We start from the raw sequence: 72,089 nt of genomic DNA, 5'->3' as shown, positions 1-72,089 counted from the left end.
TCATGACAATTAGATATCAAGGAACTGAAAAATCTCACCAAGATAAGTCATTATCTTCTTGTTCATGCTTTTATTATACTTCTTACATAAATTGAAGAATCAAATGCAAAATCATGTTTAGTTTGTCCCATGAACCACTAATTCACCAAGAATAAGAAACTTACAATATCACAGTAGGAATTCAAAAAATGTGTGATGAATGAATAAATTTTTTTAAAAAAGTGTGAGTAAACTAAAAAAAATAAAAGGAGATAAGTATAACAAAGCTGGGAACAAATAAATGTATTTCTAATATTTTTTAACTTTGAAAAATCTGAGTTCTGAAGCTAAAACTTAAGAAACATCACATTACTGCCCAGTAAAACATAAATAAAAATTTAAAGTACCTTTCATGTAAACAGTTCAAAAGAGAATGCTATGATCCTCAACAGTCAACATCAACTGAATGTTCGATTCAGATGGGCTTTCAAGTGGGGAAATAACCCTAAAGAGATTAGTTAAAACACCAGAGACTGGCTCTAATTTTTTGTGCCTAGTCTTCCCTAGTCTTCCTCTGTGCATAATTCTTACTACAGCTTTAAAATGTATATATAAGAGACCTTCAAGATGGCGGAGCAGTAAGACGTGGAGATCACCTTGCTCCCCACAAATACATCAGAAATACATCTACATGTGGAACAACTCCTACAGAACACCTACTGAACGCTGGCAGAAGACCTCAGACTTCCCAAAAGACAAGAAACTCCCCATGTACCTGGATAGGGCAAAAGAAAAAAATAAAAACAGAGACAAAAGAATAGGGATGGGAGCTGCACCTCTGGGAGGGAGCTGTGAAGGAGGAAATATTTCCACACACTAGGAAGCCCCTTCACTGGTGGAGACAGGGGATGGTGAGGGGGAAGCTTCGGAGCCACAGAGTAGAGCACAGTAACAGGGGCGCAGAGAGCAAAGTGGAGAGATTCCTGCACAGAGGATTAGTGCTGACCAGCACTTACCAGCCTGAGAAGCTTGTCTGCTAACCTGCCGGGATGCGGGGGCTGGGAGCTGAGGCTCCGGCTTCGGTGGTCAGATCCCAGGGAGAGGACTGGGGTTAGCTGCATGAACACAGCCTGAAGGGGGTTAGTGCACCACAGCTAGCTGGGAGGGAGTCTGGGAAAAAGTATGAAACTGCCTAGGAGGCAAGAGACCATTGTTTCAGGGTGAACGAGGAGAGGGGATCAAGAGCATCGTCTAAATGAGCTTCAGAGATGGGCGCAAGATGCAGCTATCAGCACGGACAGCAGAGACGAACATGAGATTATAAGGCTGATGCTGAAGCCATCAAGAAACCTGTGTGCAAACACAGGTCACTATCCACACCTCCCTTCCCAGGAGCCTGTGCAACCTGCCACTGCCAGGGTCTCGTGATCCAAGGACAATTTCCCCAAGAGAACACAAGGCATGCCTCTGGCTGTCACAACATCACGCTGGCCTCTGCCACCACAGGCTCATGCCGCATTCTGTACCCCTCCCTCCTCCCGGTCTGAGTGAGCCTGAGCCGCCTAATCAGCTGCTACTTTAACCCTGTCCTGTATGAGTGAAGAACAGACACCCTCAGGTGACCAACATGTAGAGGCAAGGCCAAATCCAAACCTGAACCCCAGGAGCTGTTGTGAACAAAGAAGAGAAAGAAAAATTTTTCCCAGCAGCCTCAGGAAGAGCAGATTAAATCTCCATAATCAACAAGATGTACCCTGCATCTCTGGAAAACCTGAACAGGCAATGAATCATCCCCAAATTGAGATGGTGGACTTTGTGTGATTTTTGTCTGTATAGCTTTGCAATTACCATTTGTCCTAGGGTTCTGTCTGTCTGTTTTTTTATGTTTATTTGTTTTTTGTTTTAGTATAGTTTTTAGTGCTTGTTATCATTGGCGGATTTGTTTTTTGGTTTGGTTGCTCTCTTCTGTCTTTTTTAATTTTTTAAAAAATAACTTTTAAATTTTTTATTTTTAATAATTTATCTTATTTTATTTGTTCTTTCTTTCTTTCTTTCTTTTTTTCCATTTTCTTCTGAGCCATGTGGCTGACAGGGTCTTGGTGCTCCATTCGGGTGTCAGACCTTTGCCTCTGAGGTGGGAGAGCCACGTTCAGGACATTGGCCTAACAGAGGCCTCCCGGCTCCATGTATTATCAAAGAGTGAAGGCTCTCCCAGAGATCTCCATCTCAATGCTAAGACCCAGCTCCACTTAATGACCAGCAAGCTACAGTGCTGAACACCCTATGCCAAACAGCTAGCAAGACAGGAACACAAACCCACTCATTAGGAAAGAAGCTGCCTAAAATCATAATAAGGTCACAGACACCCCAAAACACATCACCAGACACAGCACTGCCCACCAGAAAGACAAGATCCAGGCTCATCCACCAGAACACAGGAACCAATCCCCTCCACCAGGAAGCTTACACAACCCACTGAACTAACTTTAGCCACTGGGGGCAGACACCAAAAACAACAGGAACTTCTTGAGAAAAGCAGTTCAATGAACCTGCAGCCTGTGAAAAAGAGAACCCAAACACAGTATATTAAGCAAAATGAGAAGACAGCAACACACAGCAGATGAAGGAGCAAGATAAAAACACACCAGACCAAACAAATGAAGAGGAAATAGGCAGTCTACCTAAAAAAAATTCAGAGTAATGATAGTAAAGATGATCCAATATCTTGGAAATAGAAAGGAGAAAATACAAGAAACTTTTAACAAAGAACTAGAAGAACTAAAGAGAAAACAAACAGTGATGAACAGCACAATAAATAGAATTTAAAATTCTCTAGAAGGAATCAGTAGCAGAATAACTGAGGCAGAAGAACGGATAAGTGACCTGGAAGATAAAATAGTGGAAAAAACTACCACAGAGTAGAATAAAGAAAAAAGAATGAAAAGAAGTGAGGACAGTCTCAGAGACCTCTGGTACAATATTAAACACACCAACATTCAAATTATAGGGGTCCCAGAAGAAGAAGAGGAAAAGTAAGGGACTGAGAAAATATTTGAAGAGATTATAGTTGAAAACTTCCATAATGAGGGAAAGGAAATAGTTAATCAAGTCCAGGAAGCACAGAGAGTTCCATACAGGAAAAATCCAAGGAGAAACACACCAAGACATATATTAATCAAACTATCAAAATTAAATACAAAGAACAAATATTAAAAACATCAAGAAAAAAACAACAAGTAACACATAAGGGAATCCGCATAAGGTTAAGAGCTGATCTTTCAGCAGAAACTCTCATATCAGACAAAATAGACTTTAAAACAAAGACTATTACAAGAGACAAAGAAGAACACTACATAATGATCAAGGGATCAATCCAAGAAGATCATATAACAATTGTAAATGTTTATGCACCCAACAGAGGAGCACCTCAATACATAAGGCAAATACTAACAGCCATAAAAGGGGAAATCGACAGTAACACGTTCATAGTAGGGGACTTTAACACCCCACTTTCACCAATGGACAGATCATCCAAAATAAAAATAAATAAGGAAACACAAGCTTTAAATGATACATTAAACAAGGTGGACTTAATTTATATTTATAGGACATTCCACCATAAAACAACAGAATACACTTTCTTCTCAAGTCCTCATGAAACATTCTCTAGGATAGATCATTTCTTGGGTCACAAATCAAGTCCTGGTAAATTTAAGAAAATTGAAATTGTACCAAGTATCTTTTCCGACCACAACACTAAGGGACTAGATATCAATTACAGGAAAAAAACTGTAAAAACTACAAACACATGGAGGCTAAACAATACACTAGTTAATAATCAAGAGATCACTGAAGAAAGCAAAGAGGAAATCAAAAAATACCTAGAAAAAAATGACAATGAAAATACAATGACCCAAAACGTATGGGATGCAGCAAAAGCAGTTCTAAGAGGGAAGTTTCAATACAATCCTATCTCAACAAAACAAGAAATATCTCAAATAAAAAACCTAACCTTATACCTAAGGAATTAGAGAAAGAAGAACAAAAAATCCCCAAAGTTAGCAGAAGGAAAGAAATCATAAAGTTCAGAGCAGAAATAAATGAAAAAGAAATGAAGGAAACTATAGCAGAGATCAATAAAACTAACTGATTCTTTGAGAAGATAAACAAAATTGATAAACCATTAGCCAGACTCATCAAGAAAAAAAGGGAGAAGACTCATATCAATAGAAGAAATGAAAAAGGAGAAGTAACAACTGACACTGCAGAAATACAAAGGATCATGAAAGATTACTACAAGAAACTATATGCCAATAAAATGGACAACCTGGAAGAAATGGACAAATACTTAGAAAAGCACAATCTTCTTAGACTGAACCAGGAAGAAATAGAAAAAAAAATAAACAGACCAATCACAAGCACTGAAACTGAGACTGTGATTAAAAATCTTCCAACAAACAAAAACCCAGGACCTGATGGTGTCACAGGCAAATTCTATCAAACATTTAGAGAAGAGTAACACCTATCCTTCTAAAATTCTTCCAAGATATAGCAGAGCAAGGAACACTCACAAACTCATTCTGAGGCCACCATCACCCTGATACCAAAATCAGAAAAGGGTGTCACAAAGAAAGAAAACTGCAGGCCAATATCACTGAGGAACATAGATGCAAAAATCCTCAACGAAATACTAGCAAACAGAATCCAACAGCACATTAAAAGGGTCATACACCATGATCCATTGGGGTTTATCCAAGGAATGCAAGGGTTCTTCAATACATGCAAACCAATCAATATGATAGACATATTAACAAATTGAAGCTGCAAAACCATATGATCATCTCAATAGATGCAGAAAAAGCTTTTGACAAAATCCAACACCCATTTATGAGAAAAACCCTCCAGAGATTGGAATAGAGGGAACTTACCTCAACATAATAAAGGCCATATATGACAAACCAATAGGTACATCGTTCTCAAGGTAAAACTGAAACCATTTCCACTAAGATCAGGAACAAGACAAGTTTGTCCACTCTCACCACTATTATTCAACATAGTTATGGAAGTTTTAGCCATAGAAATCAGAGAAGAAAAAGAAATAGAAGGAGTTCAAATCGGAAAAGAAGAAGTAAAGCTGTCACTGTTTGCAGATGACATGATACTATACATACAGAATCCTAAAGATGCTACCAGAAAACTAGTAGAACTAATCAATGAATTTGGTAAAGTATCAGGGTACAAAATTAATGCACAGAAATCTCTTGCATTCCTATACACTAATGATGAAAAATCTGAAAGAGAAATTAAGAAAACACTCCCATTTACCATTGCAACTAAAAGAATAAAATACCTAGGAATAAACCTACCTAAAGAGACAAAAGACCTGTATGCAGAAAACTATAAGACACTGATGAAAGAAATCAAAGATGATACCAGAAGATGGAGAGATATACCATGTTCTTGTATTGGAAGAATCAGCATTGTGAAAATGACTATACTACCCTAAGCAATCTACAGATTCACTGCAATCTCTATCAGACTACCAATGGCATTTTTCACAGAACTAGAACAAAAAAAATCACAATTTTTATGGAAACACAAAAGACCCCAAATAGCCAAAACAATCTTGAGAATGAAAAATGGAGCTGGAGGAATCAGGCTCCCAGACTTTAGACTCTACTACAAAGTTACAGTAATCAAGACAGTATGGTACTGGCACAAAACCAAAAATATAGATCAATGGAACAGGATAGAAAGCACAGAGATAAGCCCACACACATATGTTCACCTTATTTTTGATAACGGAGGCAAGAATATACAATGGAGAAAAGACAGCCTCTTCAATAAATGGTGCTGGGAAAACTGGACAGCTACATGTAAAAGAATGAAATTCGAACACCCCCTAACACCATACACAAAAATAAACTGAAAATGGATTAAAGACCTACATGTAAGGCCAGACCCTATAAAACTCTTAGAGGAAAACATAAGCAGAACACTCTATGACATAAATTACAGCAAGGCCTTTTTTGACCCACCTCCTAGAGAAATGGAAAGAAAACAACAAAAAATAAACAAATGGGACCAAATGAAACTTAAAATCTTTTGCACAGCAAAGGAAACCATAAACATGACAAGAAGACAACCCTCAGAATGGGAGAAAATATTTACAAATGAAGCAACTGACAAAGGATTAACCTCCAAAATTTACAAGCAGCTCATGCAGTTCAATATCAAAAAACAAACAACCCAATCCAAAAATGTGCAGAAGACCTAAATAGACATTTCTCTATACAAGATACACAGATTGCCAACAAACAGATGAAAGGATGCTCAACATCACTAATCATTAGAGAAACGCAAATCAAAACTACAATGAGGTATCACCTCACACCAGTAAGAATGACCATCATCAAAAAATCTACAAACAATAAATGCTGGAGAGGGTGTGAAGAAAAGGGAACCCTCTTGCACTGTTGGTGGGAATGTAAATTGATACAGCCACTATGGAGAACAGTATGGAGGTTCCTTAATAAACTAAAACTAGCACCACCATATGACCCAGCAATCACACTACTAGGCATATACACTGAGAAAACCATAATTCAAAAAGAGTCATGTACCACAATGTTCACTGTAGTTCTATTTACAATAGCCAGGACATGAAGCAACCTAAGTGTCCATCAATAGATGAATGGATAAAGAAGATGTGGCATATATATACAATGGAATATTACTCAGCCACAAAAAGAAATAAAATTGAGTTATTTTTAGTGAGGTGGATGGACCTAGAGACTGTCATACAGAGTGAAATAAGTCAGAAAGAGAAAAACAAATACCGTATGCTAACACATATATAGAATCTAAAAAAAAAAAAAAAATTGTTCTGAAGAACCTAGTGGCAGGACAGGAATAAAGACACAGACATAGAGAATGGACTTGAGGACACAGGGAGGGGGCAGGGTAAGCTGGGATGAATTGAGAGAGTGACATGTACTTATATATACTAACAAATATAAAATAGATAGCTAGTGGGAAGCAGCCGCATAACACAAGGAGATCAGCTCTGTGCTTTGTGACCACCTAGAGGGGTGGGATAGGGAGAGTGGGAGGGAGACGCAAGAGGTAGGAGATATGGGGATATATGTATATTTATAGCTGATTCACTTTGTTATAAAGCAGAAACTAACACACAGTTGTGAAACAATTGTACTCCAATAAAGATATTTAAAAAAAGTGTATATATAACAGCTACAAGTTTCCATACTTTATTACACTTGCTGTGACAGCTAGTATCTTTAATAATGACAATGATAATAGCTAAGATTTTTTTTCAAAATTTTCATGGTCAGACACTGAGGCAATCTTTTGAGAAACTTCATCTAATTTATAAGCAGTTACTATTATTATTCCTATTTTACAGAGGAGTAAATTTAGTGACACTGATTGCCTTGCTCACAAATACACAGCTAATAAGTGTCTGAACCAGGATTCGAATCCAGGTAGCAGACAGCAGTGGAGCATGTCTTCTGAACTGATACAAACAGGTGCATCAGATCTCAAATTATTGGAATAATCAGCCCCAGCAAAAGAAATGCAAAGTAATAGAAATAAATGAAAAGTTCCACAAATCAATTTGAAAGACTCAGCCCCCCACTATAGAATGAGGGCATCTAAATCTTTACTAATAACTTTTATTTGTTATGTGCACAAAAAGAGGAGACATGCTGGTATGGCTGTGAAAAGAGCTGAATTAATCTGAAAAAAAGAATTGTTTCCTGAAATAAAAAGATAACTTGGCATGATGGTCTGTACATGGTTAAAATACATCTGAAATATTGTGTTCAATTACAGATGATATATTTTAAGAATATTTAATACCTGCGTAGAAAGAATAGGATATAAACATGTCTGAAAAGCATACCAGAGGAGGTATAGCTCAAGTAACCCCCAACAACTTTACTGTGAAAAAGTTTTGATGAGACCCAGCAATATTCTCCAAATATGAGAGGTCCACATGGAAAAAGGAGGAATTAGATATTCCATGCTATTCTTTGTGCAGAGCCATACCCACCATTTCAAAATTAAAGTAAATTGAATTTACTCTCAATATGTTGGAGAAGAGTCCATTCAGACTTCTTCAAACAGCATAAGCCTGCTAAGGAGATACTTCTTTTAAGAGTTAAAGCCGAAGCTGGATGAATACCTATCAAGACTATTACAATGGTCGTTTCTGCAGAATAGGATGTTGAAATCAACTCTAAAGTGTCTTCAATTCTCAGATAAAATCGTATGAGAAAAGATAATCACTTTTCTTCTCGATTTTCTTCTGCACTAGCTAAATAAAAATATCATTCAATTTAAAATAATTATAACCCTTCTAATCCTAAAACCATCTCCCAGCAGTATGTACCACATGGAATATGAACAGAACAGCCTCTGTTTTGTTTTGAAAGGATAAATAATTTTGAAGGAATATTCCTGCATACTCTCTACGAACAAGATAATATTTATAGCCTGAATATTAGATTCCTAAAAATACAGTTTGCACACCTACATATAGCAGTTAGGATTCAGTGGTGAATTATTCATTTGTTTTTCAGTTTTACATAAAGCACTGCCCATGAGTGGGAAAAGAAACTGTAAACTGAATGTCTAGAGGGTATTGCACGGAGAAGGAGACAAGGGTCTGGATTTTCATAGACTTTCACCAACTGAGCCATGTACCTCTTTGTGGGAGTTGCTTATCTTCAGGAATTGTCTATGAAAATCCATCATCAATGCAAAGATGATATGCTTTTCTCTTTCAAAGCCCAGATTTCTCAATCCTCTCTTTTTGCTTAACCCTCTTCCTATAATATCAACAATGAGTAAATTGTGTGGGGGTGGGGAGAATCCAATGTGTTAGGAATCCAAAAGATGGAGCTGATGGTCAGTCTTCACCATAATCTAGCTGTGTGACCCTCAAGTATTATTAATAACATTTTTGGACTTTTGGGGTGTGACTGCAATAGGAATTACATAGCTGACATATTTACATCACAAGGATATAGAGCAACTCAAACTTATTTTGTTGAATACTTGCTATTCACTGTTCTTTGAGCTAGTTCCTGGGGGGAGGAGGGGTATAAAGCCAAGGCAGTGCCCTGGAAAACTTCACTGATTTGAAACTCAAACAGAAAAACATTTATCAGATGTGGAATATAAACCACTCAAAGGTAGGACCATCATGTGTCTTCATTATACAGCACAGTGCCTGGAATGTGGAAAGTACTTAAGCTCTTTGTATAAATTATCTCAAATAATTCCCACTTAACCCTGTCATTGGTGCTACTATTCCCATTTTACACAGGAAGAAAATAAATCTGAGAATCCTACAATTGACAAAAGTGGAACTAAAACTCAAGTTAGCAGAATACTGTTTGTAATAAAAAGTGCATTACTAAGATAATTCAGATACTATACATACATAGCAAAACTTTGACCCAGTTCTATAATCAGTAAAAACTTTAATGGGGGAATTAATGAATAACAAAATAGTTAATAAATATGGTAAAAAAAAAGGTGTCAATATAACTTTATTAAAATTTTAACCACAAATATTTAGGCATTATTTCATGCCTCAGTTCTGATTTCCTTTTACTTCCTTTTATAATTGTTGCACATTCAGTCAGTAAGAAGCTACAATTTACTTGTTTCCTCTTCCAAGTTCAAGACTAGTCCCAACTGAAAAGTAATTCTACACTAAGCATCACGAAGAATCTTGATGGAGAGAGAGAATTTCCTCGTTCGGGAAGTTTCAAGGTTTCCCGGGTCTGCTATAATACAGCTGTTTCCTACTCACCCATCACTCCCTCTTCAATTCGTGTTTCTCTGAGATTTCTCCTTATTTCTGATCTCTTAATTGCTGCAGTAGAAGTATCTTCCAGGAGAAACTACCCTTCCTGGTTTCTGATTTACAGCCATTCTATGTCAACAAAAGGCATGTGTGCACCATTTACTGTGGACCAGAAACCTTAATCCCACCACAAGCGTTCCTCGTTTTGTCTTCTCTTGAATTTCACCCTATTGCTTCTTCTTGTCTTGGCACTCCTAGTTTTATAGCCATTTATTATTCCATACTGACATAATTATTCATGGATTTTCTTCCTTTCTAAGACATAAACAGAACTGAGTTGTTCTAATCATAGCTAGCTATTTTCTATAGAAGATAATTTTAAGGATTGATGGGTTGTCTTTGTAATGTTAGTACCCAAAAGGAATATCCAGATAATTACCACCACCAGGGAAATCAAAACTGAAATCATGCTTGTTCTGCAGGCAGATGACTTCTACTGAACTATCTTGAGATGTTGCAGCACAAGGCAGCATTTGCAAAAAATCTAACTCTTGTTGTGTTTCTGTACTTTACACAGATCTCACAATAGAACAATGGATTTTGAAGTAAATGTGATATTTAGTATTCCACACTGTACACTGAAGTTGCTTGAATTGCATACTCAGAGTAGGTCTTTGCTGTAGATTCATGACCTGTGGTTTAACAGAAGGAATAATACATCTGAACATTGTCTTTCTGTTTTAATCAAGAAACAATGGAATTCATATGCTCCTTTAACAATGATTCAAAGTGTAATTATAAAAATACTACTTCAGATATTGAGGAAGATGATGTATGCCTCTGAAGATGTTGAAAATGCATTAGGTGAGTAGCAGCTAATCTGGAAGCACAGGTCCTCCTTCTTTTGGTTTCATACTGTGTCGTCATCAAGCCAAGCCTTGTATCCCTCTAAAATATGTAGGTAGAAATTAATATCAAGGGACACTGCAGCACTGCATTTAATTCAGCAATATGTAGAATTTATGCTAGCATAAAAATGATAAATTTAGTTACTTGTTTTGGTAATGAGACTGGCATTGGAAAGAATTGTGTGTAGAATGTGGGCTTGTATGGATGTCACAACCAAGGAAGTTTTACAATAGAGAAGGTAGTTGGTAAGTACAGTCATTATTTGCCATAACCTTGATATTTACAAAAGATCAAAGTAAACCACAAATAAATAAGAATTAAAATTGTAGAGTTTCAAATCCTTAATGTATTCTTAACCTCTGAATTAATAGTATAATGCAATCTGTCATAGCATGTTTAGTATTTAATTGTATAATGAGAGCATTGAGATGATGGCAAATAGTTGAAGTATTATTTTGCAAAAGTTTTAAACATATAATTTTTTAAAAGCTTATTTAATATAGATGAATGTAATGTTAAGTTTTTAGGGAAAGAGACACACTGAGAGATTCATTCTAGATATTAGAATTCAGGAAGCTATTTTCTCTCTGAATTCACTGAGTAAATTATTTTCCAGAGGCTGCAAAGCATATTTTTGTTGATTCTCCATCAGGATGAAGTTATTTTAAATTTTTTCTTTATGTATCATTTAAAAACACCACCACTCAAAAACAGAATGTTTCTTGTTTAATATGATGTACTGTAAATTAAGAAATATATTCATATATATTTTTGGACTTCTATTATTTTCATATCAGAGCTTTTATCAAACACTCTAAAGTAAATTTTTTTTAGGGGGGCTGCATTGGGTCTTCGTTGTTGTGCGTGGGCTTTCTCTAGTTGTGGCATGGCAAGCGGGGGCTACTCTTCTTTGCGGTGCACAGGCTCTAGACACGGGCTTCAGTAGTTGCGGCACGTGGGCTCAGCAGTTGTGGCTCATGAGCCCTAGAGTGCAGGCTCAGTAGTTGTGGCACACGGGCTTAGTTGCTCTGTGGCCTGTAGGATATTCCCAGACTAGGGATCAAACCCGTGTCACCTGCATTGGCAGGTGGATTCTTAACCACTCTGCTACCAGGGAAGTCCCTTAAGTAAACTTTTAATCATTACACATTGTCCTTATTACTAGGAGAATAATCCAACTGTTTCCTCTGTTCTTTGTTTTTGAAAAGTGTGAGTTCCTAATGATTCTGTAAGACTCAAAATTAACAAATAGAGTTTAATGGTATAAGTAAAACTCTCTCTCTCTCATTCTCTCTCTCCACACACACATTTAACATCATGTTCTCATTTTGATATATATTCATCTGCATAATAACTAGAAATTAGTGATATGTGACTGGCATTTATGATAATTAACCTTACATTTACTTTTCAAATAATATTAATAATTTTCCAACCCTCATGCTTAACCTACATAATTACAATATACCTTATTGCTGCCCATCAGGAAAGTTATGACTAGGTTTTCAGTTTCTTTGCTCCAATAAAGGGCTTTGGTTAGGGGTATAGGACAAGAGGCTAGAGCTTCCCAGTACTTCTTCCAGAACCTGTTAGCAGGTTGGCACTTGCTCTTCTACTCAGCAATTCTTGGAGGAAAAAAATAATGAAACTCCCAGGCAGCTCTAATAATAACAGCCATCATTCTAATTGGAATATGGGATATAAAACTAAATGTAATTAATAATAAATTTAAATCAGTTAACCAATCTATAACAATTAATATTGGAAATGTTACAACTAATATTAAAAGTTAATAACTTTGGAGTCATCCACACTTTGATAGTATAGTACTGACAAACAAGAGAGTAAGTGGGTGAGACAGGAAGAAAGTGGTCCTTTCAGAGGGTAAAGAAAGAGGAGATGGGAAATAGGTCACTTGCCTATCTCCATAATTTTGACATGGCCAGTCTTCTTCTCTTCAAAATGTTATGCATAAAGCCAAAGCATTTATCCTCATAAATGCTTGTACTTTATTAGTAAACTCATGGACATTCCATGCTGGAATGTTTAATTTGATTGGCATAAAGCTGGTAATTTGTGGAGGAATTACTACACTCCTTTTATATTTGCTTCAATGCCTATGGCTGACCACCCTAGTCTTTAAGTGGACATATTCAAATGCTGTAACACTATATCAATGTGCTAGCCAGAGACACTGAGTGGGTGCTAGTTTGAGCAAGGGAGTGATAAAGAAGATAGAAAAAGCAACTGCTCACTCTCCCCCACAAAAGGGGAGTCATTGCCCATTTTCTGGTCTGTCATTTGTTGATTAGCAAAATTATGGCAAGATTGCCACAAAGCGTAAAGCATGTCACTTTACCCAGAGGTAAACAGTCTTGGTAACGTGCAGTGGGAAAAGATTAAATTCAACATCAAGGGAAAAGGACAGGGCTCTGGGAGGAATAGACCCTTGAGAACCATGAGACCAGGTTAAGGGTCAAAGAGCAAAAGCGGGTCAAGGTCCACATCATTATTGCATCATGTCAAAGTAACAGAGGCTGGGTGGTTGGGTATCCCATACCCAGAACAGGCAAATTCCAGTGATTAAGCAAGTGAAATCAAAGCACCCACAATTAATGATGTGCTGCTCATAACTCTGTGAGACCAGTGTCCCAACATCATAAACTTCCTGCCAGAGTGACAGGCAGCAGGATTTTTTAAAAAAATGTCAGCAACATTTACATGAACTAGGAAGCAACAGGTATAGAGAGACAACTAAAATTTCTTTATATTCTTATGTCAATGTATTAACAGCAGCCATTTATGTATTTCCTGAAAATGAATTGGAATCTGGGAGAAATTTAACTGGCCTGAACACTTCAGTTGTTCCTAGTTAAATGATTTAGAAGTGAGGGCTGAAATAAGAACAAAATGTCCCATCTTGAGATAAAGACAACAAAATAAGGAAAGCAAATGTGTAGTTTATGCTCAAAATAAATGAACAAAAGACAAATATAATCTTAACCATATGGAATTATTTTGTATTGCATCATAGAGACCAGGAAAGACTTTGGGATTATCTTCTATTTGGGATTGATTATACTTGCTACTTTCCACATATTATTCCTCTACCAGAGCATGTACAGCAGTTCTATTTTTGGTTTTTCATTTCAGTTACCAAAATAGTGACTATGTTAGCTATCTTAGTGTACTTCCCACCTGATCAATTTTGTCCTTAAGGCTGTAATGCAGCTGGATGAGGAAGACTTGAAAATATACATTTAAAAAAAAAAAAAAAGAAAACATAAATCTAAGAAAAAAATAAAAGCAATGGATTTGAAGATTTGGGGCAGAACATGTTCAATTAGTATAACACTAGAATTTTCTCTCTCAAATGATTTTACCTGAAGTTTTTGTAATAATTCCCTGGAAATATTGCTGTGGCTAGGAGAGTGGAGAATGATACAATGGTATTAATTAAAGGGGGGTGTGTGTGTGTGTGTGTGTGTGTGTGTGTGTTAACTGATGGAACTGCCGCAGAATCATGAAAATTAGCCTCATGAAAATGCTATCAATAAATCTTCACCATACTCTATTAGATAGGTATTACTATAATTTCAATTTTACAGATGTATTAACTGAACCTTAATGTGCTTAATTAACCAGATCGAGATCAAACAGTTAAGTCACAGAGTTAAGCTCTGGTGTCGGAGAGACCAGATTTCCAGTCCATTTTCTTACCTAATTTCGAAAGTATTTTCCAGGTGAAAAACACAAAAAATACTAGAGATTCAAGAGTGCTTGTTAACAAGGACTATCACCTTGAGAAAGACACTTAACATCTCTGGTCCTCTGCAGTAAAATACAATGGTTGGATTGGATAATTAGTTGCCAAGGTCCATGGCAGAGCACAGAGGTGTGAGAAACATCTCTATCAGTGAGTGGTAGGCATTGACTTATGCTGCTTCTTCTCTAAGACATCATAGGTGAATTCCTGTTCAAAGGAAAAAAGACAAACCGCATGAAATTTAAGTCTTCCTATCCAGTCCTCTGTACAACAGCATCAGGAAAGTATGGCAAATAAGGCTGGTCACATTATGGCCCACATTGAAAGGCAAAGCTTAGCACAATGAGTGAGACTTGGAAAACTGAGATGCTCAAGTTTCGATAAACAATATGAGCTCAAGAAATACTTCCACCCTCAGTCGCTTGGAAATGCTGTTACCAAAATCAGATCAATTTATAAAAAGCACAGTTCTAAAGAAGAAAAATGATTAAACTAGGAATCAATCTAGCTCCAGCTCTGTAAGAAACTGAGACAGTGACCTTGGACAAATTATCAGAATCTCTGGGTCTCAATATGTTCATTTTCAAAATGAAGGAGTTGTACTAAAGCCTAAAATTTTACCCTTTTCTAAAACGATATGTTTTTATATCAATAGGTGAATACCCATATAGTGGGAGAATATAAGTGAAACTGTGCTGAGTGCCATTAAGAATATTTAGTTGCTTTTGTTTCCTTTGTGTGTATCCTCAAAGAATGAAAACATCGCCCATGTAAATTTAAGACATTACAGCTTAAGAACTGGTTCCAAGTATTAAAACTCATCCTTAAAAGTAGTTTTAAATATGACTTAAAAAATTAAGAAACTCCAGGTTTTAGATGCCACATTTCCTTTCTAATGTCACAAGTGATTTTTTTACAAATGCACTTGAAATCAACGGACTTTATCTAAGAACTCAAAGTGAATCAGAGCTACTTAAAGTTCATAATCCAGTTAGAGTGAAACATCATTGTTCAGAGATATAGTACCAAAAAGCATTTTATGGAGACAAATTGCCTCATAGGTTCTGGCTGAGATTTCCTTTCTGTGCACATGGTTTCTCAAGGTTTTTCTTCTATTGCCTTATTTTTTTTTCAGGAGTTTTATATGAAGGGTCTTGGTTTAATATTCTTTGAACAATGTCTTGAGCTATTTGGATAATGGGTGCTATATAAATCTCATAAACAAATGGTAAATGTTAGAAAATATTAAATGGGAGTACATTAAAATGAAGTTTCATTATGCTGTGTTTGGCTTTGACAGTATTCATAAACCATAGCATGTTTAGATTAAATTCATTTCCAATATAACACCAGCTCACCACGTTTTGGAAATGATTTAAAAAATCCAAATTTCCCTTAGAGTGGTCACATTTTTCCTAAATATTTCAGCTTTAAGCTGCAGCTGAAAAAGTTTCAGTTGTAATATTCCAAATTATTCTTAAAAGGCATAGATTATTTACACTGTGTATAAATATTGTATCACTGGGATACCAAAAATGAATTTTCAATTTCCCAAAGTTCATCGGTTCAAGCATAAAACATGAAAAAGCATGGTTTATGAAACTGGTGGGACTAGATGAAAGAAAGCAAAGTGGCCTTCTATTTGGGAAACTTGTGACTCAATGAGCTATCTTTGAATTGATGTCAATTAATTACAAGGATCGTACTAAGGTCAGTAAACATATGTGATCAGCACCAAAAAACAAAGTCATAATTTTAACCTTCTGAGATCCTGAAAAATTGAAGTTTTTAATTCAGATTGATTGGTAACCTACAGTTTGTTCAGAGCCTGTGTGTGTATATATGTGTGCGTGTGTGTTTGTGTGTGTGTGTGAACATACACATATTTGGGTGGCAGCCATGTTATCCTTGTTTATATGTAACATTCAGAGCTCCCTGGTACAGGTAACATCAGTATAGTAGGGAGGGAGGGAAGTTAATTAGATATGTTAATTCAAGGGCAAACACCAACTTTAACCAAAAACCATGAAATTAGACACCAGAAATTTATGGTACTGACAAAAGAGTACCAAACAAAATAAATTTTATACTTTCAGCAACAACTTGTCTAGATTAAGGCAACATTTTATAAAGACCAGGGCTTCTAGTTTCCTAAAATGCATACTAAGCTCTCATAATTACTGGAAGCTGTCTACCTTGGCCATGGTAATTCAATAACATCTTTTCTCCTTCCCAGCGCCATGGAAACATGAAAATCAAGCTGCAGCATTTTTTTCATGCTTCCTACCTTGTTGCTGAGTATCTTTTCTCTTAGGGCAAAATCAATAGTAAATTGTGGGAATGGAAACAAATCTATAAAATAGCTCTAACACTTAAGAAAATTGAGAAACTTACCTGAGAAATATGAGAAGGATATAAGCATACAAACATGAATATACCTACACATATATCAGAAAATCCTTTTGAAAACGTGTGTCTCTATCCTGGGCATTCAAAAGAGTGTCTGCCAGTTAATACAACAAATATTTTTGAATAAATGTATTTTGGAAGTAATAGTTTAGACTCTACTTGCCTTTGCAGATCAGAAAGGACACCTGTCAATGATCAGTAATGTAGATATAAAAGTCTTCATGCCAAAGACTAGTTTGACATATGGTTAGAATTTACATAGGCAGAGAGGTATATGGAGGATATGGCATAACATGAACACAGAGGCAAGAGTATAAAAAACATGATATGTGTGAAGGGAAGTAAGGGTAAGGACTTGACTAGAAGAGTAACTTCAGCTCTTAGTTTATACCTATACAGGGTCATATAAGGTAGGGACAAGTTGTAGTTTGATTATTTGAAAAGGTCAATTGTTCTAGAGCCATCAGATGGACTCTTCTTTATATACAGTGGTTAAGTGGCATACAGAAGATATGGAATTTGGTGTTTGGAATTTTTTGGTAAAATATATTTTTATCTTTATTGTTGTTATACAGAGCAAAGCCTTTAGAGTTTGGTGTGCCTCTATCTTATCAAATCTTTCCACACCATTTGTTTATGGTGGACATTGTTGGTGTCCTCCCCAATAAAATTCCCACTTTCCCATTCCTAAACTTTTCCTAATTTTATTCAGGCATACAGCACTCCCATACACATATAAATATTTAGACCTTGTGCTATGGAGATATTGACCCTGACCTCTCTAGGGGTCAGAATACTTTGAAGGTACTTCTCCCCCATAATGCTATGCCATAATGATTTTTTTTTTCAGGAATTAATGTCTAAAATAACCACCTCTTGATTTTTAAAATTTTATTGCAGGGTCTGGTTCAAAAATAGTAATACGACCTAATTCAAGCAAAGACAGAAAATTTTTATTATGTTTTATTATGGAACTTTGGGAAATACTTTTTTTTTTTTTTTGCCCTTACAAGAAGACCATCAAAAGAGAAACTCTCTCTTCCCTTGAATGACCAAGTATGCAGTAGAGAAGCCAGAACATGCTGCCTCAATTTTGCAATCACAGAGGAGATCAAAGGCCACTAGATTAAGCCAAAAACTAGGCTTGAGCCACCTCTGAACTTCCAATATATGTATCACTAAATTATCCTGTACTCGTAAAGCTTGTATCCATTTCTCTGTTATCTACAGCTGAAACCATCCTAATTAAAATGCAGAACTTTAAAAAAATCCAATTAGAAGACTAAGCACAGATTATGTTTTTTTTCATATGTTATTCTATGGCAATCCCTCATAAAACATTTATGTGCAGATATTTTTTTCATGGTACAGATTGACCTCTGAGTATTCTAAAATCTTTCTGTACTATGACACAATTTCTTGTTAGCATAAGACAAACTCAATTAACTCTGAGCATTTCTGTTACTTCAGATAAACCCAATGGCATGTCCTTAGAGGAAAGTAATTGGCTTCCCAGTATAATGAATATTTTATTAATGATAATATATCTTCTGAACATGACAGACTACATGTGCCTTAAATTAACTTCATTTGAATTTAGGGCGAGTGGGGTGATACCTCCAAATTTATATTCCTTTTAAAATTAGACTTATTTCTCCCCAACTCTAGTTATTTATCCAGTCAAATGAATATATTTCTATAAAATAATCAAAGTGTCAAGAAAAACTACAGTATCTGTAGAGTGTAAGAAGATCATGGAATCAAATTTGATTTAAGCATATTTCAAGCCATAAGAAAAATAAATTTCTAGTTGGCTTTCCTTTTGAAAAATAGCTTTTCATACATTTATTGAAACATTTGAAGGACTTTTATGGACTTTTAGCTTTATAATAAATAAGCTACACACTTTGCTTGCATACACTGAAAATCACTTAAAGTGAAAGCAGGTCAGAGTATATATGATGTCATTTGAAAACAGTGCTTGGTTCTCCTGTTTGTAGTTGCTTGAGGCTGCCTTTGTGCTACAAGAATGATTTAATTTACTTACAGGATATGTTCTGCTAAAAGATGGGTTCTCTCCTGTAAATGTCCCATGTCCTCTCTCTGCTTTAAAGAAGCAAAGTTGTATTTGATGGTGTCATGAGCAGACCAACTGTGTTTTGCTGTTATGATTTTCATCATCAAGGACTCTCATGTTTATGTCAATAAGATGGACTCACACCAGAGATCGTTCAAGGAATTTAAATCAAGCTACTCTTTCCAGATGGGTCAACTTGAGGGAAGATGGCACGACTTGCCAAAACCACAGAGCTACTTATTGTAAGAACTGCAACATAAACCCTGAGGCCCCAAACATCAGACTAGCTCAACCCAGCACTATTTCTCTAAACATCCAAATATATGAGAGGGCAAATGCTCTGATCCTAAAATAATTATGATTATTTTAATATTGTCTTTATAATATAATACTATTTATAATAAACTTATAGATGCTATTTACATGTTCTCATTCAGTCTTTATCAACTAGCACTTGATATTAATATTGTGCCAATATTACAAATAATGAAACTGATACAGAAATTAACATCAAATGTGGCACACAAGAAATAAGTACAAGAACTTACATTTGAATTCTGAAATTACTAAATTCAGGACCTTCAACTTAAAACTTGTTCAGTAGATACCTTTCTCCATAAGTTTGGGAGAACAAATGATAACCTCCAATTATATATATATATATATATATATATGTATGTATGTATATATATATATATATATATATATATATATATATACACACACACACATAATATATATACTGTTTTCCCTGCTTAAATATCCACATTCTCCACCATCAAATTTTTTTTTTACTAAGATAGTCTTTATTTTAATATTTCTTAGTTTTTTTTTCTTTCTCCTTTCCCTTTCATACATTCACAGGCATAGACATTGCAATTTCTTTTGGGGTGCAATTCAAGCCATATATATCTTGTTTCCTGAACATGGCAACTATGTTTATGTTATGTAAACTTGGAGATCTCTGGCCACAACTGAATGGCTAAGGGGAGGATGACTGAAGTGGCCAATCAAAATTGGACCATGTTTGTGTTTTGCACAAAAAAATGGAATTTGGATACTGAGGTTCTCATTAATTTCTGTTAAGAGGTTGAATCAAGAAATCATGGAAAGTCATGTAGCCCTCTTCACTCCCAGGAGAAGCAGAGTAAAGAAACCATAGATTTAGAGAGATGGACAGAGTAGGAATATGGGTTCAGATGGCTTTCCAGTGTGCAGTTCAGTCTATTATGAGGTGCTACCACATCTCTGTCCTCATCTCCATGAGAAATCTCCAAACACACCCAATAAATTGTCTTTAAGTAATTTGAATACATTCTTTTATAAAGTCACAGTAAATCAGATATTTTGAGAATCTCACATATAGAAACCATCATGCTTTCTTTGTGTGCACAGAAGTCCAAGTAACATGGCAAACAGAAATAAAAAATAAAATCAAATAAATAAAATCAAAGAAAGAATTCTTGAGAAGGATGCATTATTTTATCCTCAAAAACTAGTATACTGTTTTTAGGAATATTACTTATCATTTGGGCTTATATTAGATCAGAATTTGGTGTACTTGTACATTAATTTATTTAATTATTACTTTGAGAATGCTTACTGTGAGCAAGCATAATTGAAAAGCACTGACTATACAAAAATAAAAAAAAATCAAAATCTCAGTTGTCCTTTTTAACAAACTGATACTAAAGTATACATGGAAATGAAAGGATGTAGATTAGCCAAAAAATCTTGAAAAAGAAGAACTAAGTTGGAACATTCACATTTCCCAATTTCATAGCTTACTCAAAGATACAGTAAATAAGACAGAGTGGTATAGTTGCAAGTACAGACATATAGATCAAAGGAATAGAACTGAGAGTCCAGAAAGAAATCATGGAAAAATTTAAGGTTACTTGATTTTAGACAAAGGTACCATGACATTGCAATTAGGTAAGAATAGTGTTTTCAAAAAATGGTGCTGGGGCCTTCCCTGGTGGTGCACTGGTTGAGAGTCCACCTGCCGATGCAGGGGACACAGGTTCGTGCCCCAGTCTGGGAAGATCCCACATGTCGCAGAGCGGCTAGGCCCGTGAGCCATGGCCACTGAGCCTGCACGTCCGGAGCCTGTGCTCTGCAATGGGAGAGGCCACAACAGTGAGAGGCCCGTGTACCACACACACACAAAAAAATGGTGCTGGGACAAGTGTATATCCACATAAAAATAAAGTTGGACCCTTACCACATTTCAGATACAAAAATTAGCTCAAAATGGATTATAGACCTAAAACTCTTAGAAAAAATAAAAATAATTTTTGTGACCTTGGATTAGGCATTGATTTCTTAAATATTATACAACAAAACAAAGAAAAAATTAAATAAGTTGGACTTCTTCAAAATTAAACTGTTTTGTGCTCCAAAACATACCAGCAACAAAGTGAAAATACAACCCAGAAAATAAGTGAAAATATTTGCAAATCATAAATCTGACAAGGGACTTATATCCAGAATATAAAGAACTCTTACAACTACACAACAAAATGACAAATAACCCAATTAAAAACTGGACAAAGGATTTGAATAGCCCTCTCTCCAAAGGAGATATAGAACTGGTCTATAAGAACATAAAAACATAAAAATATGCTCAAATAGTCACTAGGGAAATGAAAATCAAAATCACTTCACATTCACTAGAATGGCTAAAATAAATGAGAAAGACAATAACATGTGTTGTGGAGAAATTTGAACCCTCATACATTGATGGTGGAATTTTAAAATGGTACAGAAACTTTGGAACATTTTGGCAGTTCCTTAAAAATTTTATACATGGAGTTTCCATATGACCCAGCAATTCCACTCCTATGTATATTACCAATAGAAATAAAACATATGTTCATGCAAAAACATGCACATATGAATATCTATAGCAGTATTATTCATAGTAGCCAAGAAATGGAAGCAGTTCAAATATCTATCAAATGTAAATAGATAACCAGAATTTAGTATATCCATATAGTTGGGTATTATTTGGAAATGAAGAAGGAATGACTTACTGAAACATGCTACAACATGAATTAACTTTGAAAACATTCTGCTGAACGACAAAAGCCAGTCACAAAAGACCACATATTGTATGGTTATGAAATGACTACAATAAGAAAACCCATGGAGATAGATAGCACATTCTTGTTCTAGGGTCTTTGGGTGGGGAGGGATGGAGAGTAGCTGTTAATGGACACAGGATTTCTTTTGGGGTTATGAAATATTCTCAAATTAGATAATGATGATGGTTGCAGAACTCTGTGGATATACTAAAAGAAACACCTGAATTGAACATTTTAAAACTGTGAATTTTAGGGTTTGTGAATTATACATCAATAGGCTATATAAAAATTAAAAATAATGAAACACCTAGTAAGTTACAGATCTGGACCATGAGCCCATTCAATCTTGTGTCAGAACTGTGTACCATAACCAACGTTTAATTTTCATATGGAACATGAGTTTTACAGACCTCCTCTGCAAGTGTTGATCCTTTCAGTGGCTCTGTGTGTAGACAGGTAGCAATGACCATCTTAATACTGAGAATGAGGTGAAATGGCTTTAAGTAAATGACAATAAAGAAGACAGAACTCATGAGTGTGTTGGTAATAAGACTGAAAACCAAGTCTTTGCTTCCTAAATCCAAGATGGCTTTCTTCATCTCATTACTCCATGCTGCTGCTAGGTAGATTAGATCTGAATATATATTTGTACTGCTTTTTGTTCATATGTTAATAATTTTTACTTCCTGAAATTTGTTTTAATAAATGATGAATTCTCTCTTTTGCCTTCTGCAATCTGTGCAAATGCTGAGTGTTGAAATAAAATTTACAGACATCTGAATAGTTGTGATAAGATTTCTCACAAGTTTATTTATCACATTTATATTCTGATGATGATAGCAATTTAACCTCCTAAGTCAACTCAATTTCAAGTTTCTGGCCTTTGAAATGGAAGGTTCCTAACAATTACACTTATTTAAGCATGAACTTAATAAAGAAATAAGCATGTTGCATGCACACACAGAGTATGTTCCAAGATAATGTATTAAACCAATGTGGAAATGTAGCCACGACCAATATATTTCTCTTAATATTGATTCGTTGGCAAACCAATATCTTTTACATAGTTTTTTAGTTCATATGGAAACCATTCATTATCTTAGCAAACATCCAAAGCACAAACAAATCAATGGACTATGCCCACCAACAAATATATTATACATATAAGTCAATAAAATTGTTGCATGCAACTATTTTTTTCACATATGTGGCAATCTAATTTTGTCAGGCTCTTACAAATATTACAGTTGTTTTTTTTTTTATTCTGTAAAAGGCACTAAATTTGGAGAATCAACATTACAATTTAGGGTTTCTCCCCTTTATTGTACCAAATATGTATATTGGATATTACAAGATCTTATGGCTCCATCAATTTCTGGTAGATTAGTTGTTGATATGCAAATACCACCTTTACTACTTTTTAACCTTAAAGTATGGATATTATAGTATCAAAAGAAGCCAACAATCTGAATGGACCAGAAGAGATATCATTTCCTGATTCATATAAGGGCAGCTTGTACTGCTTTACACCACTAGGTTATTTCTAAGAGGTAATTAATTTCTTTGGTTCTTAATAACAATAATAGAAGCGCACACTTTCACTAGAAACCAGTTTGGAGACTTTTCACAGAAGTGACTAACCTTACATTTGCTTAGAAATTTGCATTGTTCATTAATGGAGCTCCATTTTTATTTTACTATCATATTTTTACCACACTGTTAAAATTTGACTTCCTATCCAAGATGAAATTGTATCTAAAGTGTAAATCATTAGAACTCATGCAGTCTGGCAGCTCCAATGGGAAAGGCCAGCTGCCATGCAGACCCCATGCAACTCTTCTTCCTTGGAAGATGGGTACCACCTTGACATTGTGAGGAGTACTTTCTGATGTCTCCATACCTAATAAATATAGCTGACCTTAGAGGCCACCTTTCTGTACATCTGTTTTAAAAGAGCCAACCTACTATAAAAAATGGCATTAACCTTTAATTTTAATTCCTTTTTCTTAGTCTAGGCTGCTGGATTGCTCACTCAGTATAAAATCATGCAGCATGTTATTACGGTGTCATCAGCATGAATAATGGATTCCACACTCGTGGAGATGGACCTCAGAAAGAAGGGTTACCAATATGGCCATCATTGTTCACATGGGCCTTTTAAATGGAATGTTCTGGACATCTGAAGCACTGAAAGTGACTAGTCTGGAAAGCTATGACAGTACTTTTTAAAATGCCATGGATTTTGAATGCTCTAAGGAGTATTAATAAAATGCCATGATCCTTAAAAGTGAATGTTGACTTTTCTGCTTTCCTGACAGTGAAACTTAAATGGATGGAGGTGGTTGGCAGTGTGAGAACAGTATAAAAATAGGAGCTCCAGCACTGCTTGCTCTTGGGTTATTGAACCTTGAGCTGGAGGTACAACAGTGAAATTTCAATGTAAGTGATGTTTCTCAGAAATGTCACATCAACCCGTCACATGTGCCTCTGTTATTTCCCTGCAATTATTTGTGTGCTCCCAGAATTCAGCTGTCATCTTTGCATTTGTAAAGAAGAAATATTTGCCTTTCAAAAATAAACATTCTAGGGGCTTCCCTGGTGGCGCAGTGGTTGAGAGTCCGCCTGCCGATGCAGGGGACACGGGTTCGTGCCCCGGTCTGGGAAGATCCCACGTGCCGCGGAGCGGCTGGGCCCGTGAGCCATGGCCGCTGAGCCTGCGCGTCCGGAGCCTGTGCTCTGCAACGGGAGAGGCCACAACAGTGAGAGGCCTGCGTACTGAAAAAAAAAAAAAAAAAAAACACAAAAATCAACATTCTAGAGGCACTTCTCTTTTAAAGTGAATTAGCATAAATATTAATAAGATTGCTTCATTATTAAGCATTGGTAGTTTCATCTCATTCACACGAGAGAAACTTGTAATGTTATATATGCCTTAGATAGATAAAGAACACTAGCTCTTATATGATGGTAGTTAAATTTGTTCTCAATTAGGACAATTTTTAAGTGGTCAGAGAAGTTTATTAACTTAATTACAGCCTGACTTTCAGTGGCAATAGAAAGCCTCTACACCTAATATGAATTATTTTTTCAGCAGAGGTATGAAACAGACTAACTGAAAGTTAGTATCCTGTGCCAGATAGCTTCATTTTGCCCCTTTCTAATCACTTTCCTTCCTTCTCTACTATGGTCTCTTCCTTGGAAGACTAACTTGCAGGGATTATATGAAAAGGTCCTTTATGCTCTAACATGTGATAGAGGAAAGTAAGAAAGTGAAGACAGAATATTTAGCCCCTGAGATCCCTCCTTGTGAGTTTACATCGAGCTGGCCATGTTCCTTTTGGTGACTACTCTTCTCAAAAGTGTTGACAATACAATTATCTCCTTTTAGGTTCTGCTAACTAATCTCTCTCTCATCCCTTTAGACCTAGGTGTGATATCACGTTGTTTATATAAACTTTGCATTACTACACGATCCCTTCTGATTTCCTGATAACTACACCTTTATAAATTAACCACTTTGTAAATAAACCCTCTTTGTTTTATCCTATTCCCATGGTTCATCTGTTTCCTGTTGGGACCTGACTGATCCTATAGCATAATTTGGGATCAAATGGAGACTTGCTTTTTCTCTACAATCTCTACATAAAAATGTATTCAAATATCTAGGTCTAGTTTCCCCAGAATATAAAGATCCAAAATATCCACCGAAATGCTTCACTGTTTATTCTTTCTCTTTTCTTTCTTTCTCTTTTTTTTGATGGATAAAAAAAAGAGACAAAGAGACTTTGGATAGCCAAAGTCTGTGCTTATCCCAAATGGGAAAATCTAGCCATAGGAAGTCTTTGTTATCATCAGCTAGTATTATTTTTATCATGCAGAGATATCCTTTCTAAGCTGAGAAAGATATCAGACACACATCTAAACTAACTGAATTGAGAGGAAACTTTCCATTCATAGTCCAACAAAATACATATTCAAGGTCCTGGCATTTTCAGGTTTTTCTGCCAAGTAACTATCAAATGCATTTTGACCTGCTCCAAATAAAGTTAAAAATAACAATTGATATCTTCCTAAAGTACAATTTATTTTAAAACTTCTAATACTTTTCTCATTAAAATACATTTATATTAGAAGTTTCATATAATAGAAATAAACAAAAGAAAACTGTTTTCCAGAAATCAACTCCCTCTTGATTTGATAGCATCTCACTGGTTGTTCTTTTCACCATCATTTGCTGATTCCTTCTTTTATTACTGGCCTCTTAACTTAGAGGTAAACCTTCCTTTATCTGTCTCTACACACTCCCTTAGTTTTCTGAGCCAATCTTATTACTTTAAATACCTTTTATATGCCAATGACTTCTAAATTTATCTCCAGCATGAATCTCTCACTGAACTCCTGACTCATATATCAAACTACCTACTCAATTGCTCCACTTGGGTATCTCATAAACATCTCACACTTAACACTTCCCAAACAAAACTGCTGATCTCAGCTCTACACACTCCACTCACCCTCTTTTCTGTCTCCTGGGTCCTCAGTCTAAAGTTGGAGCTTTTCTTAACTGCTCTATTTCTTTCATACTCCATATCCAATCCATCAGAAGATCCTGTTAATTTACATTAAAAACATATGGAGGATCCAACTCCTTCTCACAATTTCCATTATTATCTCTCTGGTTCAACATGCCATCATGTCTGTTGTTAAATGTTGCACTGGACTTCTAATTGGATTCCTGATTCCATATCCCCCTGCCTACAGACCCCAAAACTGTCTATCATCGCTACTGCATCCAGGGTGATCAAGTTAAAACTGAGGTCAGATGATGTCTCCCTGTTTATAATCATCCAATGATAACACTCTGGATTCATTTCCTAGGGCTGCCAAAACAAAGTATTACAAACTAGGTGGCTTAAAACAACAGAAATTTATTATTGCACAGTTATGGAAGCTAAAGTTGGAGATAAGTTGTCAGCAGGGTTGTGTTCTCTCTGAGTACACTGGGAAAGAATCCTTCACTGCCTCTCTCCTTGCTTCTGGGGGTTGCTGGTAATCCTTAGCACTCCTTGGCTTGTAACTGCATTGTTCAATCTTTGCCTCCACCTTCACTCGGCTTTCTTCCCTGCATCTCCTCCTACAGAAGTCCCTCTCATTCCTCCTATAAAGGCATCAGTCATTAGATTTAGGGCCCACTCTAATGCCCTAAATTAAGTATAATCTTAGCTTAACTTGATTACTCTGCAAAGGCCTTATTTCCAAATAAGGTCCACATTCACAGGTTCCTGGTGAATAAGAATTTGGGTGGGATATTATTCAACCAGTACCTTCCTCCGTTCCATTTAGAGCAGTACTTAATTGGTGCAATTTTGTTCCCTAGAGGATATCTGGCAACATCTGGAGACATTTTTGGTGTTCACAACTGGAATTAGCTATAAGCACCTAGAGGTTAGAGACCTGGGATGTTATTAAACATCAAAATGTTGAGGTATTTATGCCAATTTATTTTGGTTCTAAATAAAGTTAAATAAATAAATATTATGGGAAAAATGATATACATTCATTGTTTATTACTTGGGACAGAGACATTAACTTTCTAGAAAATAAGGTTGTTCTCTAAAAAAAAGTTTATACTTCCACTTGTTATTTGTTGAATAATTGCTGAATAATATTTGCATCTCTCTAATTTAATTTTCTTTGTGTTACATTAAAAATCAAGGCAGCAGGCCCCAAAATGGAGTCTCTTATGCCAAGACCCATGTCACCAATTGGAGACTAAATTACAGTTTTGGCTCTCCCAGAAATGGAATCTTAAACCAGTCAGGAATCACTTGCTCAGCACAAGTCAGGTAATCTGCCTGATAGTCCCCTGTCATCCTTTAAGGAAAAGTAGCCTTGCAATAAACAACACACTTTTTTGCCCAGAATAACTTCCTTGTTTCCACTCCCTGTTGTCATTAAACATCTTTCATTTTGTACAGTTCCTCAGAGCTCCTTTCTATCTGCTAGATTGGATGCTGCCAGATTCGAATTGAGTTTTGTTCAAATAAACTCTTAAAAATTTTAATATGCCTTAGTTTATGTTTTAACAAAAGCTTAGCTCTGACGGTAATTAAATTAGATGAGCAAACTATGAACTATTCCTGAAGCATGTTTACCCAACTGGTAAACATCTATGATAGCTGCCTTCCAGGACTGTATTCAGATAAGGCATATAACTCCTAAGAGAGAATACTATGTGGCTTGTAGTATGAAATTCATAATTATTAATTCCCACCCTCTCCCTCTTAAGTCACCATTCCTCCTTAAGTAAAGAACTTGTATATACCAGGGTCTTTACAGATATTGTTGAATAGAATATGTGGAATGACAAAATGGTATTTAACCCATGAGACAAAACCAGGTCTTTATAATAAGGTTTAAAAGCACCATATGTTTAATTCTATCATTTTATTATATTACTATTATTATTAATCTTACTGATATTATTTTAGTTTCATCAATTGCACTCATATATTTTAACTCTTGATTCTGTTCTGAAAACAAATAATAACTAAATTCATTTCTTCTTATTTCCAGTAGGTCATTGAATATTGCACTGTTTATGAAATCAAAATATCTTGAAATTTTGGCTCAATCCCTATTTTGGGCACTCAGACACAGATTGAAGTGGAATTTGGAAAAGGACAATAAAAACATGAAAAGGCCTGACAGACTTGATTTATGAGTTCAGATTAACATAATTAAAGAGTAGATATTTTAGGGACTAAAGAAAATAATCCTAAAGGGAAACTATCATGAAAAAGCAAGCGTAACTACTGAAACTGTGTAAGATGGTGAATTACATCACAGAGAAAGAGAAACAATGGATATATTTGTTAAGAAAGTTTAACACTGCATCACAAAGAAACCTAGAAAAAGCACATTTAGATTAAAGATCAGAAATTATAACCTAAGTGAACCTCATGACAACTGTGGAATATTGTCCCTCAGGAAACAAGAAGGGGCTAAATATCTCAATTACTTACAATTGAATGAAACTAAGACATTAGAAACCATTTTGCTTTTGGTCCAAGATTAAGACTATCTCATAAATTCTGTTTTTATATATTGTGTTTTTTAATTATACACATGTGTGTATACTGAAAAACATTCTGGGCAGAAGTAAATTTATTAAACTCTGGAGAGAGAGGATATTTAAATTTCTATTAGGGTTATGGTAGATAAATACCATATCAGAGAACATGGCTGCTTCCTTTAGATAGCAAAAAGAGAGACTAGAAGTCAACTCTTTATTTTCTTCCCTGTTGGTATTTTGTCAAAGTCTAAAATATAAAACCCAGAAGTGACCCGTTCAGCAGGTGAACAGAAGGTTCACTGGGATGATTAAAGCAAGGGCTTGCTCCACCTGGGTAGATGATCTAATGGGAATTTATAGCTTTTCTAAAAGCAATTCCAAAGATGCGTAAATCCCATCTTACCCAATTTCTCTTAACCTTTGCAGTAAAATCTTTCCATCTTTCAAGAATTTCAAGTCCTCTTAACCAGGCTTAATTAATTTGTCTCAAACAAAGTACAAATAAGAAAAAAAATTGGCATATAATACATTATACTTACTGTAAGAAGGACCGAATGCCTTACCTTGATTCATCCTCTTCCTTCTTCTCTTTGAGGAAGGAAAGTAAAGTGTTCTTTCTCAGGTTGGGTCACCACAGTTATGAACATGACACATGAAAATTTATGGTGGGAATTTTTGCTTGTCAGTTTTCAGTGGACTGTGGATAATGGCAGGTACGTGGTTACTCGGAAGACATCTTCTGAGCAATCTTCTGACATCTGGAAAGAAAAGGGAGACTGAAATAATCAGTGCTTGAGCTTTTCATGTGAAATGTCCAATTAAAATAGACTTTGCTTGCTGTATTTTTTTTTTTTTTTTTTTTTTTTTTTTTGCTTTCAAATAGAAAACGATCCACTTTTCTGGATTAAAAAAAAAAAAAAAAACCTAGAGGAATTCTTATTTGAAATGTGAAATTAAGTTCCCATTCCAGCTAAATGGTCAAGATCAGTGGTATCGTGGTAATCTGTGAATCTTTCAAGACAGACGTTTAATTTCCATGCTGAACCAGTTTCATTACGAATGAAGCAGTGGGTTAAAAGGGCTGCTCTGCCCCTTGGGTCTTGTGGGAATAGCTAATTTAACAAAAAAATAGCATTGTTTTATGTCCCCTATGCTGCTGAACATGTGTTAGACTCTAGATGTGTATTGTTGATTCAATTTCTCTGTCTTTTTTTTTTTTTTTTTGCGGCACGCGGGCCTCTCACTGTTGTGACCTCTCCTGTTGCCGAGCACAGGCTCAGCGGCCATGGTTCACGGGCCCAGCTGCTCCGCGGCACGTGGGATCTTCCCAGACCGGGGCACGAACCCGTGTCCCCTGCATTGGCAGGCGGACTCTCAACCACTGCACCACGAGGGAAGCCCTCTCTGTCTTTTTTATAATTAATGCAAGTAATGTCCTTAAAATAGACTCAGAAATAGACTTTATTTAGATTAAATCTTTACTTTTCTTAACAATTATAAATACACATTGTTTCTAGGAATTTCTCTTCTCTCTTCAAATATTTGAGCAGATTAGATGTGTTCATCATTAAACAAGAAATAAGGAATAGGCACACATTTCTACTAGGACCAGAGAGATAACATTTGGTAAACCAAGAGAGATATTATTTCAAAACACTAGTTACTAACTGGAAATTAATTGTGATGCTGAAAGTCTAGTTACCTTTGATGAAATTTAATGAATATGTTAACATTGTTAAAACTGCCAAGTGTTAGCATTGATTTTGGCTAAAGCTTAATTTCCTGTTTATAAACTTATACAAGCTTGGGATTTCAGTGTCTATGAGATTCTCTGAACTTCAAACTTGACAAAAAAATTTATTTTCCGATTCTCAGTTTTATCTCTCTCCTGGACTATGTTTTAAAGTGATAAAAAGTACAATGATTAGATTACTTCTTAAAGCTTGATAGTGGTTCAGACAGCTGAGTTTGCACAATGGTGGCTAATAATAGAAACAGAGAAATGTTAGTTCAGGATGGTTTTTATTTCTTGAGACCAAGTTCATAAAACCCTAGGCTAAAATATTGTAATTCCCATTAATAAAGTAGGTTATTTAAGCTTTGTTTGAGTTCCTTAAAGCAAATTAATTGCTCAATTAATAATTTATAAAGTGCACATAACTCTATTGAACTTAATTTATAGGCTCTGATTAACAAAATTAAAATATAGAAGTACAATTATTTATAATGACATTATGATTCTAGTATATTGATTTTATAAATATTATCGTATACTTGTTTGACATGATACTTAAGACACATGTTCAAGTTATATTTCTTAGAATTAATATCAACCATTTCTATCAAGATAAACATTCCTCCTAAAGTTTATATCAGATCTGAAGTTTAGGTAAATACATATATAATATAGCATTATATGTGTATATAATATATATGTTAATCTCCTGATATACATGTACTCCAGATCTCAGAAACCAAATACATTGAATTTTTTCTATCATTCCTAATTTAAACTATGGCTGATTTAAACTATGGATTAAAAATTATGTGGTGAAATTTCAATCTTTTAGGAATAATATTACTCTTTCAAGAAGTCAAATTTCTTTCAGTGTGATTATACTTTGTGGATATTACACATATTTATAAAATCCTGTTGCTTGATGCTTTTCCACTTGGATTTAATTCAGTAGCTTACTGTTACATTTTAAGCTCTGTGTTTGCCTTTTCAATGACTGCATTTATAATTTAGAAAGCTACTACTATACATGATTGGCATTAAGTGGACATTTTATAACCCACCTGCTAAAACATATATACACACTGGCTTCCTGATCTAGAACACTTATTTATTAAAAACCATATCTTTTGGTTTCTAAAGTTCTTATGAAAATAAAGAATATAGTGTTCTCTGACATTTAAAACAGGAAGCCTAGTTGTGTGTTCAATAGCAGCTCCAGCCTTGCCACCAGGAAGGAAAGGAGACAGGTCACACCTTTGCTCAGGTGAGTGACAGTAGCACCTCCTCCTCAATATGAAAGCACTAGACTCTGCTCTGCACCCAGTGTTAAAACTGCAAAGTTTTCACTTTCCTTGATAGCCTGAGGAAATGGAAATTATGAGTGAAACTTTAATGGCTTGGCTCTTTTTTGTTGTTTGTTTGTTTGAAATTCTACTTTGGTGGAATCTTTTTTTTAAAAAATTTTACTGGAGTATAGTTGTTTTATACTGTGTGTTAGTTTCTACTTTACAGCAAAGGAATCAGCTATGTGTATACATATATCTCCTCTTTTTTGGATTTCCTTCCCATTTAGGTCACCACAGAGCACTAAGTAGAGTTCCCTGTGCTATACAGTAGGTTCTCATTAGTTATCTACTTTATATATAGTATCAGTAGTGTATATATGTCAATCCCAACCTCCCAATTCATCCCTCCCACCTTCCCCCTTAGTACCCATAGGTTTTTTCTCTGCATCTGTGCCTATATTTCTGCTTTGTAAATAAGATCGTTTATACCAAGTTTTTCAGATTCCTCAAGAAACAAGAAAAATCTCAAATAAAAAACCTAACCTTATACCTAAAGCAATTAGAGAAAGAAGAACAAACAAAACCCAAAGTTAGTAGAAGGAAAGAAATCATAAAGATCAAAGCAGAAATAAGTGAAATAGAAATGAAAAAAAAACGGTAAAGATCAATAAAACTAAAAGTTGGTTCTTTGAGAAGACAAACAAAATTGATAAACCTTTAGCTGGACTCATCAAGAAAAAGAGGGAGAGGACTCAAATCAATAAAATTAGAAATGAAAAGGGAGAAGTTACAACTGACACTGCAGAAATACAAAGGATCATAAAAGACTACTATAAGCAACTATATGACAATAAAATGGACAACCTGGAAGATATGGACAAGTCCTTAGAAAGGTACAACCTTCCAAGACTGAACCAGGAAGAAATAGAAAATATGAATAGGCCAATCACAAGTAAGGGAGTTGAAACTGTGACTAAAACTCTTCCAACGAAAGTCCAGGACCAGATGGCTTCACAGGCGAATTCTATCAAACATTTAGAGAAAAGCTAACACCTATCCTTCTCAAACTCTTCCAAAAAATTGCAGAGGGAGCAACACTCCCAAACTCATTCTATGAGGCCACCATCATCCTTATACCAAAACTAGACCAAGATATCTCAAGAAAAAGAAAATTACAGGCCAACATCACTGATGAACATAGACACAAAATACTCAACAAAATACTAGCAAACAGAATCCAACAGCACATTAAAAGGATCATACACCATGATCAAGTAGGATTTATCCCAGAGATGCAAGGATTCTTCAATATGTGCAAACCAATCAATGTTTAACAAACTGAAGAATGAAAACCACATGATCATCTCAATAGATGCAAAAAAAGCTTTTGACAAAATTCAACACCCATTTATAATAAAAGCTCTCCAGAAAGTGGGCATAGAGGGAACCTACCTCAACACAATAAAGGCTGTATATGACAAACCCACAGCAAACATTATTCTCAATGATGACAACCTGAAAGCATTTCCTCTAAAATCAGAAACAAGACAAGGGTGCCCACTCTCGCCACTATTATTCAACATGACTTGTCTTTTAATTTTATATCAGATTAAGAAGGTGCTTCCATTCACTTATTCAATCAATTAGCTATTGTACACTAATTGTATATGTATGTCAGACATTATGTTCCATGCTGGAACTACCAGTTGCCTGATTAGCTGGCTGAATGGCAAAAAAGCCACACGCGCACACGCGCGCACACGCGCGCACACACACACACACACACACACACACACATGTTCACACAACAGCCCCCACCTCTAGTTTACCTGTAATCTGGTCATGTTTTCAAAATTATCGGCAGATACCACCCATGCTAAGTTTTCAACATTCCTGCTAGTCCTTCTTTTTCTTCCTTGAATGGTTCTCTGAAGTTCTTCTCTGAAGTTTCTCCAGACAACCTCCATGCCCTGAAGCCTCAGAACATGTTAAGACTTCTTTTCTCTCTGCTCCACAGACCCTGTCTGCACCCAGGATAGGACAGTTTTGTAGCACTCTGTTTATCTATCTGTCTCCCCCTCTAGACAGTGAACGACTTGAGAGCAGAATTTTCTCTGTGATCATCAACATATCATGAAAGCCTGTCTCAGAGTTTGGCAGAAAACGCATTGGAAGAGAGGAGAGAAATGAATTGAAATAGGCATCCTTGACAAGAGCCCATGGAGTCTCCTTGTCAGCCTCCTATGGAGCAGTTCCAGTTTCTCCAGAATGTGTATGTTGGGAGTGGGGGTGGGAGGTGTTGTCATCTAAATATGAGATTCAAACACATTCCAATAATTTATTGTAATCCCTTTTCTTAAAGCTAAAGCATAATGCTTTGTCAGTAAAGGTATAAACAAAGCAAAACAAAACAAAACAAAAATCACCAACAATCACAACTAAACACCTGGTATTTGAGATTTTGGCAAAGGCCTCCAGTGGAGGATCAAGCTGAGCCCATGCCAGTCTCCTGAGGTTGTCATTCAGTGATCTAGGTTAAATAGAACAAAGGGAGGATCTATTGCCTGGCTGTGAAATGGTGCTCTTTTAACCTGGTGTCTGTCAAGATAGAAAGAAGATAATGCCATTTTACATCATTTACAGTGAGGCTGGAGCAGCAGGAAGCAGGGCAGTTGAAAGTGCACCACTCACATTGCTTCCTTGAGGCTCTCCTGGCCTCAGAAACAATGCATATTTCTCTGAGGATTAGCTGGCTGAATGGTAAAAGAAACACACACACACACACACACACACACACACACACACACCAAAGGGAGCAAAGCCAAGACAGAGGAAAAGAGAATGAAAGTCCTCTGCTCTAAGACTGAAAATAAATTTAAACTTCTTACCTTAACAAGGTAAACAATATCTGAATTCATTTCAATTTCATGTGCAAAAAATAATGAATAGGAGTGAAAATCCTATTTTAAAGGGAATCTTTTTAAAGCAATAGTACTAATTTAAAAATGTAACTGCAAATCATCCATCATCTAACCACCCCAATTCAAAACAATATGTATTAATGCATGTTATCTAAAACACTTGTGCATGTTTACATAATCATACATTTAGTATGAAGTAGATTATTTTAATTATCAGATCAATAATTTTTTGTTTTATTTTAGTAGCTGAATAATTTTTTATTGTGCCCATGTGACTTATTTTACATATCCTAAGGAAATCGTTGCATCCTATTGAGGCTATATTAGACAATCCTGCAACAAACATCCACATACCATATATTTTGTCTGCTTAGGATAAAGTCCAGGGGTAGAATTCCTTAATCACAAGATATGACCATTGTTAAGGGTCTTGTTTTACACTAGCATATTGCTTATTCAGAGTCTTCTTTGTGGTTATCATGCCAAGGGTGATGGATGAGCACATCGGGTTCACCAACTCATAGTAATGTCTTTCCATTTTTCAATAATACATTTATTTAATAAATCTACAGTGTTGTTTTGGTTGCTTATATCTTATGAGTTTTTAAATTAGGTGTGACTTATTCTTTCATGTACTCTGTCCATGTATTTATTAGTGGATTGATATTATAGATTGAATAAAGCCTTTACACAGAATAGAGGTTTGACATTTTTAAAGTATCAAGTATATAAAACTTTTGAATATGTATATATTAAATATCTTCAAATTTTCTTTGGGGATATTGCCATCATTGAAAAGCAGAGAAAGTTAAATTGCTCCCCAGTTTTGATGGTTTCTATTCTGTTTTGGCCAGTCTTGTTTTCCCCTACACTTTGTTTTTAATGTAAAACTCTTTAATCCACTTGAAATTTACCTAGTAGGGTGGTACAGTAAAAGGATTAAATTTCTTCCTTCATAATATTTTTAAAATCAGAATTGTTATTCCATTATCTTGGCATCATTTATCATGTAATATTTTCTGACTCCCCTAATTTTAAAGCTCACTTTTTTATACATAGTGAACCTTTATATGTCATTGGATCTATTTATGGTTTTTCATTGATATGTGCTTTCATTTTATATTATTTTGAATATTGATGCACTTTAACAGGGCTTGTAGCATTGCATTGGGTTTTACGCCCTATTCTCCCTTAATATCCCTTTTAAAAATATTATTGTCTTTTTATTTTGTAATGCCACTTTAAAAAAAACACTAGATTTTAAATTACCATCAGTTGAAATAATCTTTAGATATTCTCTAGTATGTGATCAATATCAAATTTCACTAAGCAAATCACAGAACATTTTAAAGTTGGATTTAGATTTGTTTTTAAGAATCGGTCTGTTTTTTGTAAAAAAATGGAAATATTATAAAATTTTCAGGACATCCTCTTCAGGATTTATTTTAGAGATTCTTGTATTTAGGAGTTCTTTCCTTGGAAATAACATTCATGGATAGTCACTCAAATAAGTCTGTTTTATTGCCTGTAATCATATTTAGATTTTAGACCCTCTAAGTGTTACCCATCTTGATAATTCACATAATTCAGCAGACTGAACAGCCAAGGACTATTTTCTATTTTTTTATATTTATTAACGTAACAAAATATTGTCCTGATGTGTATTTGATTAAACTAGAGAATTCTGATATATTTATGTAAGTTGCTTTTATATTAAATAAGACAGTAGAAATTATGTCTAACAGCATGTTACACAAAGCTGAATAACATAATAGAAAGATAACATAAATTTTATCTAAAATATTAGAGTAGCTCTGCATGATGAGATTCATTGAGGCAAAATTATACATACATTAGTCCTTTAATAATTAATATGGGAGTTATCAGACACAAAATACATGCTAAACTTTAAAAAAATATATTAATGAGACAAATGAATTTTCTGTGCCCTATGAAGAAAAATTGAAACACAACATACTTTGAAAATAGATGTTTTAACATTTTCTGCATTTCTTCTATGGATTAGTGGAGCACATCATGGAACCTACACTTCTTAGATATTTGTCAAGACAGTGTTAGGGAAAGAAGCCAAGACACAGAACCACTTCTGGCAGAGCAGTTAAGATCATTAGATTTGCAGTTCATTGATTATAGACTCAGAGAAATTCATAACTAAAAGAGATCTTTAGAGAACATCTAATTTAAGCTCCTCAAATGATGAGACAATTACGTCATAACAAAATTGTTTGAGGTTTTTTTTTTTTTCTTTTTTTTTCTTTGCGGTACGCGGGCCTCTCAGTGTTGTGGCCTCTCCCGTTGCAGAGCACAGGCTCCGGACGCGCAGGCTCAGCGGCCATGGCTCACGGGCCCAGCCGCTCCACAGCATGTGGGATCTTCCCGGACCAGGGTACGAACTCGTGTCCCCTGCATCGGCAGGTGGACTCTCAACCACTGCGCCACCAGGGAAGCCCCTGTTGGAGGTCTTAATGCTAACTAGTTGCATGACCAAAACTATGCTAGTTTTCCAACTTGTTCAGTTTAATACCCTGTAAGTTTCATGGGTAGTTTTTGTTTTATTACTCATATATGAATAAAGAACAAAATCGTAGCAAATACCTCAAATTGGCTTAAAATTGAATTTATAATTATGTTTATAATAATGTAGCTTAATTATGTACTTGATAAAATCAGGTTCCATCCTTATTTTATGGTTCTAATACTATGATAAAATTAAATTATAAATTAAATACAAACAACATTAAAACTTTAAATAGGGATCTTAGTTTAACATACTTTTTTTTTTTCTGATACTAAAGCAGCTCTCATCAATAGAATACAGTAGGTCAGTTTTGCTTATCTTTAATGCCATGTTCCAGAAGAACTCAGTTCTACAGACACTTCCATCTATACAAACTGTTTGAAAAGCTTTATTCATAAAGCATGCATTGGTGCATGTGGGTTTCAACTGATGCAGTGGAATCATTTGGGTGTTTGTTTAGTCTCTCTAAATTCATTTCCATTTGTCTGCAATAATTTAGCACAACTCCACAAAATTTGGGACAGTCCCAAATTTTGTGGGGCCTGAAGCTTCCACACTTTAGGGAGCCCTTTAAAAATTGGAAATTTTAATACAAAATTAAATATAAAATTAATGACTATTAGAATAAGTCACAACCATTTAGATATCTTAAAAAGGCTGACAAATACCTTGAATATAAAAATTGAGAAAATAGCACAACATTGTTCAACATTGTCTTTGAAGATTAAAGAACACATTAAATGAACTTAAAATCAAAGCACACCTAATAACAATTCAAATATGCTAAAATTGCCACTGCATTGTTTTCAGCTACATAATTTGGCAATAGAATTACTCTTATACTACGTTCATTGACACATTGATGACAATGTGTAAGAGCTTTTGTCCCTGGAACTCCTGCTTCTTCAGGTCATTTTGCAACATTGCTAGAAATTTTGTGTGCTGTTCACCTGGAACTACCAGATTTTCACAGCTCAAGATGAATCAGTACTCAAAGATGGGATCTGATTTGTTGAAATGTGTAAAATGTGTGACTTCACACATGGGTAAATTCTCTGTTTTTAGTACTGCATCAGAGAAACTCTAATGAATTTTACATGATTTCTATAAAAAAAGGAAACTATTTTTTTTACACTGATAATTGTATATGTTGCACTATCAATTCTGCTGATAGCAGAGTTATTCCCTTTTGTCAAGAGGCTAAGAAGAACTAAATTTTTAACATTCAAGTTTGTAAACTGAAAATTGAAAGGTTTTTCCATAGACTAGCTTCTTGGTCCGTATGTCTTAAACCTTGCTTCTTCTTTGCTATAGGGATACCTCATTTTATGGTGCTTCAGGTTAATGCGCTTCTCAGATATTGCATTTTTTAACTACACGAAGGTTTGTGACAACGCTGCATTGCACCATTTTTCCAACAGCATTTGCTTATTTTATGTCTCTGTGTCACATTTTGGTAATTATCACAATATTTCAAAATTTTGATTATTATTATGTTTGTTGTGGTGATTTGTGATCTGTGATCTTTGATGTTACTATGGTAATTGCTTTGGGGCATCAGAATCCATGCCCATATAAGACAGCAAACTTAAATGATAAACCTGTGTGTTCTGACTGCTCCAGCAACCAGCCTTTCCTCCATCTCTCTCCCTCTCCTCCATCATCCCTACTCCCTGAGACACAATAATATTGAAATTATGCCAGTTAACATCCCTGCAATGGCCTCTAAGTGTTCAAATGAAAGGAAGAGTCACATGTCTTTCACTTTAAACAAAAGCTAGAAATGATTAAACTTAGTGAGAAAGGCATGTCAAAAGTCAAAATAGGCTAAAATTTAGGCCTCTTGTGTCCATTAACCAGGTTGTGAGTACAAAGGAAAAATTCTTGAAGAAAATTAAAAGTGCTACTCTAGTGAACACACAAATGGTAAGAAATCACAACCATCTTATTGTTCATGTGGAGAAAGTTTCAGCGGTCTGGATAGAAGATCACACCTGGTACAACATTCCCTTAAGCCAAAGCCTAATCCAGAGCAAGGGCCTAACTCTCTTCAATTCTAGGAAGGCTGAGAAAGGTGAGGAAGCTGCAGAAGAAAAGTTTGACGCTAACAGAGGTTGGTTCATGAGGTTTAAGGAAAGAAACTATCTCAATAACATAAAAGAGTAAGGTGAAGCAGCAAGTGCTGATATAGAAGCTACAGCAAGTTATCCAGAAGATCTAGCTAAGATAATCAATGAAGATGGCTACAGTAAACAGATTTTCAATGTAGATGAAACAGCCTTCTATTGGAAGAAGATGTCGTCTAGGACTTTCATAGCTGGAGAGAAGTCAATGCCTGGCTTCTAAGGACAGGCTGACTCTCGTGAGGAGTTAATGCAGATGGTGACTTTAAGTTGAAGCCAATGCTCATTTACCATTCCCCAAATCCTAGGACCCCTAAGAATTATGCAAAATATACTCTATAAAAGGAACAAGAAAGCCTAGATGACAACATATCTCCTTACAGCATAGTTTACTGAATATTTTAATCCCACTGTTGAGACCTACTGCTCAAAAGATTTCTTTCAAAATATTACTGCTCATTGACAACGCACTTGGTCACTCTGATGGAGATGTATAATGAGATGAATGTAGTTTTTCATGCCTTCTAACACAATATCCATCCTGCAGCCCATGGATCAAGAAGTCATTTTGACTTTCAAGTCTTATTATTTAAGAAATACATTTTTTAGGTTATAGCTGCCATAGATAGTGATTCCTCTGATGGATCTAGGCAAAGTCAACTGAAAATCTTCTGGAAAGGATTCAATATTTTAGATGCCATTAAAGACATTCATGATTCATGGGAAGTGGTCAAAATATCAATATTAACAGCAGTTTGGGAGAAATTGATTCCAACCCTCATGGATGACTTCAAGGGGTTCAAGACTTCGGTGGAGGAAGTGATTGCAGACATGGTAGACATAGGAAGAGAACTAGAATTAGAAGTGGACCCTGGCGATGTGACTGCATTGTTACAATCTCATGATAAAACTTTAATGGATGAGGAGTTGTTGCTTATAAATGAGGAAAGAAAGTGGTTTCTTGAGATGGAATCTACTCTGGTAAAGATGCTGTGAATATGGTTGAAATAAAAACAAAGGATTTAGAATATTACATAAACTTAGTTGATAAAGCAGCAGTTTGAGAGGATTGACTCTAATTTCAAAAGAAGTTCTACTGTTGGTAAAATGTTATCTAACACAATTACGAAAGGAAGAGTCAATCGATATGGCAAATCTCACTGTTGTTTTATTTTAAGAAATCACCACGGCACCCCAACCTTCAGCAACCACCCCCTGATCAGTCGGCAGTCATCAACATCAAGGCAAGTCTCTCACCTGCAAAATGATTACAATTTGCTGAAAGCTCAGAAGACGTTTAGCATTTTTTAGCAATAAAGTATTTTTAAATTACGGTATGTACATTGTTTTTTTAGACAAAATTCTATTGTACATTTAATATACTACAGTAGAATGCGAACATAAATTTTATATGCACTGTAAAACCAAGAAACATTTGTGCGACTCCCTTTATTGAGATATTCACTGTATTATGGTGGTTTGGAACTGAACCTGAAATGTCTCCAAGGTATTCCTGTCTTAATATCTTTCTGAGACTAAGCACTGTAGGTAATATTTATATTAAGATAAGACCTTCTGTCTGCATGTACAGAGAGATGATACAATGGGCCAAATCTTACAACAGGATGCCTATCAATAACTTAATTATATGGACATACCTATAAACATGTGTGTATGTATACATATTTAGTGGTTGAATTCAGCCTCCACAAAACTCCTGTGTTGAAGCCTTAACTCCCAGTACATCAGAATGTGACTGTACTTGGAGATAAGCCTTCTAAATAGGTAATTAAGTTAAAAAGGTCCTTAGGATGGTCCCTAGTTCAACCCGGCTGGTGTTCTTCTGAGATGTTAGGACACATAGAGAGAGACATCAGACATGTGCCCACACAGAAGAAGGACCACATAAGGACACAGCAAGAAGGTGGCCAAGGCATGAGGCCTCAGAAGAAATCAAATCTGCCAACAACTTGATCTTGGCTCTAGACTCCAGAATTGTGACAAAATATATTTCTGTTGTTTAAACTCTCCAGTCTGTGATATTTGCTATCTGAACCCTAGCAAACTAATGCACTGCATCTACACCCAAAAAAATCCCACTGCTACACAATTGGCTACCTGACTGAAATGAAGGACAAGAAGGAAGTGGCACTAAAAAGAGAAAGGGGGGGCTTCCCTGGTGGCGCAGTGGTTGAGAGTCTGCCTGCCGATGCAGGGGACATGGGTTCATGCCCCGGTCCGGGAAGATCCCACATGTCGCAGAGTGGCTGGGCCCGTGAGTCATGGCCACTGAGCCTGCACGTCCAAGTTGAAATTTTGCTTATATAGTGTTTAGGACAAGTCTGCATAATTAAATCCCAAAGGGACATTGGAGCATCTTTATTTAGCTTCACTTTAAGTTACTAACTCATCGGAGCATTGGAGCATGTTTACTTAGCTTCACTTTAAGTTACTAACTCATCAGCTCTTCTGGAGAGAGAGAGCAGGACTGAGAACTGCTACAGTTACAATCTATAAACATTTGTAAATGTGTTGTTTTTAGAACATATATTCGTCAGTAATACCAAGAAGAATCAAGTTGGCTTAAAGCTAACAGCGCTAAATAAGATGAGCATACACCAGAGAGAACACCTACCTATATGAGACATAAGTAATGATGCCCCCAAATAAAAAGGAGTTCATCATTGCTCTTGAGCCCTGCATTTGAAAAGACATATAGCCAAACAGATTTCCACCCATGAAGGGGCTATAGGAGTAGAATGGATATTACAAACATCTATATTTTTGCAAAATAGCTAGGAAAACTGGGCTTAAAGCATAGTAAGTATAATATATGTATTTGTTATATAAAATAAATAAAAATCAGTAATCCATATAACTGTAATTTTTAACTTTGAATCTTAAATACTGTCCCTTTGTATTTTATACATTGATATAGATTTAGTTATGAATTCAATCAACATTCATTAATGTACATATATGTGATATAAATAGAGACATTATTTGATAGTGAAAATTTATTTCCCTCTATGGTCAGTATTTAATGGATGGCCAATGGCCAATAAGCTTAAGAAATGTTCTTAAAAGTCTCAAGTATAGATAAAACTATCCAATCAACCACATTCATTAAAAATATTTTTCACTGTTCATATTAGATGAAAGATTTCTCTCTCCTTCTCTCCCTCTTCCTCTGTCTCTCTCTCTCTCTTTCTCCTCTTTTATTTCTCTGAAGAATTTTTCCAGAAAAAAAGACAAGGAATATTTTAAAAGGCAGGATATAATCCATAACAGAGAATACTGTCACAGTGGAATGGGGCCCAAGAATAGTGTATACTAGATTACTTTTAACATGTTCTAGTATTTTGAAACTTTATGACCTTGGAAGTTTTAGACGCCATAAACTTACTATTTCGTATATCTTCTTGGGCATATAAATCCATCCTTGATGACAACACCTGAATAGTTTCTCAGAGCACTTTGTTGAGAAGGATTTCGTAGCATCGTGTCAACTCTGAAGAAAGGAGTTCTGTGGTCTATTAGTGATGTCTTCCGTGAGTACTAAACACATTAGCTGTGTATTTTCTCATCTGTCAACTGGGGATGATGATATTTGCTCTACGTACTTGATGCTCTAAGAAAAAAGTGAACTGAAATCTGCTGATAACAGGAAAATCTACATTTAAATGTTTACCACAGTACCATTTGCAAAGTTCTTCTTCTAAAATTCTTAGCCAAGGACACTGAATTTATCTCATGTATCTTGAGAAGAAGAACAAAGACCTGTTAAGGATGCTGATTATTTGAAACTGAAAGTGGTCCTTGTATTTGTCGGCTTTATAATTGTTCACATGAAGGACAGACTAACCATACCTGCCTCTACTAGCACAAGAACGTGGGGCTGTCAAGCTTCTCCACGTTGCTGTTCTGTCAAGGGACCTCTATCTGGTTATATATTCATTGCCATTTATTTCCCTTCTAAGTGTGCTAGGTGCTGCAGAGGGATTCCCTACATCTTAAATTACAAAGAAAAGATTCTCTCGTGTAGCCCTGAACTTAACATGTACACTTCCCTACAATGGCAATTCTCTTGGCTACTAAGAAGAAAAATGACAGTGCTGGTCAGTCAAATAATGCTTGAATAAAAATTTTATTTTTGCAGAAGTGGAACAAAACTAAAGGATTTCTGGACTTACATGACCTTCCTCTTAACCTATGTTTTCAGCCCTCCTCCTCTCCCCAAGACAAACAAATAAACAATCAAAACATTTCTACAATGCTGATGTCCACTTAGTTTAATTAAATTTACCTAACTAATTTTGAATTAGTAATATTCAATATTTTCCATTTGATACATGCTACTTGAAGGTGAAGCTATAGTTGTTCATTTCTGCCTCATTTCTTACCCTTATCTCCACACAGGGACAAACACACAGTAAATCCTTGTTCATGATTTCTCTCAGCATATATGTTCTAATAACTCTCTATTTGGGCTAGGTGCTGGAGACAGTGGTAAGTATGATAAATACATTCCATACTCTAATAGAATTTATGCTTTCAACGCTGTTTGGAGGAATTAAGAGGTGAGGACATCATTTAAAAGAGGTTCAGGGCTTCCCTGGTGGCGCAGTGGTTGAGAGTCTGCCTGCCGATGCAGGGGACACGGGTTCGTGCCCCGGTCTGGGAGGATCCCACATGCCGTGGAGCGGCTAGGCCCGTGAGCCATGGCCGCTGAGCCTGCGCGTCCGGAGCCTGTGCTCTGCAACAGGAGAGGCCACGACAGTGAGAGACCCTCGTACCGCAAAAAAAAAAAAAAAAAAAAAAAAGAGGTTCATTAGATGATGCTTTCCAGAGGAAGGTACCCAGCTAAGATTTTAAAGATAAGATTGAAGAGAATTACAAATACAGAAGACATGTCTTCTGTGAGAGGGGAACTTCTTGTAAATGATGGGTAGACATAAAACACCAGGCATTCAGTCAACCTCAGAGAGTGGTATGCATCTGGAGGCATAAAGTGTCTATAAGGGAGAGATGGATCATGAAAACCAGCACCAACAGCCTAGTCCATTGTCATTATATCCTATTTGTGACTGTGATGGACTGGGACCAAAACAAGAAACCTCCATCAGCAGATCTGAACACAGACAAAAATAAGTAGATTGTACAAACCACAAAAATGCTCAGACACCATTCCCCTCGCTAACCCCAGGGAGTGCCACATTTTTTAAAAACCAAGTGCATCTTTAGTTCTCTTTTATTCCTTCCATTTCCTATTAAAATACCAAATACATCTCAGTGAAGTAAGTCAGACAGAGAAAGAGACATACTGTATGATTTCACTCATATATAGCATATAAAAAAAACAAACAAAAATGAAATAAATGAACAAATCAAACGAAAACAGAGATACAGAGAACAGAGTAGTGGTTACTAGAGGGGAAGTGGGTGGGGACAAAATCCATAAAGGGGATCAACTGTATGGTGACAGACAGAAGCTAAATTTTTGGTGGTGAGCACGCTGTAGTGTATACAGAAGTTGAAATATAATGTTGTACACATAAAGCTTATATAATGTTATAAACCAGTGTCACTTCGGTTAAGGAAAAAAAAAGAGCATGTTGCCAGTTTACCTCTGCTTTCTAACATTACTCAATCCAGGAAAAACTCCTACTTCCTTGAAGCCTTCCCAAGTCACTTAACACAAGCCCAAACCTTAGTGCAAGACCATTCTAACTCTCTTATGAAGACATCCCATTGGTCCCATGGTGTGTGGCCTCTTTTGTTACAGTGAGTAATAGAACCACTGTAGTACCTTGACTATTGCTGTATTCCTAGTAGCATTTGGCTGGTGAGCATGAATGTACTCAAAACATAGTAATGGCAAGTGTGAGACAAGTGTAAGAAATGTATAGGGGAAACTAGGAGGACCTCCAGATCTCCTCTGGGCACGGAATGGTGAAACCATCCCCTGTGATTGGGGATGAAGATGGTGCAACAGGTTTGGGGATATGATGGGAAAAGGAAGAAGAAAATGTATTTTTGAAAAAAAAAAATAAGTGCTTGTGTGATATCCAAATGGAGATACTCAAAAAGTATTTGAGAGTTAGTATACAATAGTAGTTAATCAAAGAGATGTGGGATCAAATCTCAGCTCCATAATTCTACGAGAAGCATGTTTATTTCTATTAGTCTTAAATTAATCAGTATTAATGCAAGAGGCTAAGAAAACAAGGACCACATATTTAAATGATAGAGCTAGAGTCACAGTAAAAATAAGGAGTGTCAATATGACAGATGGCTGGGGAATTAAAATTTTACAAGATAAAGTAACTTGCTTTCATTTATAGCTCATTGATTTTAAACAGTTGTTTTTACATATATTCTTTCCAGAAAGAGGTTGAACATAGAGTCTTAGAATAACAAGAGAAAGATAAACATCATGTTCATGACCAGAACAGATAGGAAAGAGTATATGAAAAGATAGGAACATAAAACAGCACTGTCTTCCTGAGAATATGATGGAAGACATTGAGGATGAAAACTGCAAAGGGATAGCACAGTCCTGTGTGCTTAGTATTTTGGAACTCTTTTATAAAGATTTGACACATACTTTACGTAAATTATTTACTATAGTTCCTGTTTTGATTCTGCTAGAGATTAATATCTAAATATTAGCCCTCCCCAAGAAGTGAACAGAAGCTAACAAAGGCTTACAACATGGGAACATTTTCAGGTGGAACTTGATGCCACTTCTCAGCTAATAAGTGCTCTGTTACCCACGTTAGGGCATTTTCATAGCAACTCTAATTCTGCATTAATCTCTCTTTCTCTCTACTAGTTGTCTGGAAAAGATGTGTTTGCAAAGGTTCTAAGTTTGGGGGACACACAATTAGAGGGTCTAGACCTGTGGGGGGTAACCTGATCTGGGGACAGGATGTTACTGACCCCCCAATAAATATAACAATGCCAAAATCTCAATGCAGGGCACCCTCTATTCCATGCTCGTAGAATCTACAAATTCCACCCAGAGGACCCAGGCAGCAAAACTCCAGTTCCTCATTCTCTATATTTAAGAGTCCATTAGCCTTGTTGGAGGAGAATGTCAATTGGTTTCAATTACTATGCAACATTTGGGTAAAGGACATAAACAAAGATCTAGGTGGAAAATGTTTCCCTTATCTGAAAAACTAGTTTTTGTTTGTCCTTCTTCGATATAATTCAAAATACAATAGCATCTGAGACAAATATTACTAAACCTATTCTACACAATGACAGAAACACACAAGTTCTTTTATGCTCCAAAATGTCATTCAAATTGATGAATTAGCAGACCTATTCCATAAGTTTTTTGACTTCCTGTTGCAACACTTCCTGTTACGTAATATCGATGCACGTAGGCAAAGTGAAGCTTTTTTAAGCTCTTTGTTATGTGTGTGAGTATGAATGTGAACATATCTGGATTTTTAGCTGAGTTTACTCCAGGATTTTACTGAGTGAAGTCACTTTGGCTGTTAATTCAAAGCAAGGAAAATCTAGACTATTTTGGTTTTGGGTGTGGAAGGCAAAGATGAAACAATGTGTTTCAAGCATTTATAATACATCTTAGCCGGCAAGACATTAAGAAGATTCATAAGCATTTCTTAGTTGTATGGCGTAGAACTCAATCACAAAAACGTATGCTGAATGCCCAAGATGTACTAGCCAATGTGTCTTACACTATTGGAACCATATGGTAGATATACTTCCTCCAATTAAAAAAATACACTACACTCCTATTGTAGCATGAACAACGACGGCAATTATAATAACTATGATTGGGGACACACTGTGCCAACAGCACTATTCTAATTGTCCTTTCAGTGCTTCTAAAGGTTTCTTCTACCTGAGCACCAATAGAGACAGAGAAGGGTAATTTTGTTCCTTATCAATCACATGAATGGGAGGTGTTCTGTCACTCTTTAAGAAATGCTAGCTCCAAGCTAAATTTTTTTTTGAATTCTTTACTTTCAGCTTCTTTAAAAGTTAATTCTTCATCTTTTCTATTCCATAATGTCACTTTTTTTGTTTTCATATAAAAATGTTCTTTCTTAATAATTATTAAACATAAGTTTTGTAAAAATGTTCAAGCAGTATTTAGACTCGAAACAATGCCTGGTGGTATTACATATCCCGGTGTTTCAATTAAATGTTTCCCCATTTAATTCTTACTTTTTTCCCTTCAGGGTAGATAATGAAAGTTTTAAACTTATGTGACTAGTTTAAAATCACAAAGCTGGTGGGGACCTCCCTGGTAGTCCAGTGGTTAAGACTCAGTGCTTCCAGTGCAGGGGGCACAGGTTCAATCCCTGGTTGGGGAACTAAGATCCCACATGCCATGTGTCATGGCCAAAAAAAAAAAAAAAAAAAAAAAAAAATCACAAAGCTGGTGAGTGGAAGCCTGAGAACCAGAAATAGTGCCTATTGTTTTTGCCATGTCACCATAGGGCTTCCTATACACAGAGAAATGGGATGAGGAAGTGAAGCAGGGTGGTTCAGGATGGGCATCCTTGATGATACAGGATCTTAAGTTGGAATGAAAGGAAAAGGTTTTCAAACTAATATGGAAGCACGGCTCCTTTGATCTAGTCCATGCTGACCAGGAGCTCAGATCCTTCTCACTGCATAAGGAAGATACTTTTCACAGATCAGCCTCTTATGCATGCATATTTTTTTTTTGTATGTGAATCAATAAAATACCTTAATACTATGTGTAACATACTTACATAAATTTTCAAGTAGGCAGGGAACTTGTTTTATTTACTGCTTTGTCCTCTACATCTAAAGCCAATTGATTGATTGAATTAATGATTAATGTCTTGGTTAATGATATAAGAAAGGCAGACCGTTTACATAAATCTAAATATACATCCAGAAAATTATAGTAAATTAAGGTTTCCTTTTTTTTTTTTTTAATTACTTTATTTATTTATTTATTTTTGGCTGCATTGGGTCTTCGTTGCTGTGTGCGGGCTTCTCATTCTGGTGGCTTCTCTTGTCGCGAAGTGAGGGATCTAAGCACGTGGGCTTCAGTAGTTGTGGCTCACTGTAGTTGTGGCTCATGGACTCTAGAGCACAGGCTCAGTAGTGTGGCATGACATGTGGGATCTTCCCAGACCAGGGATCGAACCCGTGTCTGATTGGCAGGCGGATTCTTTTTTTTTTTTTAACATCTTTATTGGAGTATAATTGCTTCACAATGGTGTGTTTGTTTCTGCTTTATAACAAAGTGAATCATTTATACATATACATATGTCCCATATCTCTTCCCTCTTGCGTCTCCCTTCCTCCACCCTCCGTATCCCACCCCTCTAGGTGGTCACAAAACAGGGAGCTGATCTCCCTGCACTATGAGGCTGTTTCCCACTAGCTATCTATTTTACATTTGGTAGTGTTTATATGTCCATGCCACTCTCTCATTTTGTCCCAGTTTACCCTTCCCCCTCCCCGTGTCCTCAAGTCCATTCTCTAGCAGGTCTGTGTCTTTATTCCTGTCTTGCCCCTAGGTTCTTCATGACCATTTTTTTTTCTTAGATTCCATATATATGTGTTAGCATATGGCATTTGTTTTTCTCTTTCTGACTTACTTCACTCTGTATGACAGACTCTGGGTCCATCTGCCTCACTACAAAATACTCAATTTCATTTCTTTTTATGGCTGAGTAATATTCCATTGTATATATGTGCCTCATCTTCTTTATCCATTCATCTGTCGATGGACACTTAGGTTGCTTCCATGTCCTGGCTATTGTAAATAGAGCTGCAATGAACATTTTGGTACATGACTGTTTTTGAATTATGGTTTTCTCAGGGTATATGCCCAGTAGTGGGATTGCTGGGTCCTATGGTAGTTCTATTTTTAGTTTTTTAAGGAACCTCCATACTGTTCTCCATAGTGGCTGTATCAATTTACATTCCCACCAACAGTGCAAGAGGGTTCCCTTTTCTCCACACCCTCTCCAGCATTTATTGTTTGTAGATTTTTTGATGATGGCCATTCTGACCGGTGTGAGATGATATCTCATTGTAGTTTTGATTTGCATTTCTCTAATGATTAATGATGTTGAGCATCCTTTCATGTGTTTGTTGGCAATCTGTATATCTTCTTTGGAGAAATGTCTATTTAGGTCTTCTGCCCATTTTTGGATTGGGTTGTTTGTGTTTTTGATATTGAGCTGTACAAGCTGCTTGTAAATTTTGGAGATTAATCCTTTGTCAGTTGCTTCATTTGCAAATATTTTCTCCCATTCTGAGGGTTGTCTTTTCATCTTGTTTATGGTTTCCTTTGCTGTGCAGCAGGTGGATTCTTAACCACTACATCACTAGGGGAGCCCATCTTTGGTATTTTAAGTATTTGACAATGTTCATCCATAAGCATTATTTCATTTCCTTTATCTAATCAGTATGTGTATGAGAAAGGGTTCAGTTGATATTTACCATCTAATCATAAAAAGTGTCAGAAGGGCAAAAAGAATTAAGTGTACATTGGTAGGAGGCAACACAGTTTCAGAGTATTGGTTTCATATAGACTTTTCTACTAAATGCAGGGATGACTATATAAATTTTTCTCTCTATTCCCTTCTACCCAGATATCTAGGGCAGAAGTTTGAAATTAAATAATGGTACTACTCTGTCCTCTTATCTTTTCCTTCTCCTCCCATCAAAATTCTAAGTCAGGTATGTATTAAATATTGAACCAGAGAAAGAGGAAGTGACATTCTTAAACTCTCAAACACTGCTATGTATAACTATAATTCACATGTAGAAGGATGCTTTTTAAATGTTCATATTTTATTGTATTTCCTAAGCTTTTACCCTCCACTTCTTCTTCCCGACTTCTTAGTTATTCTTCTTACTTCAATCTCTTTCAACATAATTCATCCAATACTTTAATGTCAGATTAATTTTTTGCAAACCCTGATTTTTCATGGTGATTCCTTGCTCACAAATTTTCAATGGTTTTCCATGACTTTAATAAAATATTAAGTTCTGATGTCAAACATCAAAACTGTCCCTAATTTAGCTCCAAATTATTCCTGGAATTATAGATGACAATGGGAGGGACCCAAAGTAGTGTCAAAGCCCCACTTTCATTCTCATCTGTGTTTTGTTACCCCTCAAATATGCAGCACTTTTTCCATTCAGCTATCTCAATATTTTAGAACCTGGTTTAAGATGAATTATTTACATTATAGTCTTTGGAACCATTTCAGATTATAGCCTTTCCAACCATTCCCAAACACCCAAAATTAGTTCTCTATATTGTAAATTTTCATGCTCATATGTTGGCACTATTAGACCATTCTGTAGTGTTTTAACTTTGTACATCTCAGCACCTGTCCAGATAAATTGTCCACTGTTTGAAGGAAGAGGACTCTTCTTATTGCTTTTATTTATCATAGCATTTATTCTCATGTTATATAGATAGTGCCTTAAATGTTCATACACATTTGATCTTTGAAATCTGGACTTTACTCTGAGCCAGAGGTCTTTTTTGCTTGTTTGTCTCTCTATTTCTTCTTTCTTTCTTTTTTTGAATAAGAGAATGAATGAATGAAATCAGTATTTCTAAAACATTAACTTAATTATAGAATCAATAACAGTGTCAGGATAATAACAGTAAATGTTCAGGATAGAATTAGTGTGGATATCTGAGTGATGAGAACTTGAATCAAGTGAATGTAATGAGAAGCTAAAGAAGTAGAAATGTTTGAGAGATATTTTACTGCAATATAGTAGAAAGAACAAATACCTCATGTTACCACATTTCCAAAGACCTGGCTTCAATTCCAGGTCCTTCAACAGTATTTGAATTAATTTTGGTCATTTGTCTTAATGAACCATTATTTAAACTCTCCAAAACAGTTATAAAATACACAATTGACAGTATAATTTTGAGGATAAAATATTATAATGCATGGAAAATTCTTATAAAGTGTTTGATACAGAAGAAGCATGTTATAAATATATATATATAATATATATTATATATATATTTGTTAAAGTGGTACTTTAAATCAAAGTCATATGTACAGATATTGATAAAGTAAGTCTTTAATGTTTGAAGTTTCAGAAATACTTATAAAGTAACCCTATTATGTTCCTTTTTCCTTCCACTTTCCTAGACCCTGCTTTTTCACTTTCATATTACTCATTCTGAACTTTAATAGTAGTGTATAAAGAAATCAATTGCATTCAATCTGCTCTTTTAGAGCTTGCAAAGTTTTAATATTGTACAAACAATTGCACAAATAATCAAATTAAAATATTTTCATGGTGAATAAACTGAGATATAAGGTAAAGCCCAGGAACCTATAAAAATGATAGATGAGATAGATAGATAGATATAGATATAGAAAAAGAGAAAGGTTTTCAGATAATGCTCTATCAGATATTTTAATGAAAAACACATTTGTTTTATATTTTCAAAAGTAGATCATCCATGATTGGAAGAAGGGTGGACTAATTGAGATGGGTAAGATGCTGTGTGTTGTCAATACTTATACCATGGACAGATTAAATCCTTAAATTAAGATAAGTAAAACAGAAAATTTTCTATAAAAGCTAATCTTTAATTTTAGAGAAAGGGACATTACACATTGGAGATATCCAGCATAAAGAAGATGAGAGGAAGGAAAAGTTATCTGCAAGAGCCCTCTTGTCTATGGATTTGTAAAACCTGGTTCTCCCAGCAAAAAATAAAATTAATTTTAGTTGAAGGAAAGTTTTACTGGCGATTGTTATCTTCTTTTGAATAATTTATCTGTGCAGAATCTCTGTGGAGTAACCATGAAGCTTGGTTATTGTACATGCACAATAGACAGAAGATCCTAGAACTTATAGTAATACAGTACCCTTGTAAGCTCAGCTATAATTATTAGAAAGAGTATTCCAAATTCTTTCATCTTTAGAATGTCAACAATAAAGCTTAGAATATTCAGTTATGAGACTTCCTTTATAGCATAGAAAATCATTACTCATCATTAAAGCTGAGCTAATTTTATTAATTTTATATTGCTGATATAATAGATTATCACAAAATCTGCAACTTAATTTAACATCAGTTTGCTATCATCGAGTTTCTATAGGTCTGTAGTCTAGACAGACTGGGCTGGGTGCTCTGCTTAGGGTCTCACAAGGCTTAAATCAAAGAGATAGCAGAGGGCTTCCCTGGTGGCTCAGTGGTTGAGAGTCCGCCTGCTGAAGCAGGGGACACGGGTTCGTGACCCTGTTCACGAATATTACACATGCTGTGGAGTGGCTAGACCCGTAAGCAATGGCCACTGAGCCTGTGTGTCCTAAGCCTGTGCTCCGCAATGGGAGAGGCCATAACAGTGAGAGACACACGTACCGCAAAAAAAAAAAAAAAAAAAAAGTGATAATAGAGCTGCACTCCACCCTGGAGAGAGTAAGGTTGAATCTGCTTCCAGGATTATTTAGTTTGTTGACAGAATTTTCAGTCTATATGGTTGTAAGAGTGAGATACCCATATACTTGCTGGTTATTGTCTGTAGATCATTCTCGACTTCTAGAGGTCACTTATACTCCTTGGTTAGTGCCCCCAACACCCCATCTTCAAAGCAGAAATGGTGGGTCAAGGACTCTTTATGGAAAAATTGGCCATCACTCAAGAATTTGCAGCCAGCAAAAAGCTCAGTCATCCAGAGAGGATGAGTGGACCCTGATTAGGCCATGAGTTACACTTGCAGGAAAACTCAGCTACAAATGGCAGCAAGGCAAGAAGCCCACAGGGGCTCTGTTTTTAGTTTCTTAAGGAACATCCATATTGTTCTCCATAGTTGCTGTACCAATTTACATTCCCACCAACAGGGTAGGAGGATTCCCTTTACTTCATACCTTCTCCAGCATTTATTGTTAGCATAGGGAACTCTGCTCAATATTCTGTAGTAACCTAAATGGGAAAAGTTGAAAAAGAATAGATACATGTATATGTATAACTGAATCACTTTGTTGTACACCTGCAACTAATACAACATTGTTAATCAAATACACTCCAATATAAAATAAAAATTAAAAAAAGAAGTCCCTGGTGGAAAAGAGGCATGACATAGAATCCAGAGGATTTCTAACTAAGGACAAATTGCTCGTGTTTGACACAAGGATATATTATAATTTCTCCTTACATAGTATATTAAAATGTCCTCTTGGGAAAAGAAATGAGAAAAAGAATAGTTTACTGAACAACTAATTTTTCCCCCAAGGCCAGCTAAACATTTCCTGAAGGAACAATTGAAATGATCAGAAAGGATTACGTTTAAATAATTTTGGACCTTTAAATCATATGGTCCCCTGATTACCACTGTGTGGGAGGCTTGGAAAAAAGACTAGTGTGTGGTAAAGGACAACACTTAGATTTCATTTTTTTAGCAGGTAAGAAAAGTAGTCTGTTGGAGGAGGGCAGCAGTTAGCTATTCTACCTACAAGTTTGTAGCACATTTCAGAACAATGGCTGCTGCTATACTGACAGTTATTAGTTCAACTTTATTAGCAAAGCAGTTACAAAAGAGTTCATGAATGTCATTTTATAAATTTTACAAAGTGTCATTACAGAGGTGCTCCCCTTAGGACCAAAATCAAACAGAAAGCTGCCAAATTCAGAGGTGTGATGCACTAGTAGTGGTTAATTAATGGGGCCCATCCCCAAGGGTACATTTTACAGAACTTTCTGGATATTAATACCATATTTATTCAAGTGTTGAATTTATGTAAGAAATTTAAGTCAACCCCACTTTGTTAATCCCTCTAACTTCATTAATGAGACCCCACCCTAAACATTTGTCATTCTAGTTAAAAGGTCACTAATTTTACCAATAAAATACAATTTCTCAATATGACAACTGAAAAAACTTATAGTGTTTCTCCCTGGAGTATGTGTTTCTTGCCATAAAGCAGAATTAAATCATCCAAGGGATATGAATTCTTGATTAGGGCAGTAGATGCTCTTATATTCAAAGCTCAAGGTAATTGACACATATGTATGATAAAACTATGCAACCTGACATTTTTAAGTAAATGAATATTACATAACACATAGTTACATAATTACATAACACATAGTCTTTTAATGTGAATTAATTTTAACATGACTAAAACCAGATGGTAATGGAAGACCTCTGTGAGGTTACCTTAAAACTAAACCCTCAATAAAATTATAAGAAATAATTCAAGAAGATTTAGAGTAAAATATAAATAAATAAAAATTAAGACAAAAGGTTTAGTGGGAAGAAGACTGGCTTGTTTGAGAAAAAGGAAGAAGAGTAAGGGAGCTTCAGAACAAGGAGCAGTTAGTAGGGTGGTATGAAAGGAAGTCATAGAGGAATGCAAGGCAGGCCACATCCCTAAGACCTTGCAGGCCCAGGACAGAGTTTGCATTTTGCAATAAATGCAATACAAGAGCATTGGAGATTATGAGACACAAATAACATAATATGATTTATATTTATAAAGGATTATTCTGGTTCCTATGGACTGCGTTGAGTCTTCATTTCTGCCCATGGGCCTTCTCTAGTTGGGGCGAGTGGGGGCTACTCTTCATTGTGGTGCATGGGCTTCTCATTGTGGTGGCTTCTCTTGTTGCGGAGCACAGGCTCTAGGTGTGCAGGACTCAGTAGGTGTGGCTCACGGGCTTAGCTGCTCCACAGCATGTGAAATCTTGCCAGGGATCAAACCCACGTCCCCTGCACTGGCAGGTGGATTCTTAACCATTGCACCACCAGGGAAGTCCCGAAAATCAACCACTATTAAAAAAATAAATAAATGATCTTATTCTTAAGGGGCTGTGAATTGCCTTTATGCAATCTTTACTAGTTTGGTTGAGAGTTTAAGGCAAAGAGAATTCATCTACCAGGGACATCTGGATCTTACACAAATAATTTACATTGGACAACGGACAATACAACAGTCAACACAGTGAATTGGCTGTGATAGGAAGTGACCACAACAAATATAAACACTGCAGGTAAACTGTAATAAGATCTTAGTGTTTAATATATTTTTTCAGAACCTACCTAGTTGCTTGCTTAGCTTGACTATTCATTAGGACATGCCAGATTAATATATAGAAGACTATGTATTGAAATATTTTACTAATGAGCAGGGCAAGTGGAAATAAATGGCTGACACTTGTAGGATATTATGCCATTTTTATATGCGGAAAACTGCATGGAATTTTGACACTTTTAGAATACTGTTAAAGAGGCACCTTATACCTTATGCCATTGACTTTCCAATAAACCATTAAATACTTTTATATTCCTAACATAACTATTTAACTTCTAGACCAACATAACCCTGCCTAAAGCCTCAGTAAATTGTGCAGACATTTCCACCCCAAAGAGGTAGATTTCAATAGCCTGGGAGTAAAGATCATTATTATACAGATTGGTACAGATTGCAAGCAAGAGGTTAGTGTCTTCTGAATTTCAGGGGTAAAACACCTTTTATCATGGTGGTGCACTCTTCACATTTGCCTAGTTATTACAAAAGAAGTGCAGCAAACTCAGGCTTGAGAGTAACCTGAGAGTTAGAAATAGAAGAAAAACCACTACTATTTCCAAAGAGATGCCATGTACTCTGTCTTCCCCTACAGACAGTTGGGAAGACCAAAGAAAATACTATATAAAATTGCAGAAAACTCATGAGTACTATTGCAGTGCTCATTTCTTCTCAGAAGTTTAGCCTGTTTCTGGCTTCCCTGGTGGCACAGTGGTTAAGAGTCCACCTGCCAATGAAGGGGATGCAGGTTTGAGCCTTGGTCTGGCAGGATCCCATATGCTGTGGAGCACCTAAGCCTGTGCATCACAGCTGCTGAACCCCGAGCCATGGCTGCTGAAGCCCGTGCACCTGGAGCCCGTGCTCTGCAACAGGGGAAGCCATGGCGACAAGAAGCCAGCACATGGCAATGAAAATGCAACACAGCCAAAAATAAATAAATAAATTTATAAAAAAAGAAGTTTAGCCTGTTTCACTGGTCTGATTTAGCCACCCCACTTTTCTCCCAGAGCACACTAAGTCTAACCCTAGCATGGAGTCTTTCCTTATTTACATTTGTGTTTTCTTTGACTGTAGTTAATGACTTTAGAGGGTTTTTTATTAATTGAGTGCCTTTAACTTGGCAGGCATTGGAAAGTCAAAGATGAGTGATTGCTGAATAAATTGAATAAATATATGAATAAATTAATAAAATATATACTGATAAATTTAGCAGAAAAGGTAGATTTTAAAAAATAAAACAGAAATAGCTGTGTTCATAGCCCTCATATGTATCTATGTATTCCTTGTTGAATTAATTCATTCTTTCATCACCTCAATTCTTCAGTATTAGCATTTTCTTTTATTGCATCCTTTCTATATATTCCCATTAATTTTATCTATCTATTTATCTATCTATCTATTGTCTATATTAGTCTGGGTTCTCCAGAAAAACAGAACCAGAAGGTACTGCTTATAACAAAGAAATTTACTGTAAAGAACTGGCTCACCTGGTTATGGAGGCTGAGAAGTCCCAAATCTGCAGTCAGAAAGCTGGATACCCAGAAAGCCGATGTCATAGTTCTGACTCTGGTCCAAAGGCTTGAGAATCTGTCAAGTCAGTAACGTAAGTCCCAGTCTGTATCCATATCCAAAGGCAGAAGATCAATGTCCCAGCTTGAAGACAGTCAGGGAGAGAGACAGACAGACAGACAGACAGAGAAAGAGAATTCCCTCTTACTCAGACTTTTTGTTCTATTCAGATCTTCATTGGAATATATGAGACCCATTCACATTAGGAGGGGCAACCTGCTTTACTCAGTCTGTCATGCTAAATAATTTTATCCAGAAACCTCCTCAAAGACACACCCAGAATAATGTTAAATCAAATACCTGGGTACCCCATGACTTAGTCAGGTTGGCACATAAAATTAACCACCATGAATTAGTCACTGAAGTGCACAGTCCCCATACAAATGAACAACTGCATTGGAACAAGATAATGATGGGAAAGCATCACTTAAAATAGAAAGGAAGAAACGTGATCCTCAGCCATCACATTACTAAAAACTAACCATGATATAAATTTCATAAAAAAATATTTTCTTTATTATCCTATGTAATACAGCACTAAATTAAAACTTTTAAAATTATTCAGTTAAACTAGGTATTTAGTAAATGTCAGGTACTGAGCTAACTTCTAGCAATACAAATGTCTAAAGACATTTATGTCCTTTTGAACCTTATACTTTAGTTGAAAGGACAAAGAAGACACTAGTACAATGTACAATTTGTTACCTTTATACAACAGTATGGTCTTCAATCTAAAAAAGAAAAGAAGAAAAGAAAACCGGACAAAAGAAAAGAAAAATGTCGAGATGAATAAACAAGAAATCAACATGTTTATAAAGAACGTTTTAGATCTGTCCCACACTGTGTCTTAAAATCCCTCAATGCAAACGTTTAGTTTCAGTCAAACCAACCTCCTTACTGTGTAGATTTCCACAATGATAAATTGTCCTTATACTTTTGTTTCCATAGCCGCTAGCCCTCATTTTCTATTAAAAACCTTCTTGATGTGTGCCAGAAAATCTATGGTGAGTTGAGAAGTAACCTACCAACAAATAATAGTATTATGCCTTTCATGGCCGGACATTAACCGTCAGCACAAATAAGATAACCAGATTCATACAATTCCTTGACAATTGAAAATGAAAGTATCAGAGCAATTATATCATCAAATAACCCAGTTTGTTCACTCTCATTTGCCTTCTGCATTGTCTCATTGTCTTCAGGCTGGGTCCTAGACCAAATTTTTGACAGGTGCAGGGTTTCCTAGAGGTACTGCTTCCTCATTCATGTCCAGTAAAGAAGAGATTCAACGTGATTGGTCTGGCTTAGAGCTCTTGGCCTCACCTGACTTTAGCGTGGTAGCTAGAAGGATGGGAGCACTGGCTGGCTTAGCTGATGTCATTCACTCCACCTTAGAAGAAAGGGATGGTGACAAATTTCCCATAATCACAGCACCTCTAAATTGAACATCTGGGGCTGTTGGGAAGTGGAGTGCTTGTGGGGAGGAGTTGACAAAGGTTATCACTGATGTCATGGACAGAAATATTTAAAATACTGGGAAATATGACACCAGAACTAAATTCACTAGGAAGGAGGTCTAAAACAGTGTGATTTACAATTGAGTTATTTATTAGTTATGGCCAGGGTTTTAGCATTTTAAATTAACATCATTGATGGGTTAGTAAACTACTGGTAATCTATATTGTTTATTAGCAGTGATCCACAGGGTTAGATAAATTACATGTTACAGAAAAGCATAGAGGAAATTCTCTTAATAAATTCAGTTTGAGGTAGAGTTAAGATAAGCTTCTATATCACATGAGAAAATTGTGTAAAAAGTAAAATTGTTGGGCTTCTCTGGTGGCGCAGTGGTTGAGAGTCCACCTGCTGATGCGGGGGACACGGGTTCGTTCGTGCCCCGGTCTGGGAAGATCCCACATGCCGCGGAGTGGCTGGGCCCGTGAGCCATGGTCGCTGAGCCTGTGTGTCTGGAGCCTGTGCTCCACAACGGGAGAGGCCACAACAGTGAGAGGCCCACGTACCGCAAAAATAAATAAATAAATAAATAAAATAAAATAAAATAAAATAAAATTGTTAGTGATAACCACAATCCATATGATGCTAACAGTTCTGTAAATTCTAATTATAATCTTTCCTAATCTATACTTAATTGATGGTTCCCAAACATGAAACCAGCGTTAATAGTTCCCAAACACGAGACTAGTGTACAAAAAAATTGTTAGTGATTTTAACTGCATCCTTAAAATCTGGGCTCCAAGACTGGTTAATCAGGTTAGGACAGTCAACTCTATTCTTTAGTAAATGACCTTCTTTTGCTTTCTCTGTCTCTCTGTAAAAACGGTTCCATAAGGCTTTTGGAGTTGGTTTCTTGACTATCTCCGTTTAGACATTCCCTGAAGTAGTTCCCATCAGGATTCAATTCAGTGGCTACTTTGTCTTTCACAGTTAAACTTGATGATCTTGAAGAGCCCTTTTAAAACTCACATTCCTTTTTTATAAAAGTTGAATACCAAAAATGGACCATATGATCCAGCAGCAGAAAGATCTCTAAAGTAATGATAATTGCAAATGAGAAAAAAAGAGTAAATTTCTTCCTTAAATTATTGCAAATATACAATAAAAATTTCTTGTTAATTCAGCCAATTTATTTTCATTAGGTTGGGTCCCATTCACCTTATGGTGAAGGGCATTTATTGTTTCTGACTACAACACTAAGCAATCCATTTCATTAGGCTCAGTTTAAATTTATTTGGAAATTTCTCTCTCCTTTCCTTCCTTTTTTCCTTGCCTTCCCCTCCCTCTCTCTCTTTCTTTTTACCTCACTCCCTCCGTCCCTCTCTTCCTTCCTTCCTTCCTCCCATCAGCCCAGATTTAACTAAATTATACCTTATCTAAATCATATTCCAGTGAACTGAAATGTTGCACTGAGGGGCACAGCCCTATTTCCTTCCATGATTCTTTAAGAGACGTGTTACATGACTTTATGTGATCTCATTCTGAGGTTGAAGTTAAACTGCTCTTAATGATTGCTATGCGTGATGAGACCTCAAACCTTTCAATAGTCTGAAACATACTGCTTTAGTCTCATTAAGATGTCATTTTGTCCAAATATGAATATATGTCTGCATTATCTCAATTCTTGGCATATTGCTTTAAAATAACATTGTTTCAAGTTTCTCAGACGACATGGCACTATTCACAACATGTCCTTAATATCCAGACAAGTTTGGAAATTCTTCCAGACAAACTGATCCACAGTTATTTTTTAACCACTGATGACTCATAAGTGAGGGCAGAGCCCTTGGCTTGTTAGTAGTTTCTACCCTACACTCAAGTTCATCCAGCATGTCAACTCAACAATGTGTGATGTGTCAACTTCAAAAATTAAACAAACCAGACAACACAGCAGTTGCACTACAAAGAAATTGGTTTGTTTCCCAACCTTGCATTGCTAGCAAAACTGCTTTGACTTTTGTTCTCCACAAACCCCACGTCTGGCTTAATTCCAACTTCTATTTTCTGTTTATTCATCAGAAACTTGTTTCATCAGCTGAGAAATATACCCAAAGCTTTTCTCATTTAAAGATAGTGTTTCTTTATGTAAATGCTTTCGTTTCTGACCCAGGGGTTACTGAAAATTTAAGGTGATTTTAGTTTCTTTCAGAAACATTCTTGTAGCATATAAGGGAGATAATTGTTCCTCAGTAAATTGAGTTATTAGTTATTACTTATTTCTAAATACAAGAACCTCATTTCCTCATGAGGAAATGCTGTTTGGTGTAAATAAATTGTAAATGCTCAAAGTTAGAACTGTAGCTTAAAGGTATACATGATAAATTGTGTACCTCTCTCTATATGTGTACACAGAAGAAAAGGTGGCAAACAAAAGAAATGTAGTCAATCTGGGGTATTTATACCCCCCCAAGGAAGAAAGATTCATCCATGCTTGGTCATCTTACTGACCCCTTTCTTGTACAGAATTATAGTAATGAAACAACAGAAAAATTGAAAGGAAACTGAGAAACTGCTACTCCACTTACAAACAGCTGGGTTAAAGAGGGAAACTGAGAGATTCAAGCACTCCAGCTTGGTCTGGAGTGAAACAGTCATTAGTGTAAACATGGGTGAGACATCAAATCAGCCAAATGGAGAATAAGCCTGGAGAAAAAAAAATAGAGAAATTTTAAGACATTTTGATGTACTTAATAAATGATACTTGTTGTTTTCATGTAACGCTAAAGCAAAGATGTTAAATTACTTTTAATTTGTATTGCTTAGTAAGCTAATACCACAACCTTGTCACGTCAAGACAGGGTGACAGATAATAAGATATTATGCAGGTTACATATATTAACATGTACATTTTCACATTTTTAATAGTCGCTACTTGAGAGAAAGTTTGAAGAGAAATGAAGACCGATTTCTATATTTACTTTCTGGATGGCCATATAATGAGTATTTTAAGTAAACATATATTACTTTGTCAGTTTGAAAATAAACAAATTTTCTATAAATTATGACTCATAGAACACTGATATTTTGTTAATCTAGTTGGCAATTATCATTCACTAAAGAGACAATTATCACTTTGGTAATGGTCACTAATGGGACAAAACTAGTCTTAGCAAAAAATAATACAATTTTAAACAATGCTATTGCAGAAAATTCTAAGAATGTTTATATTATCCCAGATTCACATGAACCTCTCAGATCCACTGCCCCTCCCAAAAAAAGTGTTTTGTAAGACAGTCTTTTTGACCCAGTTTTTTCCAGTTCTTCTTGGGGTATTGGTTTTCATCATGACCATAATTCATCACTAATCCAGAGAGTTGTTTTTTGTGTTTTTTTTTTTTTACCATAACTTTGAGTGCTGCCCCAAAATTCTCAAGCTTGTAATCAGTCCTTTGAGGCTCTCAGTCTCTTTTGATTTCGAGATACACTTTATTTCTTATGTAAATCCTAGTGAAAAGTTACTAGGAAGAGTCACAAATGAAAAGATTGAGATATGTTACTGAAAATGTAAAAAAAGAAAGAAAGAAAAGAAATCTCATTATAGATATTGTGGGTGCTCCTTCTTCTTTATGCTCGGGAATCCTCAAATAGCAATACTGCCAGATAACATGTTCTCATGTATATTGATACTCAAATATCACATCAATACCTGCTACACAGATCAGAATTAAACTGAAGGACCTCTACTGTAGAGAAGTAGGGCATCTCTCACCATGGAGAAACCAGCACAAATCAGTCTTTTTTTTTTAGAGACCCTTCTTTAGAAAAAATTAGCCATTTTTGCAGGATATATGTTGTATGACTTAATAGAAATGTATATCTTACCTCTATGATAGCTGCCACATGTGCTTGAAAAAGAATAGTCAAAGATGTCTTCTTCTACCTGGAAGGTAGAACCAGTACAGTGTACTTCTCTGTGTGTCTCTTATTGTATGATTTAGACTCAAGTAACAGGTGGAATTAGAAATCTTGGTACCACACTAGTATCAAGAATAGAACAGAGTTCCCAAATCATGCTACAAAAAACTACTTATAGATATTTTCAGATATTAGGACTATAATCTTATATTCAGAAATGTAGAGAATTACATGTAGTATAGTCTCAAACATACTAAGTGTCAACATTTTTCTGGTTTATGGAAAAATTATGTCCATCTCACAAAAATCAACATATAGAGTGAGAGTCCTTGCTGCCGATGGAAAGAGTATCACCAGCAAAATGCTGGCAAGAACAGAAGAGGAAAAAGATATTTTCTAAAGAGAGAGCTCCATCAACTCAATCTCTCTGACACTCTGGTTCTCCCAACTTAAACAAAAAGTCCCGCATGTCAACACCAGCATTCTCTTGGCTATTTCAAGGCTAAAATTAACAGTGAGTGAAAATATGCTTTGAAACTGGAAAATATTGTATGAAAGCATGAGACATTATTAATGGTGACACTGAGCCCTAATGAGGATTGATATGATTGTTTTCTCAGACATCAAGTTGTAGAAGTGCTTCCAAACTTTCCAGATAACTAACATAATGCATCTCTGCATTTGCATACCCTTTGGTTCAAAGAACTCACCTACCATGTTTTGAACATATTCGAAACCTTCCTTTTGTTAACCATTTTCAAGGCTTGAAACTTTATGTGGAAAATAGCTTTTATTTTATTTTTCTATTATTCATCTCTTTGTGAACTTTAATTTCTAGTGTACCATGTGTTCTGGGCTGAATTCTGAACCCCTAAAATTCATGTGTTGATGTCCTAACCCCCAGTAGTGTCGAATATGACTGTAATTGAAAATAGGGCCTTGAAAGCCGTGTTTAAATTAAAATGAGGCTATTACAATGGGCTTTAATCCAGTCTGACTTGTGCCCTTATAAGAAGAGGAAATGTGGACACAGAGAAACACCAGGGATGCACTTGTATAGACTATGCGGAAATGGGGAGATGGTGGCCATCTACAAACCCAAGACAGAGGCCTGAGAAGAAACCAACCCTGCCAACATCTTAATCTCAGACTTCTAGCTTTCGGAACCATGAGAAAATAAATTTCAAGCCACTGATGTTCAAGTCTCTGGAAGTTCGTTACGGCAGCCCTAGGGAACTAACACAACCAGGATTTCAAGAAAAGGTTGTGTTTATTGTATTCATATCTATAACAAATCTATAAACCATAACAAATTTTTATGTCCACACTTCTCAAAAGAGCAGAATGCTCACATTTCAGGAGATTTTTCTAAAGTTTAAAAGTCACATTTAAAATTAGGTCTTAGCTCCAGGCTTTCAGTGTATTACACCAAGAAGACACAAGTTGCTTTCAAAATAGTCCCCGAGAGCTCTCTGCTGCTTCAGCCTCTGATGTATGCCACCCAGGTCGAGCTGTGCACAGCCAGTGGGTGACAGGGCACTTGAGAACCACGGGCTCTGGATTCCTTCCACTCTTCCACCCCAGCTCCTGATTCTACTCTGTAACAATACATCAGATGAGGTCATTCCAAAGGACTCAGGGACAAATTATTCCATGGGCAGGAGCTTTGGTAAAGCTATATATTTATGGGAATTACTCCTCATTTCCCATTACTATTATACCTGTGCCTTCAAAAGTCTATGAGTTTTGGCCCAGGGGAGGGAAAAAAAAGACTTTCTTCTCAGTCAGGATTCCTCCAGATGTCTTTTATGAATTGATGGGACTTTCTTGTTATTTTATCCCATGGCCCCATCTCACATAAACAGTGTCAATACCTGCATCCTTAGTCCATGTTTATGTGTAGGGTCCATTCTGCTATTTATCTCTTCCTTCATCCAAAGCTGTATTTGTTGTGGGTGATAAAATTCAGGCAGAAGTTTTTAAAAGCTTCAACCTCAAACTTAATTAAAATATGTTTTCACCAAATATAACAAGCCATAAATTATATGAATATTTCCATTTATTTAGCTCTGCAAACATGTCACTTTGATCGATATAAATTTGACTTCACTCATATACAGAAACAGTCTTGAAAGTGACAGCTCAGTGATATTTTCTCCCCCAACAGAAATGAAGAAACCTTAGATGGAAAGTTGTCGGTTGAGTCTAAATAGGAAGTTTAGAATCAGAGGGCAGACAGGTCCCCAAGAAGGTTAGAAACAAGATTATGAAAAACATAGGGTAGTCATGGAGTTCTGACATGCACTTTGTCACAGCATATTACAAAGAAAAAAATAGAGAGAAGTGATGAAGGAGTAGAAGGTTTTTACCTAATGGGAGAAACCCCACAGAAAGTGCATTTGAGTATTCAAAAGAAAATCAAAGAAGGATCCTCTAGCCATTTCTGAGAGATGGATATGCAAATATTATGAAGAAAAATGATTAAAATAGCATTAATAGGAGATTGAAAAAAATAGAAAACCCAGACTTTTGAAATCTGTAAATAAATAACCTCTCTTACAACTAACCCTAAAGCTTAGGTGAGTTATCTTTGGACAATTGGTAAAATGTTATTTTTTAATAACTTAAATTACTGAAAACTTCAAAATTGAATTGAACCAAGCACTCTCCTGCTTTTGCTGAAGAAAGGGCTATAGGAACTCAATAAATTTTCCCTGTTACATTCTCAAGCACAAGGTGGTCAGAATAGATTTCTGAATAGCTAAGAAGCATGATAACCCCTTTTCCTCATTAAAGTATAAAAGCATGTTTTAGTTTGTCTGGATTTCATGAAGTCTCGCCGGCAGGTATAGAATTGGTATGTGTTAGGGGCCACAATTTGTTTGAACTTTGAGGTGTTTATGGCCCATTTTAATTAATTATCTTTGTCACATTCCATATATTTCCTTTACTGCATCCAAGGGACTATGTAGAGATGCCCCATGGTGGCTAATTTAATACCTGAAATGTCTATTTTTTTTTTATGTCTTAGTTTGACTAGTGGGCAATGATGCCATCGAGTGTTGCATAGAAAATGCCCATAGCAGGCATTCAGTTTCAGACAAATCTGCATTCATAGCTCTTAATAAAGATAGCATATTTCCTTTGAAGTTCTGGGAAGGACCTCTTGTAATTCCCTGTGTTGCTTTTATTTAGCCAGAATATATAGCTGCCCTGATGTTTGTTCTCAGTTCAAATCTCGTTAGCTTGGTGTTTACCTTCACTACTTATGTAGTGATGAAGAATTTTTTTATTTGAATAAGGCTGCTGGGAATATATACATGTGCCACATGTACATGATTTTATTAGAAATTCTCTGTGTAGTTAGGACTGAGAGTCAGAGAAATGAAGACATAATAATAAGTCCCAGTCTCTGATCCAGGGCAATGATACCATGGGTAGATCACACAACAGACCTTCAATTCCCTCGCCTATAAATGGGGGAAAATAGTAGTTTCATGAGGGGAACAATAGTGGTTTCATGACAGAATTTCTATGTGGATTACATTGAAGAATAGGTAGAAAAGTACCTGGTAAACTATAAAGCAATATAAATATATTAGTGTTTTATAGTCAGGAAAGAGCACAGCATAAGGTGTTAGAGTCCAACAGACCTGAGTCTGAGCTCATTTCCACCACTTATTAGCTGCTTAACTCCTCTCCTCAGTGTTTGTCATCTGTAAAATAGGGATAATAGAGCATCCCCTCATAAGTTATTGTGAGGAGTGACTAAACTTCACACAAAGCATTTATACAATGCCATAGTGGAAAGAGTATTTACTTAATGATTGTTATATCATTCTGAGAGGACAAGGTCCTTCTACCTCTGATGGACTCCCTGTGTCAAGAAGCAAAATCTTCTCTCCATTTAATTATGAATCACTTCAGATGTTTGGGAAGGGTCTCTCTCATGTCTCTAAACTACTTCTTTAACAAAACCAACAATCACAATACAAGGAATTATTTTCCTTTCAGGTAAAGCATGTCATATTAGTACTTGTATATTCATAGATCAGGTCTGAATGGCTGAGACTAGGTAAACCACTGCATAGGTTCTGAAAATAAGGGCAGTGGGGGAAAAACATAGCCAAATATATAAATTTAGTCTGATAAGTTCCAGAATTGGTCAGATAAGGTGAAGCAGGCAGCGGAGGATCCAGAAAATGTTAATGAACAAATCAATGAAAGAATGAGTGAATAAATGAATTTTGGAGAAACAGCTAGATACACTAATTATGGGAATGAGCTATAGGGGAAAAAAGATTTAATAAGATGCAAAGCATTAAGAGTAACTGTGGTACACAATCATGTGACGTGTGATGAAAGGAAGTGCATTCAAGTAAGATAGATGGAGAAGATGGTAAGGATTAGACAGAGTTAAGGTGGAACTTTCCTCCAACGTGGCATCTTGGTAACCAGCATCCTCATTTCAGTGCACACACATTTACCTCCCATCATTGCCTTCACTGCCTCTCATATTTTTCCCTAGAGTTAACTTCTGATAACAGTCTCCTAAAGGTGATTTTGTAAAAGAAATTTGAATAGACTACTGAGGACCTTCAGATCCATAAACTGCCTTTTTAAAAAGAATAGTCAGTGAACACTTTTTTATTGAGACTATACTATGTGTTAGGCAGGATAGAAACAAACTCTGAAGACTAAAATCCTATCTATTAAAATGCAGCTATAATCTAATTGAGGATACAGATGTTAGTCCTGTCCTTTTTTTATATGTGAAAAAGAAGATTGGGACATTATCATCAAGCCATAAGCTGGGAGTAACAAACTTTTTTCTTCTTTTCTCTCTTTCCTCTAGTTTACTGGGTGCCTACTATTTTCCCACCAGACATCAGAAACTACAATATACAATCAACTTATAGTTATTGAAGCCAGAAATTGGAGAGGGCTCCATCCAATAGTCAAGGGAGCTATACAAACATGTACACTGCTTCCTGCTTTTCCCATGCTAATTTGTGTCACCTCTGTTCATTTGTCAGACAGTTAGAGAGATGCAGCCATTTCCCCCTCTCCACTCTCTCATTTCCCCTTAATTCAACTCATATTCTCACAAATGAGCTTTCACTTGGCCAAGTATAAGGCTTTCCCTTTTATTCAACCTTAGTCTTCCCTAATCCAGCAGGAAAATTGTGGGGAACCACAAACAACCCAGCACATCATGGAAATAAAAATGAAACCACTCAATTTTGTTAGAAGAATAACTCACTACAGAGCAGAGAAAATCAATCATCAGACTCAGGTGTCAGTCCATTTGCCTACTTTCCAGACAAGATCTGGACCAACCTTAAATACTAGATTATGAGTCCCTATTTTCTATGACTTTTGCATTTACTACTATGATTCATTGGGAATATTCCTCCCACCCTCTTATTTTATTGCTTGTTTTCTGTGTAATATTTTTAATTTCAACTTTAACAGTTTGACATATTTTTCATAAGAATTAAGTCACTTATAGGTAATTATCATTTGTCTTCATCCTATAGGTGACTAACTTGAAACTGAGTGCCACTGTGGATTGTTATGGTCACTAAGCCAATGTATTTGGTTGGCTCACATAAATGTTCTTAGAAACAACTCCCAAATTTCTGAGGCTTCACAAAATAGGGGCTCGTTTCTCACTATGTAACACATCAGTGCAGGTCTTTGATGGTGATTTGAGGACAGTGGCTCCTTCCATCTGTGACTTCATTATACCTTTGGGTCTTATTATTTTCTCCTAGACCTCTGCATCTAGCTGGACATAGGAGGAAAAGATAATGTGGATAATCAATGTAAGAGCATTTAGGGGCCAGACCTGGAGGTGATGAACATCACTCCCATCCCTACTCCATTAGCCAAGACTCAGTTAAGCCTCCATATATAGCAGAAAGGAGAAAAGGCCATACAGGCTACCTTGAACCCAGTGGAAAAGTGAAGCATATTGATGAAAAATTAGCCAACTTCTTTCTACCATGGTCTGCACCTTAGGAAACAAAATATCTATTTTACTCATCCTCACACCATAAAATAAACACATCTTCTCCCCCTGGGTGCCAACTTAAAGGAGCCACTTAGTTGTTGCATCCAGTTCAAAGTCCATGATCTACAGGGAATACATAGTCTCTTTTAGCTCCTCATGATATAATAATATATGAACTAAATGAGACATTATCCACCACTCCCCAACACTCAATATACAATATTAGAAAAGAGAGGGGATAACTCAGTGAATTTTCTCATTTAGAAAATGAAAGATTGGGAGAAAACAGCAGACACTGAAATCATTTCTGAAATCCCTGGACAATCATTATGAAAGACTTCTACCCAGGAGATGTGGAAAACTCATTGATTAGACTGGATTCTGCTCTCTGAGTGATGTTGCATTGTCTCTTGCCTTCAGTAGTCCCTGGATATTCCCGCTGGTATATTCTTCACTTTCCATTTTTCTCCATAACTAAGGATTGCTCAGAGCACCCTAGTATGTGTCTTTTGTCTCTATTTTTCACACTAGCACCTCCTTCTATTCTTCAAAGCATCAGTTTGTGTAATAAAATATATGGTTACACCATCCATAGCCATATATAAAATGGGTATTGGGGGATAAAGCCTCCTTGAGAAATATAGTGTTTATCAAGTCTACTTCTTACCTCTGGTTTTGGAACTTAAATATTGTTTTATTGCTTGAGCAATCAGATGATTTTTAGAAGAGCAGAGGGTCTGGATTGATGGGGGGTTTTTTGAAATATAATTCCTTCAAAGACTTAAGATGCTTCTGATCCAAGCAATTCTTATTCCAATAACCTCACCCAAATTTCTTCTCTAGACATAATTCTTAAACCTAATTTTTTTTTATCAAGCTTATGCTGACTACCTTGAGGCTCTTTGGAAAATTAAAGCTAGGTGGGAAGGGAAGTTAACACTCATAATCAGGTGTTTGATATTTAACTTTAAAAAAAAAACACAAAATCTTCCTGGTTCTTTGAAACTCATGATCTAATTTAGTCTAGCATCTTACTATTTGGCCTTCAGAAGGAATTGTTCCCTGCTAAGCTTTAAGGCTCTTGATCTCTAGACTTTCTCATTTTTTTTCATTCTCTTGTTAAAAATCAGGTAATTCTCACCTGGGAATATCTCTTTCTTATTATACTTTAACTGGAAAGTCAATAATAATCAAAACACAGCATCAGCCTGATTCTATCCAATGACTTACCCTAGAGCTATAGACTCAGTAACCATACTGTCTACACAACATATTTATAGGCAGTTGTCTGTTTCTTTGCTGGTTGCTGTCTACCAGCTAAACCACTACCACATATTTTTGGGTTTTGTTATATGATACCTCAATTGAAAGTACAAATTTCTGTATTAATCAGGATAAACTAACTGTTGTAACAAACAATCTCAAAGTTCCTATGACTTGACATAATAAGTTATTTCATTCTCATTTAAAGAACAGTTTATTGTGATTCTCCATTGAGCATTCTAAAATATGATAACTCAGAGACACTAGTTTTTCCCATATTGGGGTTCTGCTGACCTCCAGACATTAGGGTTATCTGCAACTAGCCTACAGGAAGGAGAAAATGGAGAATTGCATGGAAGTTTTTAAAATCCAGGTCTAAAAGTTGTGTGTATCACATTCAGTCATATTCAATTGGTAAGAACTCATTCACATGACCTCAATTAACTGGAAAGATAGTGAATAAAGTAGCATAACTCTGAAACTAGGGGAAAAAAGAGAAATTGTTTGGTGAACAACAAGCCAGTCTTTATTAGTAAATATGTAACCAAGCACAATTTTTCACACTGATCCTTGATAATGAATTTGATAGGTTTCCTTGTCCCCTTACAATTTCATCTAAAACTCAACAACTCCAATAAGTCTTTCTTCACTAAAAATATTAGCTGTGGTCAAACCTCGCAGCCCAGAAAGGTACAAAATGTAATTATTGAGGTACTTATTTCTATTTTACTTAAAAATAAATTTGGTTAATAGTTGGTACCATAAAGCTATATGGCCCTGCAACACATTTCAAGGAGCCATCAGACCTTAAGGTAAATAAGTCTAGCTGAAAATGCTCTTGACTCTGTTATGTGTAAGGTAAAACTACATAGAGTTGATGCCAAGTTAATATACATGATTAAATATCTATGAAGATTTACAAAATGCAAATCCATTCAGAATTATGTTTGTTTAAAATTTTGGAACACATTGCTCAGAAATCCTTAAGAGATTCTCATAAATATTACATCAAACTGTTAATTTAATCCAGATTTTTCAGAGAAGTTTAAGAAGTATATTTACAACATGATATATTAACCACCACCTTATTTCCTTAAAGTATGTTTTTTGTTTTTTAGACAATTCCATGAAAATATTCACTAAGGTACATGAATAAAACTAATTTAAAGCAATGAATTACTTCTTAAAAATTTAGATAAGTAATATATGTTTATTACTAAACATTATACAATACAGAAAAAATTAAGAAAGTGCAAATCACCCTTAACACGATTTATACATTATATATAAATTCTTGAAAAAACATTGGAAATAAACATATGCATAAGCTAGCTATTTTAAATATAATATTTATATATTATTTTACTTATTACTACATTGTTAATATGTCCTTTGACAATATATGACCTTAGAAGTGAGAGTATTTAAAATATTTAGTTGCAGGGTCATAGATTCTACTAATGCTTTAAGTTTAGATATTTAGGTTGTTTTTAATTTTTCTATTCTTATAAATTATGCTATAGTAAACATTGTTTTACTGACATTTTTCTGTATATCTGGTTATATTACTATATAAATAAGTAGTGCTGTAATATGCTTATTTTTTAATATACCTTTATTTTAATCCATAATTGTCCAGAGCTACAAATCAACCCTTTTCTGCCTTAATTTTGTGGTTGTTCTATTTATCACCCTGAGTCCTACAAATATCATGCCACCAATCAAATAAATCTTACATGTGTGTCTTAGTTAATAATTGGATACTTTTTTAAGCATAATTTTAGCATAATATGATTTGTGAGTTTTTTATAATATTATACTGACAGTGAATATTTGATGTTTTGGTAACTAAGGCTACCAATGAAATATACAGCCACAATTATTGAGAAATGTGTATATATGTATGTGTTTATATATATATATATGGACATATTCACAGGCATATGTATATGCATATAAGAAAGAAAATTGTATATAAAATATAAATGTTATATAAAATATGTTTCCATATATATATACATATTTCAGATGCTTATAAAACATATAAAACACTTCCAGTGGGTGTTGTTGTATATATA

At 35.7% G+C, this 72,089-nt stretch overlaps 1 pseudogene across 1 annotated transcript; it reads right to left on the bottom strand.

The window, feature by feature from the left end:
- Positions 1 to 32,722: 32,722 nt before the first annotated feature.
- On the bottom strand, positions 32,723 to 43,186 carry LOC307182295 (KANTR integral membrane protein-like; annotated as a pseudogene). The gene is made up of 2 exons: positions 43,153 to 43,186; positions 32,723 to 32,962 (listed from the first exon to the last, which is right to left on the bottom strand). The product of its transcript is annotated as a KANTR integral membrane protein-like (transcript).
- Between the last annotated feature and the right edge of the window lie 28,903 nt (positions 43,187 to 72,089).

Source organism: Stenella coeruleoalba (genome assembly GCF_951394435.1).
Source record: "Stenella coeruleoalba genome assembly, chromosome: 2".
In the NCBI taxonomy this organism is placed as follows: Eukaryota; Metazoa; Chordata; class Mammalia; order Artiodactyla; family Delphinidae; genus Stenella; species Stenella coeruleoalba.
This window is presented reverse-complemented; position numbering and strand designations above follow the sequence as displayed.